The sequence below is a fragment of the Vigna unguiculata genome, chromosome 2 (genome assembly GCF_037176805.1).
Source record: "Vigna unguiculata cultivar grain cowpea cultivar isolate G323 ecotype 2 chromosome 2, ASM3717680v1, whole genome shotgun sequence".
Lineage (NCBI taxonomy): Eukaryota > Viridiplantae > Streptophyta > Magnoliopsida > Fabales > Fabaceae > Vigna > Vigna unguiculata.
This window is the reverse complement of record NC_140793.1, coordinates 18,536,350-18,608,438: the sequence shown is the minus strand read 5'-3', so window position 1 is coordinate 18,608,438 and position 72,089 is coordinate 18,536,350. Positions and strand designations below refer to the sequence as shown.

Below are 72,089 nucleotides of genomic sequence, written 5' to 3'. Positions count from 1 at the left end.
TGATTTATTTTGAAACCTAGGAAGATCACATGATCCATCCCAAACACACATTTCTCCATGTTAGCATACAAGGAGTCCTTCCTCAAGGTCTCTAACACACTCCTTAAATGATGCAAGTGGTCATCTTGAGACATACTATAAATGAGAATGTCATCAAAGTACACCACAACAAACTTCCCTAAGAACTCTCTAAGAACATGGTGCATGAGTCTCATGAATGTACTAGGTGCATTGGTCAAGCCAAAAGGCATGACTAACCACTCATATAATCCAAACTTAGTCTTGAAAGAGGTTTTCCATTCATAACCTTCTTTGATTCTAATTCGATTGTACCCATTCTTCAAGTCTATTTTGGAAAATATGGTTGCACCATGTAACTCATCTAGCCTAAGAATGGGATGCCTATACTTCATGGTTATGTTATTGATAGCCCTACAATCTATGCACATTCTCCATGTTCCATCCTTTTTGGGGACAAGAATCACGAGCATTGCACAAGGACTCATGCTATGTTGCACCCACCCCTTTTCTAACAACTCATTCAGTTATTTTTGAATTTCCTTAGCCTCCTCGGGACTAGTCCTATAGGCTGGCCTATTAGGCAAAGATGAGCCTTGTATGAAATCAATTTGGTGTTCTATACTTCTTAGGGGTGGTAGACCCTTTGGAGGTTCTTGAAAAACATCTTTGAACTCATCTAAGACTAATGACAAGTCTAAGGGACATCTAGAGTGAGGGTTTTGGAAGGAGGGGGAAGATTCACTAGGATAAGCTAAGAAGATGGGTTTTTGGGCAAGCATTACCTTCTTCACCCCTTTGAGGGTGATCATGCTCTTCTTGGGCTCATTGCCATGCCCTTGCACCTTCTTTTGCGCCTTCTCTTCTTTTCTTTTCTTTAGCATTTACAATTGGTCCTCATTGACTTCTCTTGGTGAAAGAGGTAGTAATGTGATCTTTTTGCCTTGGAAGCTAAAGGTAAACTTGTTGGCATGACCATCATGAAAAACTTTTCTATCAAATTGTCATGGCCTTCCTAATAAAATGTGAGTTGCTTCCATAGGCACTAAGTCACATAACACCTCATCCTTGTAGTTTCCAATGGAGAAGTTAATAAGGACTTGTTTGTCCACTTTGATCTCACCTTCCTCACTAAGCCAAGAAAGCTTATAAGGCTTGGCATGAGGGATGGTTTTCAAGTCAAGCTTGTCCACCACCCTTGTGCTAGCCACATTAACACAACTTCCACTATCAATTATGAGGGAGCAAGTTTTGTTGTTGATTTGGCACCTTGAGTGAAAAATATTTTCTCTTTGGTTTTCAAATTCTTTTGGCACTTGGCCTAGCATGCGTCTAACCACCAACAAACCTCCTTCATTAGGTTTGATTTCATCCTCACTTGAAGATTGGGAAGAAGTGTGGGAGGAAGAACTTTTTGGGGAGGGGGGAGAAGAATGTTCACTTTCAATCTCTCCTTTTGGGTTCAAGATCATGTTCCTTTTTGTTGGGCAATTTGAAGCAATGTGACCATAGCCCAAACACTTAAAATATTTGATGGAACTAGTTCTTGAACCTTGAGAAGAGTTTGTATTTTCATGGGATGTTCTAGATGAATTGGTCCTAGGTGGGTGGTCTTTGGAAGGAGGTTTCTCATCCTTTCTTTCTTTTCCTTTCCAAGTCCTAGAGTAGTAGTCATTGTAAGGAGTACTCCTCTTGGCCTCTTGTTTCTTTTTCAATTGACTTTCAACTTTTAAGGCCAAGTGTAAAATTTTGTCAATAGTGGAGTACTCATACAACTCAACTACATCTTGAACTTCTCTTCTAAGACCACTCACAAATCTATCTACCTTTTCCTCTTCACTTTCAAATTGGAGTCCTACTTTGAGAAGCATGGACTCCATCATTTTAAAATATTCATTCACACACATAGACCTTTGTTGAAGCCTTTGGAGCTTCAAAAAAGTCTCCCTCCTATAGTAGGAAGAAACAAATCTAGCGTGCATCAAAGTCTTAATGTCCATCCAAGAGGCCGCAAGTGGCTCTTGGTTAATATTGTCCATACACAATTGATGCCACCATGTCATGGCATAATCCTCAAATTCTAAAACTACTAAATCTACTTGTTCTTGATCAATAACTAAATGAATATTAAAGATTTGGTCCACTTTTTGCTCCCATTCAATGTAGAGGTTTGGATCATTCTCTCCCTTGAACTTTGGAATCTTGATTGGTGGAGGATGTCTTTGTGGGAGTTGATTATGCCTTCCCCTACCATCATGGTCGTGCCTTCTTCTTCTTCCACCATGGCTAGAGTCCTTGGAAGAGGACCTCCTCCTTTTCCTCTCATCTTCCCAAAGCTCAAGTCTATGGATGTGCTCTTGTAGGAAGATCTCACTTTGCCTCTTATCCGCCCTCAATTGGTCAAAAGTTTCTCTCCTACTCACTTCCATCTCACGTAAGATGTTGGCAAGGGTCATTTGTTCACTTTCTTGGGCCATAGGAGTCACCATGGGAGGGGAATAAGGGGAGGCCGATTCCTCCTCCTCTTCTACCTCCAAGATTGGATCCATATTCATGTTCCTACACCAAAACTCACCAAAAAACCGAGACAAGAAAGAGGTTAGATAACAAACAATGCCAAACCCGAGACCAAGTGTGGTCTTCTCAAGCACCCAAGTGTTTTTTATCACACTCCCAAAGCACACAAGCAATGCTAGCACTCAAAATCCTTCCAAACAAGTGTAAACACCTTTTAAGAGATGAAAACCTTTCAAAAGCCAAAACAAGTGGCTCGACCACAACACTTCTAGGATGACAAGGAAAAGAAAACTACTAAGACAAAACAAGGATTACCTAAAGACAAGCAAGCAAATCTCAAAAACAAGAAAGTTTAACTTCTAAGGAAATTTGTTTTAAAGAGAAAACTTGAACAAGACTAAAGCAATGAAAATCACTTTTAAAGACTCTATGGAAAGCATTTGAACAAGCCAAGATTATACCTCAAATTATGCATACACCAAGAAAGATCATAACCAAGTTAAAGCATGGAACTAATTTGTCAATATCACCCAAAATCCAAGTATAAAATTTGGTAGCATAACACCTAGTAAAAATGGCCAAATGGATTCACCAAGTAATGTAATAGCTCTCGGCCAAACTGTTTTTGGTCATGAAAACACTTTTTCTTTTCAAAACTAGGTACTTAAGATGATGAGAAGGATGTTTTAGGGTGTCTTGAACACTTAGTTCCTTAAAATTAGGTCAAAATCAATTTCAAGGAGCATACAACAACACAAGGCATAGATCTCATGCAATAGCTCAAAAATTTAGAAACAAGAACAAGAAAACTCAAAGAAGCATATGACAAGAGACTCAAAAATAGCTAGGAACATTTTAAGAAGACTTTTAACATTTGAAGAAAAATTTTGGCATGGTAACATCTTAGCAAGCTCTCAGCCAAAGGAAACATAAGCACCAAAATTTCATGTTTTCACTTCACCAAGCAACATATATCAAGAGATAGGGTTTTTAGATACTTTAACCTCAAGTGAAGTGGAAAATTTATGTGCACACCATCTTGAACACCAAAAAGCCGAGAGCTCCCCAATCCAAACAAGCCACCAAAACAAAGGTTAGCACAAGAAAAACACCATATTCAAGATAATCTAGGCTCTGATACCAAATGATGAAGGATTATCTTGTTTTCTTTTAGAGTTATGAATATGGTGAAGTTGTTTAAGAAAGCTTTTTGAAAATTCCCACTGGACATTAAGATAGCAAGCTATCTAGATGTGAAGGTTCATTTCTCAAGCTCATGAAAGGAAGAAGAGAGTTGGATTCAAACTTAAAACTCACACGACATTAACAACACTTAAAGAGAAAAATGAAAGAACAAACATTAAAAATGGAAATCATAGAAGATGAAGCATGGAAGAAGCACGCCACTCATAGGGGGGATCTAAGCCAACCAAACCCTAGAGATGAGTGATGGTGCCGCCACTTGCAAGCAAGATAAGGCAAAGGTGAGTTCACTTTTAGGAAGGAGAGCTCACGAAAATTTGATGGTTGAAACACAATAGTTTAGAAACAAAATGATCAACGCTTTTACAAGACAAGGAGCACCCTTTAAATAGGAGTTCATAGGGGTCCTTTAGCAAATACAAAAACATGGAATGGACTAACAAGCAAACCCTAGAAACCTAAAGCTAGTGAAGTCTCGGCCAAGTGAAGAAACATGATTGGTGGATGCATTCTGATGAAGGATTGACCCCAACCAAGGAAGGAGGCACATGCTTAAGAAGACTAAGCATGTTTAGAAAGGAAGTTCACTAATCCTTCATCCCTTCCATTTGTGTTTGTTATTTTTGATTCCCTAAGTTGACTTAGTTGAATCAACTTTAGTTGACTTGTTGACCTTTGACTAGGTTTGACTTGTTGACTATAGTTGACTTGACTTAAGCCAACATGCTAATCTATGTTTATTTGCTTTGTAGGTTAATTAGGAGTAAGAAATCAATGCTAGGTGGCGCATGATGATTGGGGAGCATAAATGATGTGGAGGAGAGGGTAAAGCAAAGGCATAAAGCATAAAGAAAAAGGCATAAAGCAAGTGTACCTATGTACCTTTGGTCTCCTTTGTTTTTAGCATACTATGGCCACTTTTTGGAGACATATGAGACACATTTTTTGTCTCCTTTTGTGCTAGAACGAAATTAGCCTTGCACACACGATAGTTAGCTCTTTTGTCTCTCATTTTTGTAACCTTATTTGACCTAGTTTCTAGAAGCTAGGGTTAGGTTTTTGTAGAGACATCCTTTTATTTGCTTAGAGGCCCCTAAACTCTTCTATATAAGGGGTGCTCTTAGACATGTAAAAGGGTTGAACATTTTGAAGTAAAACACTCTTGTGTCTCAACCATTTGTGAGAGTTTCCTCTCTTGGGAGTGAATACTTTTAAGCCTTATCTTGCATAGCAAGTGACGACACACATCCACTCATCTTCAAGGTTGTCATGGCTTCTAGCCTAGCCTTGTAGTGGCGTGCTTCTCACATTTTTACCATTTCTTTCCTTTCCATTTTATGTTTTCTTCTTCCTTTAATTACAAACATCAAGCACACTTTCCTAATGATTGATCCATGTGGAGGGCACGTGTTCAAGGCTTGGCAAACATGAATACCATCAAATCTCCATAACTTCACTAACGAAGGAATGATTGCAAAGCAATGGCTCCAAGTAGTTTAACAAGTTAACTCATGTCAAAAGGATGCAAACATGGTATAAATCATATCATTATCTAAATTTACAAAAGTAGTTGACACTAAACTCAATTATCCGGATACATGCACTTGATATTGGATTCACTGGAGGTGTGCACCTATGATGGTTTTTAGACTTTGCAGAGTACAAAGCCACGAGGAGTAATAACCTAAATGCACAAGGTTAATCTCCTTCGTGCCTAAGACTATAGAAGAAGTTTGAAGGCTAGGATTTCATGTTACTCTCACCACATAACTCACTTTACTCTATTTGAGTGTGAATAATTACTAGAGTTTACGATACCTTCTTCCATACATCTCCTATATTAAGGCATATACTAATAATACCATCACAAAGAATTTCCCTTAAAACTCTTTAAACATCACAACTTCACATGTTCACACTCAATTAGGGGTGGCAAAAGGACCAGCCTGGCCCATTTTGGCCCGACCCCCCATGGCCCACCAAAAATGGGAAGGGTCGGGTTGGCCCGCCACTAGTAAACAAGTGGATATTGCAACACATCCTACCTCAGGACGGGCTGGCCCGCACTTTTTTTAAATTTTTTAAATTTTTTTTAAATTTTTGTTTATAATTATATATATATATATATATAATATAAAAAAGATTTACTTTTTAATTATTTTGAATTTTAAACCTAAAAAAAATGAGTTGGTGGCCCAAGGCGAGCTAGCCCGTTTTGGCCTGCCAAGCTGGCGGGCTAGGCGGGCTGAGCTATAGTGGTTGGCAAGTTGGAAATTCCAACCTAGCTCGCCTATTTATTGGCGGACTGGCGGGCTTGGCCCACTTTGACATCCCTACACTCAATCCATACCAATCATCATCTATATATCTACAACAATATTTTCACCTTAAACCATAATAATAAAAGGTAGTAAATATGCTTAGTACCAACTACATATCATTTAAAAAAACTAGACATGAAAACAAACAAAACAGAACATCTAGCATTCAATGCTAGTGCTTAGCGCCATTTGCCTCATAAAAGGGGCACTTAGCGCCAACATGCCAACACTCAATTCCATGGAGCTAAAATGCTCTCAAACCTGTAGTGGTCTCTAGTGCTAAACACCACTTGGCTAGCGCTCAATGCCAATCGACTTGTAAAAGCTAGCGTTCAGCAAGACCACCAATCATACATAATTCATCAAAGAGTTCACATACAAAAATCATCCATACTAACACTAATCATTACCAAGCTCAATCAACCACAAATGTACAAACATCAAATTTGATCAAACTCACACAAAGACAAAAACTAGCTTCCCTTTCCTGTTATCCAGCTTAAAGAGTTCTAAAAACACCAAAACGCATCAAATTCCACAAGATGCTCAATCTACACATAGAAACATCACAAGAACGATCAGGACGTACCGTTATGATCATTGATCAACAAAGACTATATAGAAGACTAACAAGACATATAAAAGTTGAAAAAGCCTCACATGCAACATAAAATAGAAGAAGATCAAGAAAAAGCGGTTGAAACTTAGCTTACATGAACGAAGAAAGTGATAGATCTAAATTGAAGAGCTCGTTGCAAGCATCACTTCTACAGCCTCAGATCTTCAATCCAGCGAACATAGGACGAAAGCCCTTAGATAAAAGTCACAGAAATCTAGAAAAGTGGTTTCAAGAGAGATGATGTGTTTTAAAATAATAAAGCTCGTTTATAACAATTTTATTTATACTAAAACCTTTTCATATTAAAATAATCGAGTCTCACTACTTTTAAACCACTATCACTTATAAAATGTCATTTTCTAGAATTTTACAATTGAATACTTCTTTCATCTTTAATGATCTTAACATATATTGATTAAAGAGCAAATTAAATTTTAATTTTTTAATATATATTTCAGGAATAATGATGTATTAATATTAATTTTTCTTTTTTAACACATATAAAAATTATTATATATAGAATATGTATTTAATTATTTACAAAATTTAAATAAAATGAAAGAAAAAAAGACAATCTATCATTCATCAGACGTCTTATGAAAAATCAATAAGCAACCAAAAATTAAGGATAAGCATATAGAGGCACAAGAAGTCTCTTGACTTATTTTTATATAACCCAAGTTGAAATGTAATATAAAGAAGGCTTAATTAACATTTTGGCCCCGTAGTTTGTTGGTTTGCTTCATTTTGGTCCCCTTATTATTTTTTGGTTCAATTTGGTCTTCTAATTCTTTAAAAAGGTTCAATTTGGTCCTTACATGGCACGTGTCATTTTGTGAAATTTTTATTTTTAAAATTTTTTGAATTTTTAAAAAAAAATTAAACTGCCACACGTCACTTTATGGTTGTGACACGCGTCAATTTGAGATATTTTTATTTTAAAAAAATACTGCCATGTGGGAGGTCCCGATTGTGCCAAGCTAATATCGGTTATTTTCAATTTAGTCCCTCTATTTGAAATTTTGATTCAATTTAGTCCTAAAAAAATGATAAAATTTTGTCCTCTCCAATTTGAGACTAAAATTAATAATTAAGCTTAATTACAATTTATATATTCATGTTAAAATAATTTTTATTATATTTATACATCAAATCACCCCCTAAATACTCATGTTATTTCATTTCTTACATTTTTCACTTGAAATTTTGTACACATGTAAAAAAATAATAATTTGAATAGTTAGATGGAGTAATTTGATCTATAAATGTAATAAAAATTATTTTAACATGTATATATAAGTTGTAATTAAACTTAATTACTAATTTGGTATCAATGACAAAATTGAATCATTTTAAAAAATTGAATGACTAAATTGAATCAAAATTGTAAATAGAGGGACTAAATTGAAAACAACCAATGTTAGTTTGACATGTGCCACAATCGTGACCTGCCATGTGGCCTTTTTTTTAAATTAAATAAATTAAAAATAAAAAAAAAAACTTATCAAGTTGACATGTGGCATAACCATGACGTGACACATGACAGTTTAACTTTTTTAAATAATAAAATAAAATAAAAATTGAAAATTCCACAAAATGACACGTGGCATGTACAAAGACAGTGTTAACGTAGACTTAACAACAGGGACCAAATTGAACCGTTTTAAAGAATTAGAGGACCAAATTGAACCAAAAAATAATAAGGGAACCAAAATGAACCAAACCAACAAATTAGGGTACCAAAATGGTAATTAAGCCTATAAAGAAATACTAGATGACTAATCATGAAGCATCAAAAGATTAGACAAAAAAAGATCTTATAAGATAACTCCAATATCATATTGGATGCTCAAGAAGATGCTCAAGATAACAAACTCACAAGATTCAAAGATGGTTTTTATACATGAATAAACTATTCCTTGAATGATGTATACTCTCATTAAGTAACTAGAGTCTTGAAAAAATTTACATGATTAATTTGCAAGCAATTTCTCTAGTTGACTATCCTTTGTAGTTATACTAGATCAATCTTCCTCACCTTGTGTTTGGATGAGGTAATTTAACAATTCTAAGAAATTGAAATGTATAGCATTTGAAATTCTTGCAATTGAATTCTCATCATTTTCTAAATAACTTGTTTGGATAGGGTAATTGGAATACCATACATTTGAATTTCTTGTTTGGATAAGACAATTGAATTTCTTATAAGATAAAATTTTATTTTAACAATATTTATTTTTATGTATAAAAATTTTAAATTAAATTTTAAAAATATTAATGAACTTAAAATATTTAAATAATATTTAATAATTCAATTTAAAAATATTAGCCAACTTTCTAATATTAATTAATATTAAAAATTTTGGATCAACAATAATATAATTTTATATCAATATTGATTCACTCTATCAAAGAAATATATTATTAATTACTAATTACTTCATTTATAAACAATAAAATAATTAAGTATAAAAATCACAATAATATATAACGTAAAAACAAAATATCATTAATGTGATATAATTAACCCGCAAATGTAACATCCCTAAGGAATATTACTTAATTAAATAATTAAATAAAGAAAAAGAAGTTCAAACGTCACAACATTATTATTACCAACGCGGGAAAATTTAAAATGTTTTAACAACGCGCCAAAAATTTATAAAATAGTCGTAATAAAACATTACAATTTCCAAAATCATTAATCATAAATGAAAGCATAATAAAATTCCCTAGCTCTAATCCCAAGCCAGCCTTCACTCTATCGTCTGCGCATCCACAACATCACTTGTATCATCATCTGCTCCCGTGTAACGAATCACACGATCATCGCCAATCACAAACAGAAAGAGTGAGCGATAAAATTAGAAATAACATATACATTAACATAATATATAAATAGGACACCCATCTTATTCATTCTACTTAGTTCTTGGCCAAGACCTTAACCCCCTAGGCTTTTCAACCTTCACATCACACATATAGTTAGCCTCAAATTCAAGATTCATGATGCTCACACGAACCTACCCGCTCGTGGTCCTGCCTCTACGAACCTCCCTGTTGTAGTCCTACTCTACAAACCTCCCCGCTCGTAGTCCTGCTCTACGGACCTACCTGCTCATAATCCAACACATGTGATCCACCAGCTACGTACCTCCTCACTCGTATCCCCACACGAGAGTAACTAGATATGAACCTTCCCATTCATATCATCACATGTTCACCACCATCCATGAACCTACCCGTTCATGGCACAACATCTCCTGATCCAAGTATAGCATCATTGTGTAAAACAATACACAAACAAGTCATTGACAACAGCGTTATCGCCTAGCGCAGCCTAAGCGCCGTTAGGTGAAATCTGCCTAGACCGCCTGGCGGGACATCTCTACCGCCAAGCGCCAGGTCAATTCAGAGTCTCTGTATGAAGGTCTTCCGCCTGGCGAACCGTACCTTGCCGCCAGGCACCACACGGGGCAAGGACTCCCCTGGAGGTCCTATCGCCTGGTGCACCTACTCAAGCCGCCAGGCGCCATGACAGTGGCAAAACCTACTGGTTTTTGGCACTCACTAGATTGTCCTTTAATCCAGTTGCTTCCTAAATCGAAATGGCATACTCTCGTATCAGAACTTGGTTCTAATCTCCTATCCATCACAACGGGATCTAATTCCTTATAATTCAAATTCATCGCTCAACCATCTCAAACTAGGTGTTTTACCCACAACACTTTAGATACACAATTACTAAACAACTTAGAACCGAACAAGTCTTGCTCAGTCCCTGTACCATGTTCAGCTCATTACAATCCTAGACTTAACCAATTAGTTATGCATCCTTTCCATATTCCATTACTATGCCTAATATCACACTCTCTACTCATAAACACCTCTATAATCCTTCAATAGTATATACTTGTTTCCCATGTTTATACCACTAATTCCAGTTGCCCCCTATCCACATTGAATCATCACCACTGACCACACTCCATGACCTCTATACTAATCTGAAATCATAGTTTATGATTCAGCACTAAAATTAGTTATTTCTTATTTCCTTCTTATCTAACTTTCCCATTCACTCTTTTATTTATAGGCCAAAAAGTCCCCAATCCCCACATATCGATATATGAATTCTCAACCCCTTACTATTTTGTGCTCTATCTCTTTCCTTCTTATCACTTAACTAATTAAACCATCAGGATAAATTTCCACACTCATTACCAAACCACTCTTAGCATAGCATACCATCCAACTCCTTCCCTAGCCTTAATCACCATAACTTCCTGGCACCAATTCTTCCTATTTTTTTGACCAATTTTTCTGTCCCAATTCACTCCAACCAGCCTCTCTCCCAACCATCCAGTCAAAACACACAACTGCCCATGTTTTAGGCGTCGCCTAGCGGCTAGCAAGGTGCCGCCAGGCGGTGCATCAGTAATTGGCACAAGCCAGATTTCCACACCTGCCCAGAAATCTTTACTACCATGTTTTGACCCACAATGAAATTACACAAAGCCACACCAATTCACTTACAATTTTCCAAGGTCACACAGTCCAATATCATCCCTTTCACGTATTATAATTATTAGAATAATTAACATCAATGTATCACTCCTTCCCTTCCAAGAACTCAAACCTATAATAAGGATTTATCATACAAGATTATTGACTATGTATCCCACATACGTAATTATCATAAAGTACATAATAGTAATTCACCCAAACAATGCATGCAATACAATTCAGAAGTCACACTGACTCCCACACGAGAAATCCCAAAACAACCAAGAAAACGCGAATACTGTCGCACCGCCTGGCAGATATTCATCGCCGCTAGGCGATTCATGCCAAAACCAAGAACGTAGTAAAAATCTGTTATGCCACCTGGCAGTTCAGGCCTTGCCGCCGGGCAGTTTCTGGGCAAAAACCTAGAAACCTCGAAAAACAGCATGAATACACAGGAATTTCATATAATTATCTCAAGCAATGTCCAATACAACATGTGCGAATTTAAAACATAAACAAACAACTCCCTTTACCTGGATTCCTCACTCCAAATTTGAGATTGATGTGTGTATCTAACCCAATGACTCTCTTAAGCTTTGTTTCTCCTCCAACAATGGCTTCACTTCCAATCCTTTCTGCAACAAGTACCAATTCACTAGAACTCCTCTGCCTAGTTCACACGTAGTTCCAGACCTCACTCTCTCTAATTTCTCCCTCTCTCAATCTTAATGCCCTCTTAATTACCCATTTAATTTACTAAAATGAATTTTAGTTAAAAATGTGGCTTAATGGTTATTCATTAACCATTACTCTGTATCATTCAGCCCCATAGGCTGCCTCCCTTGGCAGCTAGGGTTATTTTGTCTCTTCAATTCCATGCCAAAAATAAAAGTAGGCAAAAATAAATTTTATTTTTGTTCTTAGCAAGGTTTGAACCCACAATCCATCAATCAAAAGGCAAGTGCTCAACCTATTCAACCAATCATGTTTCGTGATAATTCCTATAATTTTAGGATTACATTATCACGACTCACATTCAAATATATCAATAAAATAATGCACAATTAAATAACATACAATTAGCACACATAGGACTCGAACCCAAGTCCTCTCACACAATAAAGTACTCTCAATCACTTAAGCTAGTACTTTTCCACATCATAGCACTCTGCATTAAATGCCTTAAAGGCTCCTTTTACCTGCATTTATTAAATAATTATTTAATTAACTATTTAATTTTCTCGGGTCTTACAACAAATATAACATAAATCCATAAATTGATATCGCAATTAACTAAACTCATTATCTAAAGTTATGATGTCAAGCATTTTACCATTAGAAAGGAAAACTAAATAACATGTTAAAACAAGTGTTTTCTTATTTAATATGTTTGTTTTATAATTTTTCCTCATCCAACTAATAAGTCTTTCAACACCCTCTTCAGTTCTCTTCAACATCCTGTTACAGTCCTCTTCAACATTTGCTTGACCTACAAAAGTGCAAGAAAATTTATCAATCATAGTTTTGTACAATTAATGTGAATATGCAACAGACTTAACCAAATACCATGAAATTAATCAATCACAAGAAAATATATATTACATACCATGATTTAAGTTGTAGAAATATGTATTAAAATATAATCTTACTTTTGTTCAATTGGAATGGCTTTCACAATAGCTAATTGTTTTGGCATGTCAGCTAACCATTTAACAGCTTTAGCCCATTGTTCCTTAGTAAGATTTGGCATTAAACGCACCTTATCTAACACTTCTTTGATTTCATTTTCATCAACCTTTTCACCATATACATGTGTCAATCGATTAAAAGACTCGACCACATCTTTCATTGAAGCAGCCATTAGCTCTTTTTCATTAATCTTTCTCCTTTGAGATTGTGTACTAGTAGAACTTGAAGTAGATTATGCTTTTCTTTTTAAGTTAGAGTACGGTTCCTCCAAATCTATAGTAGCATTCAAGTCCTCCAAACCCACAAAATTTACTTCATTTACCTCTCTATTCATGACTTCATCAACATCCATAGCAGTTTCAGCTCCATGACCAGTAGCTTTATCTTTAGCACATAAATCCACTATATCATCCCAATTTGGAATTGCTTTGAATCGAATATGTCTAGCCTCCTTATGCGACTTGAAAATAAAAAGGAAGAAGTTAATAATAACACAACTACAATTCCATAGAAAGGAATTAGACTGTACAATCACTACTTACTCAAAGATATAATGGCATATACAAAAAATAATTGCTACAAGATTGCATGTAAAAGAGTACTTACATTGACATATTCATTCCATACATTTTCATCACCAACTGTAATCATGTGTTTGGTTCCATCCCAATCAAATCCACTCTGACCAAGGATGTCACTAACAACTCCATACCATGATCTCCAAAGTTTGATTCGATTTTTAACATTCTCCCAAGTGACTTGGACTTTGAAGTTGTTGGATACCACTACAACTGCAGCATTATATGCAACCCTTTTCCAAGCTCCGTCACTCTTATTGCACATGTTTCTTTGATCTCTTAATACTTCAGCTAACACACGTTCCATCTCCAAATTCCATGAAAAATAACTTCTTATTTCATCATTGCTTCTTTCTGTCATGTTTTTTTTTACGCTTCATATTTTCTTAACCTACACATAACAAATAACTTGCAGAAGTGATTCTAAAAGATAAGCAAGAAATTTACAAAACTTATCAATTCAAGTAGAATTCTCAATTTACTGTGATTATCATAAAGACAATAATTTTTGCTTACTAAATCTAACACTAATAATCTACAATTACTTATCAATGCTCAAATGTACATATACTTAGATTAATATTGCATATGCCACATGTGTAACAATTTCTTGTACTAAAATAATAATGTAGCACCACTAATTCATGTGCGGCCACGTAAAGAAAACAAAATCAATAAAACAAATAATCAGAGTCTTATTGGGAATGTCTCAAAAACTTCCTCTTAGCATAATAATGTGTAGGAAAGGCAATGGATCAAGAAAAAGATCATGTTATCATCTTATGTGATTATTTATTGAATAGAATCTCAAAGAAAAACTTTAGCACATTTTTATTTCAAAAACTATACTTAAGATCATAAGTTTGAATTTAAGTATCATAAAATATTTTCATTAAAACGTACTGATGTGACATCATTTTCTCACCGTTTCAAGAGATGGGGCAACCCTTCTACAAAATTAATAGAAAAATGGAAATAGCATTTCATCAGCTTAATGGAGCACTATGAGCATTATACAAGCATTCAATTCACAGTTCTGCATACCAATTATTGAGCATTGATATTATGGTTTTCCCAAGTCACATATCAATCATAATAATGTTATATAAACCACAACAATCATTATAACCAAAAGATCATATTAGCATAACATTTATGTAATTCAAAGCAAGAATCATTTCCTGAAATTAACAAATTGTTCTCAAAAACTACATTCTGAATCTCAGATAAAGAAATGGTGTTTATAGTAATCACCTAATGAAATAAGCCACAAGACAACCTAATGAAATAATCACATAATGAAATAAGCCAACTAATGACATAAAAGGTGACTTCATCTTTGATAACTAGCAAACATATTCATTGCTAATGTGTCTCAAAATCTTATCCATTCTTCGGTGACTTGAATAGTTGCAACTTAATCTGTGATATTGTTTTGAACTATTTCCCTTGATTTTGTTAACTCTTCATCTACATTAGCTAAAAGCTCTAGGTCTTGAACTTCTAAAACTTTATTAGTTAGTCCCTCATTTATGATGAAGTTGTGTAACACAAAACAAGCATTGATAATCCTTATTTGTGTCTTTATATCAAAAAATGAAAGAGTTCTTAATATGCTCCATCGTTTTTTCAATATCCCAAATGACCTTTCTATTGTATTTCATGCACTTGCATGACAAAGATTAAACAACTCCTTGTAAGTTTGAGGGGTGTTCCCAATCCACTCATTGAGATGATATCTAGTCCCACGATATGGTGCTAAAAATCCAGGACCATTAGTATATCCCGCATCCACAAGAAGGTACTTACCTACAACAATTTAAAGTAAAATCATAGGCTTCAATTAAAATTAAATTAAATATTATTTTTAAAAGATATTACCAGTTGGGATTTTAAGTTTATTTTGACGATGTAAAGCATCTCGTAATACTCGAGAATCTCCTGCAGAACCTTCCCACCCAGGTAACACATAAATAAACCTTAAATCTGGACCACAAACTGCCAACACATTTGTAGAGACATCACCCTTTCTATTACGATATTTAGGCCTATCTTATGGAGAAACTATTATCGGAATATGAGTCCTATCAAGTGCTCCAACACATTTCTACAAGCAACATACATTTATTAATATATATGTCTATACAAATTGTAAAGTTAATTAATCTAGTATAATTATCAATAAACATATCTCAAACAATCTCCATCTACTTGCATCAAGACCTTCCAGGTTATAAGTATGAAACTTCAAATAATCCTTGCTCACTTTCATTATCGCTCTTAAGACATTATTGAATTATCTACTTATTGTTTCTTTTGATCTATAATAACTAAATTGTATCACCCTGTACTTAAGATTGTGAGCCAGGATACGTAAAAACATTGCCACTGCCTCAGTTATTGGAACATTTTTTGTTCTTACCAATCCACCTCTCTCTTGTAAAATTTTACGAAGTTTGAGAAATGCACTTTTACTAACTCTTAGTTGTTCAATACAATCTTTTTCTGTCCCTCTATAAAGACGATTAAGGAAATTACGTCATTCTAATTCCCAATTATGAGCAGGTTCCTTATCTAAGTAATTATTGTGATACCATACTGCTACACTCATAAACATATAAACGACATAAGCAGCAACAATCATAATAACTTTCTTAAATTCCTCTCTTTTACGTTTCCTTGAAATAATTGCATCATCATTTATACTAGTATCCATTTCTTAACAATATGTTGGCACTGAAAGAGTAAAAAGAAACAACAGTTAGTTAAGTATGTACTCGTGGAACCCAACTCATGAGATTAACCATGTGACAACATCAAAATTCAGTCAATCATAATCTAGAAGCTGGGTTGAATGAATGTGTGTGTTTTGTGAATCAAAATCCATATTGAATATAGTATCTAAAAGTTGTATGTGTGTTATGTGAATTTTGTATCTATCTATTGTCATCAGTTTATGATTACATATAGTATTATGTGTACAACTGAAATTAAACTAGCTTTTGGCTTTTATTTTAGTTTTTCTAGAAAAGATTCACTTGGTTGAGAATTCAGTTTGATTGTGAATTTTTCATATGGGTTTACAACTGATGCCCTTGTTTCTACTAGTCTTTCTAAGCCTGGATACACATATGTCAAACATAGGTACATGGAAACATCTATTTTTTTAAAGTTTCTTCTTCTTATTAATTAATTAACATTGTGCTTCTTTACTTTGCAAAATGTCATAAGCACAAGCAGTTAAACTTAATCAACAATTTTTTATTATTGCAGATGATTGTTGGCCTGAATTAAACTGGGATGCTCATGTAAAGTTGTTATGGTTTTTATACCTGAAAGTTCTCACATTCAATTAATTTTTGTTTTTGGAACATTTTTTACATAGGCTATTGTTGTTTGTTGTATTGTTGTAAGGTAATCTGGTAACAAAAAAGTCAACATTTCCTTCTAGAATCAAAGCTCTTGCAGATTATGTTCACAGCAAAGGTCTTAAACTTGGAATTTATTCAGATGTTGGGTACATAGACTTAACTAAACAACTAGCCAATGCAGTCCCATGTACTTCTTTGTAACATTCTTAACTAAGCTTTTAAGATGGTCAATTTTGCAGGTATTTTACTTGTAGCAAATTGATGTCTGGTTCTCTTGGTCACGAGTTTCAAGATGCCAAGACTTTTGCATCACGGGTATTGCACATTGTGCTCTTTTCTTCTTCTTTTTCCTTGGAATAATCGTATTCAGTGCAATCAGACAATTGGTTGTTTTGGTTTGTTTTTTTGTAGGGTATTGATTATTTGAAGTATGATAATTGTAACAATGATGAATCAAAACCAACTGATAGGTACTTAATGTGTATCAATATTATATTTTAACTCATCGAAGTGAATATTAGCATTTTGAAAACTATGGTGTTCATATGACTAGATACCCTGTTATAGAGATGTTAAAATGAGTTTCAACCTGTGAGCCAAGGCTCACCACGGGTTCAAGCCAGGTTGGGTTGAGAAAAAATCAGTTTTTTCAAAAGTGGGTTGAATTCAACCCAGCTCACTTAACCCACGGGTTAAAGGTGGGTTGACCCACTTAACCCACCAACATTTTTTTACAATTTTTTTTAAATAATTTTATTTACTACTATTAATTATATATGTTCACAATTTCATATTTTTAAATGCTAGAATGTTGTCCAATAATATATGAATAATTTGAATATTTAATTAATTTGATGTAAGTTATATACGTTGATACTTTAATCTTTAACTATAATCTTTATAGTAAATTACTCAAACAACTGTCTTATAAATAATTTTTTCTAAATTAGCATGATAAAAATGTGTAATTTTTTTATTTATATTTTGTTGAATAGCATGATAGCAAATGTGTAATATTAGCCATGTTTTTTTGACTATATGAACACTTTTTTGGAAACAATTAATCATATATTGGTGGTGTGCATGATGAAAATATTGGTTCTTGATTTTACTGTGATTGTCATCTCATGGGTTGCCTAAAAAAATATTTAAATATTTGAATACTTAAAAATAAATACATAAATAATTTTTTTTATGTGGGTTAGTGAGCCAACCCACTTAACCCACCAACCCGTGGTGGGTTGAGCCGGGTTGCAAAATTTCTGGCTCACCATAAAGTGAGTCGGGTTGGGTTCACTCATTTTCAACCCGGCTCGTGGTGAGCCAACCCGTATGAGCCGAGTTGGCTCACTTTAACATGTCTACCCTGTTATGACTTAGACTCTAGCAATGGCTGGTCATCCAATCTTCTTTTCACTATGTGAATATATTGTGTACCTGATGTTGCTTGCTTAAGTTTAACACTAGAAAAAAGTAGCTAACCTATTCAACTGGGATATGTGAGAAAAAAGAAAACTTGTTCAAATTCACTTTTTTTTCCTGCAAACTACTACATTTTCAGGAACCAAAATAGAATTGAGGGTGAGTCCTACCCATTATACGTAGACATGCCTACAATATCAGACATATCAATTGATAAATAGCATTGGAATGGTTTCACAATTATTTCCCGTTACATTATGCACACAGTCCATAAATTTTGATGAAAGAGAAAGAGAAAAAGCAAGAAGTTATAGCTATTATTAAAATGGTTTCACAATTTTTTTTGACTTGAAAATTTCATCAAATATGTAGTAGGCATATGAGAAAAAATGATAAACAACAAATATTAAACTAACATTGAAACCTAAATCCCAAAAGCAACAACCAAAAAAGGAAGAACAATGAAGATAAAACAAAAAGTAGAGAAGAAAAGGGAGAGAACAAGCTGTGATGGTGTGAAGGAAACAAAAATGTGGTGAAAGAGGAAGAATGGTGTGTACTTGCAGAGGAGTAGAATGGGTTGAGCCGGTGAGAGAGGAGCAGTGAGGGGGCTGAGCCAGTGAGAAAGGAGCATAGAGAGTACCACTAAGACAGAGAGAGTACTAGGATTGTCTCGTGAGCAAGGAAAGTCCAAAGTATGAGGTGAAAAATTTTAAATTCTAACTATTTTGAGGGCATTTCAATTACTATTGTTTTAGTTAATTAAAATTCTTTAAAAAAATACTTGCATTTCAAATGCCTTTTAATTTCTCTGTCCAAACAACACATTTTATTATAAAAAAATTTAAATTCTTTAAAAAAATGAATTGACTCATTAAATTACCCTATCCAAACACACTCTCAACTAATTTTTATATGGGATAGAACTAAATGGAAAAAAAATAGGAATAAAGATGTGCATTTTTCTATCTTTACATTTTAGTAATAACTTTTTACCATCATAAAATTAATAAAGAAACTAAATACACATGTTGTTGGAATTTGAAGATTATTTGTCCAAGTTTAAAATATAAGAATCAAAATTAAGTTCGAAAAAAATACAAAGAAAAAAATAAACATATTTATCCATTCTTACGAGTTAAAAATATAATTTATTTAATGGTGTAAAAGTGTCTTTCGTGATACATAGATGACACGATCTTCCACTCTAATATGCGCACTTTTTTTTTTTCTAACTCTTTCATATTTCAATTTTAATATAGACTATGTTTGCCCCTTTAGAATTCAGAGCAGCTCCTACTATCCTATTTTTGTATGCTCCATGACTCGAAACACTATGTTTCTTAATAAATTTCTACCCCACTGGTTAAAAATGTTTAAAAAATAGTTACCAACGACATGCGTCAAGAACAAACGACTCTAGCTTTTTTATCTTTGGCGCATCGTAGTTAATCTGAAGGAATCAGATTCAAAAGCAGTCAAAACCTAAGACTTTTCTTGCTGCTCACTGCATTGGCCAGTTCCGAAATTATCAAGAAATAATGTAATAAATATGAGGAGTGATGCGATCTAATAAAATCTTTTAGATTTATTAACCTGAAAATCGAAATATACTCTTATAAATAAAATAAAATAAAATCCAAAGATATTTTGAAATATATTTATTAGTATAAAATATTTATATTTTAATAATATAAGTGACTAAATTTAAATAATTTGATTATTTTATAATACTTTTAGTTAAATATGGTTTTTTTAACTAAAAATTGAAATTAGTTGTATTTTGATTTAATTTAGTTTTTAAGGATATGATAGATTTAATTATTTTAATCAAATTATATTAATATTATTTGAAATTTTAAATATATTTTATGTTAATATTTATTTTATTATTAAAGTAAAAATATGTTAAACATAATAAACAACTTAAAATATAATTATGAAAGATATATTTGAAATGTCAAATAAAACTTAGCAAAATTTGATTAAAAAATATAAATTTCTAAATATGAAAACTAAATTGATCTAAAATTAGAAAAAGAACCTAATTCTAATTTTTACAAAGATAAAAACATATTTAATCATATTTTTTAATATATATATTTATAAAATATTTAATATATTAGATAATGTATTATATTATTATCGCCAATTTTAAACATAAAAATAAAAGTAAATTATTGTATTTATTTATATTATTCGATATTTTTCGTTTTTATCGCATAAATAAGAGTTCAAAAACTTTATATAAATACAAATAGTATTTTATCAGGAAATACATACCTTTCATAGTCAATTCTTTTTTACTGTAAAAAGATTCAAACTTTCCTTGCTGAATTGATCTCCAATCTTGTTGCCTGTGTCTTCCATAGTTCCATAGGTCGGTAAGAACAAGTGTGAATATTCATTATTTTTTGAAAGATTGAACGCGCCCTTCTACTTTACAGTTCTCTGACTCGAGTATTGAATTTCCTACACAAATTCTGTAACATGATCAATTTCTGACGTAAATTAAGATTCGAGACCCAAACTTTCCCCACGCGACCAAATCGAAACCTAGAGTTTTGGAGATGGCGGAGTTCCAACTCATCGTTGTCGTTGAAAGTACCGCTGCTATGGGACCTTATTGGGAGACTGTTCTCATGGATTATCTCGATAAGATGATCAGGTTTCGTTTCACTTCTCTCTTTTTCCACCAATTTTAATATTAATTTCGGTATTTTTTTTTTCGTTTCATTTGGATAAAATTTAGGGATTACTGTTTTTCTTATTCTTTTGGTGTGTCTGTGGAGGTTCTGAGTTTGGTTTTAATCGTGCGCTGCTCAGAGTGGGGTTTGTTCTGGTTGGTTGTTAATTGATTTTGAACTACAGAAAGAAGAACACATTTGTTGCTCTTGGTGAAACCCTGCTCTTAATATTATTACTGATTTTTTTTATCAAGATGTAATATAGCGTTTACTTTAACCACGGTTCGAATTTCTGGTTTGAGAGATGTTTTAGCTTTTAGTGGCAATAAACTACTAATGTCTTTATTTGGGTTTATTTGAGTACGAGATGTCTACTCGGTAAACTGATAATCCTTTGCAGGTCCTTGAGGAACCGTCTTTCTTTCTTAATTGTGTCATTTTAGTTTCTAGGAGTACAATACTTTTGATTTTGGGGTTGATCTTCTCCCGCTTGCACTGGGTTAGATTGGGGAAAGTGGAGGTCGCCTAGTTCCAGAGTTAGGGCATGCTTACCATAGGACATAACGACTTATAGACGACCTATGGGATCGGCATATTGAATCCAACACCATGCCTTTTTGTCGACGCTATTTGATGCTAGCAGTTGAGCTAATCCTTAATGGTAGTCATTACAAGTTTTCCTTGCTCAAAGGAATATTTAAAACAAGTGGGATACCAATTATGGTTCCTAATCATACTGTGAAAACAAAACCCTGTCAAGCATATATTAAAAGTTTATAAACCAAAACATTGTCAGAATTTTATAAAGATGAACTTTCAGGGTCGTTGTTCGAATTTAATATTTTCATTGGCTGTACAAATATATAAAATGATGTACTCAGCTAGAAAAAATTTCTCTCCGACCATAGGTGACCAATAACACCTTTCCTCTTTTTGTTGATGACAATATACCCTCCTACATAGAGACATAGATAGAGATATAAAAAGAACATGTAAAAGGAAGCTGCTGTTTATGCTTATTCACTTGGAGCAGAATGATCACTTATTTATGATTCACATTTTTCCATTGTCATGGTTTAGATTCTATTTTCCTTATTGTTGCTTAAGGTCATGGTTGTTCCAAGGATGTTGCTGTCACTAAGACTTAGAAAGACTGATTATATCCTTAAGTTTTTTTTATGTCTTTGTGTTGTCTTGTCGGTTGTTCAGTTGGAGGATTTCTTATCTGAACCTGTTTTTTTTCTTCTTCATATTTCACTGTTAAAATATTTCCTTTTCGTACCAAATTCTACCAAAATAAGAATACTCTAGTGCTCTCTGATCCTGACCCTTAGCGGCCATGAGCAGATATTTCAAAAGAAGGTCAAAATATCCTGTAGTACAAGAAACCTGAAGATAGGGTAGAACACTTAAAATACACCAATAGGTACATGTGGGCACGAAGGCCTGAAAGAACCTGCTCAACTCTGACAAATTACAAAACTGAATTCACCAAGAATTAAAAAATCCAATTTCTTTTTAACGAATCAATGCGACTGCTCTGCAATGGTAAGTAGGTAAAGGTTTCTGATCAAGTACCAAAGTGTAGGACAATATATTTATTAGTCCTGTACATATAAATAATATTTGTTGAACTGGAATCCAACAGAAGTCTTAGCTAAAAATAGATAGTCATGTTCCTCACCTACTTTGGACTTTGGTAAACCATGCATTGCCATGCATTGGCCACTATGCCAAAAGTTTCCATTTTTTGTTTATATGTAAATTTCAGTTTTCTCATGTTGTCTTACTAATGAGGTTATTTTAAAGGTTCTATACCGTCATCGCCTATCTTAACCAGTTATGGTATTTGTGCAGGTCTTTCGGTGGAAATGATCCAACTGGGCAGGTAATACACATTTTCTTTCCGGAAAATTTCATAATCTTTTGACAAAAGTAAAAGAATATACCAGTATCTAACTTGTCATTGCACACTTATGATTTAGTTGTCTTATATCATATTTATTGAATGTATTGGCCATTTTCATTAACTTAAAAAATTTATTCTTTCCTTATGGCTGCCAGCAGTAGGAGCCATGCTTCAAGTCTAAAGTTCCTTGTGATGTGGTTATGTATATTAGTATTATTAGTTACGAACAGTAAAATGGTTTTGTTATGTCATTATTGATTGTTTAGAGAGGTCAGCACTGAATTTGATGATATACCTGTAGATGTGATATTATTTCTATCTTACTGAATGATGATCATATGGTTTTATCTATTAATCTTACATTTCCCCCTTTTGTTTTTGCAGAAGTTATCGGCTCCCAATGTTGAGTTTGCTCTAATCACCTATAATACTCATGGATGTTATTCTGGTATAGTTCTGCTAGTTTTCTTTTTTCATGTTACATGTTGGCTGTTTATTTAGATTGTTTACAAAATTTTTAAGCTAATTGTTGCATCTATCCCTTGCCAGTTCATTTTCTTTTTAATTTGCTCCTATTTTAAATAACTTCTTACCTTACATATTAAAAAAAAAACAGAAAAGGTAAAATAATTTCTAAATTTAAAGTTTCCGCTGATTTTGTTTGTCTGGAAGGACAAATAGTTTCTAAATATAGAATTTGTACATTGTGTGTGGTTTTTTTTCTTAATTGGAAGTTAAACTAGAAAGTTTACAAAGTTTATCTACCCACTTTTTATTGAAAATATAATCTCTTGAAATATGCTGCTTGAGCTCTGGCTATTACACTGGTGCATTTATATTCAATTGACTAGTCTATTGAGTATATTCACTTAGTTGAGCATCATTGCATGCAGGTTGCCTTGTGCAACGGACAGGTTGGACTAGAGACCCAGATGTTTTCTTCCTGTGGCTATCTTCTATACCATTCAATGGTGGTGGTTTTAATGATGCAGCAATTGCTGAAGGGCTTTCTGAAGCCCTGATGGTATGCATGTTGTCTACATTTAGATTCTTGTTTGCCTGTATTCTTTCAGTGTTCATTTGATGTCTATGTATCTCATCTGGATCATTCCTGTTTGTTGTTTCCCTCTACATATTTTGTTTCTCTTTCTACAGAAACACACTTGTTCTTTGCTCTCTTACTCTGTCTTGGATTTATTTATTTTGATCAAAATATTGTTATGCGATGGATTGAATGTGGGTTGACATTTGGGGGATACATGACAGATACACTGAAATTTTTTGTACTTGGAAATTCCCCCATGTTTAATTATACTTATAAGTGCATATAACATCCCTGATAAATTCAAGTATTTCAGTACATTAATGGTGGATAACAGTGATAGTGATATTTCTGTGCACTTTTATTGGTTGGATGAATGCATTTTGAACTAATTAATTTCACGAGGCTGATCGAATTAACATGTTCAGGAGCTAAATGGCTTGATCGGTTCATATTGGCTCATTTATGCCAATTTGCTCCTTAATACGTATTATTTGAGTTAACAAGCTGAGTTGGAATTTTCACAATAGCTGAAAGTAGCAGTTTTGCAGTGTTATCATGGTGGAGTGGCTGTGTGCACGAGCATCTGGCCACATTGAGTGGCCCAAGAGCAGTCCTGCATGGTTTTGCAGTGGTACTATAGTGGGGGGTTTTGAAAACCCTTTTTGACCCTTGAAGCTGCACCATTTTGTGCAGTTTTCTAGTGGAAACCACCCTTCACTCTTCTCTCTGTTGTGAGTCCCTAACTCTCAGACACCCTCTGTTCTATTCTCTGTCCTCCCCCCCCCCCCCCCCTCCCCCAAGGTCTTAGCACCTAGTCTAACTCTATCCTTTCCCCCTCCTTTTGCTGTCATTGTGGATTTCTTATCTTTCAACCTTTTTTAATTCTGTCTCTTTCTTTCTCTTGAATTTGTTTTTAATCTAAAACAATGCATGAAAGCCATCCAATGTCTTTTCCTATTAGAGAAGAAAAACTTCATTACAATCATTACAATCTAAAACAAATGTTAAACAACCTAAAGTGAGAGAGTTTAATTAAACTGAAGGTCGGAAGATTTGTTCTTTGAGGCTAGTACTTTGTTTGAGGGCTTGAGGCTACAGTTTTCTTGAATTTGTGCTTTTCTTTTCCAGTTATGGATAGTCTAGTGTGTAGGGATTCTATTTATTTGTTTAAATGCCTTTCCTTGTGTTACTACACAGGTCATTAGTACACATATAACTGGCTCTCTGTACACTTCTTTTGGATATCTTATGATCTTATGATAGCTAGAATGCATTTTTGTTTGTAAGGTCTGCATTTCTAGTGTGATACACACCACTATTCATAATCTGTGGTAGGTTTTTCTAGAGTGAAGTACATAATTTAAACTTGTTATTTAGATAGTGTAAACTTTATGCGTATCTCTTCGACCTGAAAAGATTTGTTTAGATCCTCACACCTAATGTTGGAATGCTTAGATGTTCCCAAATTCTCAAAGTGGAGGCCCTAATCAGCAGAGTGTGGATATGCACAAACATTGTATCCTTATTGCAGCTAGTAATCCCTATCCGTTGCAGACACCAGTTTATGTTCCAAGACCACAGAACCTAGAGCAGAGTGAAACCATTGACTCTGACTCAGGGAACCGTTTATATGATGCTGAAGCTGTGGCCAAAGCTTTTCCTCAGGTATTCTTTGTTTATTTATTTTAATGGAACTGTGAATTTAATATCTGTCAGTTTTAATGCTTTGTGTCAGTGATGAAAGCATTTACACTTTGATTAATGGTATGAAATCTTGTCCATGCAGTTTTCTATTTCCCTGTCAGTTATTTGCCCAAAACAACTTCCCAAAATTAAAGCCATCTACAATGCGGTAAGGATGACATCTCACTCTTCTACTAAAATGTGTTTGGTTCAGTATTGAAAATTCATCACTGAATTTTTAGTTAAAAAAAAATTATGATGTAAGGTTGTAATGTTTGAAATAATTTTCATTTTAAGTTATGGATCTGTAAATTGAAAAAAATAGTAAGTTAATTTATATATACTAAAATGAACAATTGTCATTTAATAATTTTCACAAGGAAAGGTTGCTACTGAAAAAAATCTAAATGACAATATATTCTATACATTGCAACGGATATTATAAATTGCTAATCTATTTGAAGATATAATGCATATATTATGAAATATTTTGCAAATATTCAAAGAGAGACTACCTACTTTTTACTTGTACGGAGATGTTATAATATTGATTATATTCCTTTGGAATTTTAGGGAAAACGAAGTAATAGAGCAGCTGATCCACCACTTGAGGCTAAAACCCCTCATTTTCTTATTTTAATATCAGAAGGTTTCAGGGAAGCTCGCAGTGCTCTGAGTCGTTCTGGGATCACTAGTTTGCCTTCAAATCAAAGTCCGGTTAAAGTAGACTCTGTTTCTGTAACGCCGGTTACTGGGGCACCCCCAACTTCTATGCCATCAGGTCATTTTTACATTCTGTGTATGCTTCCTTTAATCAAGGCATTTTCATGTACTGCAATCTTTCTTGTTTGCTTGGTTAGTTTATATCTCTTTTTTATCTTCACTTTTTGCGTGGAAAATTTAATTTTAGAAACTTCATTGTGGATCTATGTTTATAATACATTGTTTTAGGGTACTAATTTGTAGAATTCAGAATCAGATAGTTTCTTTACGTTACTAGTTTGTCATTTTTAGTTGGTCACTGGTCAGCAGTTTACAATATACATAAGTGGTTTATTATTTTTCTATGTTCTGGTTGAGGATTTGTTATACATTTAACATGACTTTTTTATGGATTTTTAGCTAATGGATCTATTGCGAACCGGCAACCAGTTCCTGCTGGAAATGTGGCTCCTCCTGCTACTGTAAAAGTGGTAAACCTAAGATCCTTGAGACTATACACTAGCGTGTCTAAACTATGGGACTGGTTTTAGTTTTTTTCTGACTCAATTTTTCACATGATCCTTGACTCTGTGTAATAAATCTTTAGGAGCAAGTTCCTGTAACCTCCATGGTATCTGGGCCTTCCTTTCCTCATAATTCATCTGTTCCTCGTGCTACCAGTACTAGTCAAGGAGTTCCAAGCTTGCAGACGTCTTCTCCATCTTCAGTTTCTCAAGATATTATAACAAATAATGAAAATACACAGGATACAAAGCCTACAGTGTCAATGCTGCAGCCCCTTCGTCCAGTGAATCCCACTCAAGCAAATGTGAGCATATTGAATAATCTTTCTCAAGCCCGGCAGGTGATGAGCTCTGCTGCCTTAAGTGGTGGAACCTCTATGGGACTTCCATCAATGGGCCAAACTCCTGTTGCCATGCACATGTCAAACATGATATCTAGTGGGATGACATCTTCTGTACCTGCGGCTCAAAATGTATTTTCATCTGGACAGCCAGGAATAACATCAATAACTAGTTCTGGGCCTCTTTCTGTTCCTGCACAGGTTGGACAAAATGCAGGTCTCGGTTCATTAACTTCAAACACTTCTAATTTGTCTTCAAGTTCAAACATTGGGATTTCACAACCATTGGGTAATCTTCAAGGGGCTGTTAGCATGGGACAACAGGCATCTGGTATGAGCCAAGGAAACCTTTCAGGGCCCCAAATGGTGCAAGGTGGAGTTCCCATGAGCCAAAATGCAATGAGTGGTCTTGGTCCGTCAGTTGTCTCTTCTGGGAATGGCACAATGATTCCTACTCCTGGAATGTCTCAACAAGTACCATCAGGCATGCAGCCCATTGGGAACAATGCTGCAGCTAATATGCCTTTGTCACAGCAAACATCAGGTGGTATGCAGTCGGCTCAATCGAAATATGTCAAAGTCTGGGAGGTATGTTCCCTTCTTCCATGGAAATTCCCTTGTCAAAATTATGTTTTACAGCATTCTATTTTGTAGAAGTCTTGGTGTTTCCTAGCATATAGCAGAAGTATACAGGTGTTGTGGTTGAAAGGTTGTGAAAAATCTGTTAGTTCAAGCTAATTACCTAACTTGCATGAATGATACTAATCATTATTTATACCAGCTTTCCTCAGACAAACTCTCAACCGCTGTTTATGATTAAAATGAGTAAGAGTAACATTGGAGGTTGTCAAAAGTCTGCTAGTTCCAGCTAATTACCTTACAGTACTTAATCATTATTTGTACGAGCTTTCCTCTGACAAAATATCAACCTCTTTTAAAGTTCTTTAATGAGAAACTTTTAAATGCAATGCTTTGCTACCATGTTGATAGTGAGTGGCTGTGGGAAGATTATTACTGCTTATGGAAGGTTTGGTAGTAATGTGCCTTTCCACATACTTGTACTATTCTTGCATTTACACTACCATACCTAGTCTAATACTCCCTTAGCTTATGGTCCACAACAGGTGATTTCTAGTTCCTTCGTTCTTTACAAATACCTTAAATTAGCAATAGGAACTTTTCTAAAATCTCATAAAGTTATCTTTTTAAGTCGTCAAATACTGTATAGAAAACATCATATTTATACTGTATGTTGGTTATAATTATATTTATATAATTCTGAAATGAAGAATAATTTGAAAGTTTTAAAGTGATGGCAATAATTTGGATTACTCTGGCGTGCTTGTATTGGTTTTATATATATAATAATTTGAAATTTCTACAGGGAAGCTTGTCTGGGCAGAGACAAGGACAGCCCGTCTTTATCACCAAGCTAGAAGTATGTTCCATATGCATGCTAAAATTATTTTAATCTTACTTTAATCAGTTATTTCTGTTTTTAATTTGGACAGTCTATTTTCATAGCCCTATATAGCCGTTTCGGTCTCATTCTTAGTAATGGAGATTGATGTAATTTTATAGAAACTCGTTAGCTCTTTATTGTATAATCCTGATGCTCAATTTTTTTGTGCAGGGTTACAGGAATTCTTCGGCCTCTGAAACGTAAGTTTAGGACATTGTATTATCTCTTCCCAGTAGTATAGAAAATATTGTGTGCTTGAAATTTATACTAAAAATTTTCCAAAATATTCTTATTTTTGGTTGAATTGATATTGGTTTAAATCAAGTATTAGGTAATAAGTTATAGATGTACCTTTCCACTGACTCAGTCCCCCATCACCAACTTCTGAAGAAAGTTCGATTACTTGATTAAGTTTATTAGCTTAAACAGCACATTTTGGAATATTTGGAACTGCTATCAACTATAGCCTGAAAATTGTTTTCATATAGCGGTCACAGTTGCTACAATTGCATCCATAATAGTATGGCAGCTATAGCGTGATTTTTTTGAAGAAACCCTTGAAATTGAAACTTTATTTTTGAAAGGGGGGAGTACTACAGTCCGACTGTGCAACCATCACTCACCTACCTTTCATTTTGTGCAACCAATACTATTTCCAGTGGCACCCACCCTTCAATATCCTCTCTATTCTGAATTACCTTTGTTCTTAGCTTTGATTGACATCAAGAAAACCATTCAAAAAGGCATGATTGACATCAAGTTGAAACAATTTCCATCCATAGGAGATAGCTAGAGTAAGAGCAATTCTGATTGTAATAGACTTCACTAGTAGAGAAAAAGCTTCAACTTTTTTTTTTTCTTCTGGAAATTCTAAGATTTCTGCTTAAGTATAAAAGATATGAATGTTTTATTTTTTGAGACACAGTCATCATCAAACAAATGTATATATACAATTCTTGATTATCAATTTAGATTTTTTGTTATGTTTGTTAGAGTCTATGAATTGATTTTGATGTTATTATCTGATTGAAATGCTTCGTATCTTCTGTTAACTTCATTAATTTGTTGATCTTCTCACATGTTATTGATTTTGATGTCAGACTTGCAGCAAACTGGCCCTCTGTAATGCAAATAGTCCGGCTTATATCTCAAGACCACATGAATAACAAGTAATTCCTTATTTCAACTGTTGTCATACTCATCCCCTCTTACGCACACACACAATCACTGACTTATTAATATTGGTCCTTAATGTTTTCTTGTAGACAATATGTAGGAAAGGCAGATTTCCTAGTTTTTCGGGCAATGAATCCGCATGGATTTCTTGGTCAGCTGCAGGAAAAGAAGCTGGTATGTTATCTTTAGGTGGCATATTCTGGTTTCTTGTGAAAGATGGATGTAATTCAGGTTTAGTACTATGAGCATTTGAACTTAACAACTTACTGGCAAACAATTTTGAATTAATAATACTTGTAAGTCGGAATATTATTGTATGTTGCGTTACATTCATGTCTGTCTCGTAATGATTTGACTTAATGACCTGTCAAAGGTCAATTAACCTATAGGTTTAGGCTGTTTGCAAAAGATCTGAGACAATTTTTATTTAAATCTAAATAAATCCCTTAGGAGATGGTCAGATGTGTTTCTCTACTTTGGAGGAGGATACTTTGTTTTGAAGGTTTGCCAAAAAGGAAGATTGAAATTTTTGGAATTGCAGTTTTGCCGTTCATTGCTGTGTGGTTGGAATATAATTGCTACATCTCGGGGTCTTTACCCTAAACTTGCTACGGGATAGAGTTAGTTTTTTTTTCCAAATGAGGTAGTTCACCATATTCTTCAGCAATGCTAATCGTCTCCTCCAATTTCAAAGCCTGAAATTCACACAAGATAGGTTGAAACTTAGTATATCAGAGTGGAGGTTCAGATTTTGCATTATACTATGAGGAAAAGTGAACATTTTTTAATTCTTTGAAATTGATGCAATGGGGAAGTATAAATAGGAAGAGAAGATTAACTCTGTACACTATTACTAAGGCCTTAGAATATTAGGCAATAACCTTTCCTATAAATGCTATGTCTAAAAGAAACAAAAGGGGAAATAAAACAGATTCTGATCAAGTCAGTTCCTAATAATTAGATGATGTACAAATAAATCAAATAATTTTAATTGATTTCCATAGATCAAATCCCATGATTCTGATTGCTTTCCTTTACTATCAACACATTGCATATGAAGAATTACCCTATGGTTGTGGACCACTGGTTTCATTTCTTGCAGGAGGAAATTTTTTGTGGTGCTAAATTATTGTTTGATTTCAGTGTGCAGTCATTCAATTACCATCACAGACGTTGCTACTATCTGTTTCTGACAAAGCCTTTCGCTTGATTGGGATGCTTTTTCCCGGGGTAACATTTAGTTGCTGATTTGATTGAGGCTCGATTATAATTATGGGCCTGTTATACCTCGCCTATTTACTTGAAGCCTTGAATGTTGGCAGGATATGGTTGTATTTAAGCCACAATTGTCCAGCCAGCAGCAGCAACAAATGCAGCAACAGCACCAGCAGATGCAATCACAACAGCAGCATCTTCCACAATTGCAACAGCAGCAGCAACTTCCTCACATGCAGCAACAGCAGCTTCCTCAGATGCAACAACAGCAGCAACAACTCCAGCAGCAGCAGCAACTTCCTCAGATGCAACAACAGCAGCAGCAGCTTCCTCAGCTACAACAGCAGCAACAGCTTCCTCCGGTCCAACAGCAGCAGCTTTCTCAGTTGCAACAACAGCAGCTTCCTCAAATCCAGCAACAGCAACAGCTACCTCAACTTCAACAACAAATTCCACAACTACAGCAACAGCAGCAGCTTCCACAATTACAGCAACTGCAGCCTCAGCAGCAACAGATGGTTGGGGCAGGAATGGGTCAAGCCTATGTTCAAGGCCCTGGGCGGTCACAGATGGTTTCTCAGGGACAAGTTTCTTCCCAGGGAACAACAAACATTGGTGGAGGGGGATTCATGAATTAGCTCAATTTTTTTTAGGTTTCCCCACGGTCACTAAGGGTATGGTATTTGTATGAAATGAAACATCTGTGACAGGGTAATCCAGTTAGCTCATATTTATCACTCCCTGATATGTCCTTATCTCAGAAAAACGTTAGAATGTCTATTTGATTTCTTCTGCAATTTAGTCATTAAAAACTCAGGCTAAATAGTTAATATTAAAAGCATGTTAGAAAGTTATTTTGAGCTTGTTAATTTTAAAGTTAGGTGGAGTTGTCTTAAAAAATATTTTTGAACTGGAGAATGGAATTGGTAAGTGTGTAGAATTGATTATGTTTAGCAACCCAGCACAATGTTGAAATTCGTGAGCAGTGCTAGTTGCTCAAGCTCACAAATGAGGCAACAATCTATACATACTTAAATACGTTGGGTAAAGGTGAAATATGAAAACTTGTAAAAACGATGCCGTTTCTTTTTTCTTGTCATATGTATAAGCCCAAACGTCTATTCAGATACGAAATTGATATTTGAACCCCTTTTTTTCCTCACTTTTGATAGTGTTGACATGTCATCTCATTTTCATTTTTCAAATTTTTGTTTATTTTTTCTTTGAAACAGTCACATGTGTGGTAGAAAAGAAGGCAATGGTTTTGGCAAACGAAACCTAGAAGTTGAATCCTTTGACAGGATAATTGATTTTGACAAATAGAGAATTAGGGCACGTGGCAAATATTAATTATGTTGAAATGACTATGAACAATAAAATAATGAATTGGATTCATTTAAAAAAAAAGTCACAACAGTTGTCTCACACATGTGGGAAGTAATGTTTAAACAAGTAAGAAGTTGTTTTGGAGTTTTTGTATATGTTTTCCAGATATGTTTCCAATTTATATATCATGTTTTGTGTATGCGAAATGGACCATATTAATTATGTTGAAATGATTATGAATCAGATAATGAATCGGATTTACTCATGAATAAAAAATGACACATTTACACACATGTCAGAAGTCATGTGCAAAAAAGTGGAGCATTGCGTTGGGATTTTTTTATACACATCATGGTCTATGTAATTAGTATGCTTTATACTAATTATGTTGAAGTGATTATAAATAAAATAATGGATTGGATTCACTCTTTTGAGAAAAAAAGTGTCACATCAGTGTCATACATGTGGGGAATCATATGCAAATAAGTAAGTTGCGGTACATATTTGGACAGGTTTTAAATTTACACACATGTTTTGTGTACATGGAATGAACCATACTAATTTCGAAGCGATTATAAACAACAAAATAATGGATTTATGCACTCTTTTTAGAAAAAAAGTGTCACACCAATTGTTACACACATGTGGAAAGCCATGTGCAAATAAGTGGAGAGTTGTGTTGGAATTTTTGTACAAGTTTAACATAAATTCCAAATCACTATAGCATATTTTTTGTACTACTTTAAGAAACCTCATTTAATCCAACTAAATCCCACAATGCATATCAAAGTGTGTTGCTACAAATGTGTAAATAAAAGGCAAACAAGGAATTTGTGCACATTTTGTACAAAAACATATTCTTAAAGATATTTGATATACAATATCTGTTTACAATGCATTCTATAGTCACAACATTTGTTCATCCTGTACTTATGTCATTTAAAATTAATTCCAAAAATACAATTGATTTCAACTTCCAATTATATTTTCTATAGCCTATACATCTTCTAACTTCTAAGTAATAAGTCATAGTCTTCAAGAACTTTTTGTTTGTGGCTGTTGTTTCCATCTAGTACCCATTGACATATATATTATTGTCTAGTATGTTGAAGTTCTTTCTGCACAAAGAAATATTCTTTAGTCACAATAAAGGAGATTGATGCTTAAAACTGTACAAAATGCACAACCGAAATCAACATGACATTCAAATTACCTTTTAATTATATGCACAATAATCAACCATCGTTGTAGATATCCTATTGACGACAAAAAAAACCAAACACCAATCAGTAACACGTTCAAATCACTAAACACACTTTCAAATAAAGAATAACAAATAGATCCACAACACATTTCGAACCTAACTCGTAAAAACAAAACATCACACCCTAAAACACACACACCAACAACAACTAAAGGGAAAACACGAAATCGTTGCCCACCAATTGAAAGATGCAATCAACGCACAAATGCCTTACAAATTTGTGAACGAAGATGAAGGTAGAAGACGATTCACCAATGCTTGCAGCAAGTGAACAAACACACAACTTCCTTTTAAGAACATTGAATGTCGTGAAGAAGGTGAAACGACGGAATGGAAGAATCGTCTGTGCTTGTAGGAAAGGACCGAACACACAAGCACACTAAAAAACCATCGATTTTCCTGGAGAATGCAAACCACATGCCCTGGTTTTCTGTTCTTCAAAATTAGTTCTCTCTACTAAAGGTTTCAACTTTTGGGTTTCGTCTGCCAAAACCAAATATTTTGCCTCTTTTCCAATCATACCTGTGATGGTTTAAAAAAAACAAAAAAACAAATTTAAAGTGAAAATGAGGTGACATGTCAGCAGTGTTAAAAGTAAGTCAAAAAAAGGTGTTCAAATATCATTTTCGATTTAGGTATTCGTGCATGAAAGTTATTGTAGATTTATTATTTTCTACCGTGGGAGACTTGACCACCCTTTCTGTTACCCTACATTTGAACTTAAACCATCTCTAATGTTGGTTCTTATTATTATTTGCATTGGAGAGTAATGACATGATCTCCTTATGTAGTGTGATTTCTTCTACAAGAACATCGACAAAAGAGAATCCAAAAATTTGATGAAAAAAAATTGACAAGTATTAGTAGATATTTCAAACATAGTTGTGATGATTGACTTTAAATCATGTTTAGCAGATGATCTATTGAAGAACTCAATAAGATGATTAAATTGTTTGATAAAAGTAGTGTTGTCAAAACTCAGTTATGGCGGCATCATTGTGTAAATCAGTGATGGTTTTGTAGCTTGTTGTCATAAGAAGGTGGTGGCGATGCAAGTTTTCTATGGTGGCCGCTTTTTGCATAATAGGTGGTAGGCACATAACGACTATAAGAGAAAAGGTGGGCAACGAAGGGAAGAAAAAAAAGGCAACAATGTGAAGAAGAAAGATTGGTTGCGACATGGAGAAGAAGTGGGGCAGTGAAGAAGCCCAGCTAGGAGGGCAACAACCCTACCTAGGAGGGCAGTTGTGCATATAGCATAACCTTAATTGGATGGCAACTCATACCTACAAAGTTTAGAAAGCACAATTGATATTTTTAAAAATTAGGTTAACCTACCCAATAAAATTTATTTTACCCTAATACTCCTATAACCCTATCCACCTTATCTCTCTTCTTCTTCAACCTCACTATACTTCCCTTGCTACTTACCCTAGTTCGTTGTTGTCCACTGTAGTCCATTGTCACCTTCTTCCATCTGGCCACTAGTCACCCTTCATGTTTATGTATATTTTTTTTAAATTATCTATATCATATATTATATATCTTTTAATCCCATGTTTCCATCATAAATCGTTACGGTTTCCTCCATAACTTTATAAAGAATTTTTAGTTCTATGATATTTTTCGTTATCTGATATCGATAACATTGGATGGAAGGGAATAAAAGACTTTTTACTAGAGATTTTCTAATAGTGGTGAGATTAGGTAAATCGTCTATGTGTCCTATTATAATTGTCTTAAGTTTTTTGTTGAATAGTTTCTTGTTATTCCCTTAACTTGGGTTCTATATATAAAAATTGTTATAGGTATAATGATAAATTACATTGTGTTAGACTTTATACATAAAACCTTTTAATGTTAACAAAATACTTTCTTTCAATTTTATTCTTGTTTTTTGTTTGTTTGTGATTCTTGAGAACCCAATAATTGGAATTAATTATAAGGCAAGAAAAAAAGGTCAGGAAGTTTAGGTCATGGTTACCCAGTTTCTCAAGGAGAATGAATTTAGAAAGAATTTAGATGGAGGTCATTGATGCAATAAGGTTGTGATGATGTCCTAAAGGGTGACATAATAAGGTCGTGGACATGCTCGCGATATTTGCGAATAAAATATGCTATAAAGAGTATATGGGTATTTCAAACAGGTAATAGATAATTTAATATATGCTTATGAACGAGTTGAGTACGAGTGTCATAGTACCCATATCCAGGGGTATCATTACCTTTAAAAAATTAAAATTAAAAATTAATTTATATTTTATTAGGTTAAATTTAATTAAAATTTAGATTTAATTTATATTTTATTATGTTAAATTTAACTAAAATTAAAATTTAATTTATGTTTAATTTAATTTACATTATATTTTATAATTTTATAATTTTATTTAGATTTCATTTTAAAAATTTATACATTATTATTTTTTTAAATATTTGCGAGTATCCATGGATACTTGCAAGTTTTAAAAAACACGCAAGTATTTTTTTAACGGGTATCTGATAGGTACGAGATCGGTAATGGGTTAGGCTTTTTATTATGGGCTACATAGTGAGTAAGCACTATTCGTGTCTGATTCGACCGATTGCTATCCCTAGGTGAGATAAACATGTCAGCGTTTATCTTACTAGGAGAAGACAACGTGATCAATAAAGTCCAATAATTTAGTGTTTTTGTGGTAAGGCACTAAGAAAAGTTGCTAAAGAGAAAACTATTGCGTCGATGTGGGTGAAGCGCGAGTCATTGTATATGACTAAGTCTTTGGCAGACATACAATGTTTGAAGTAACATTTGTATTAATTCATGATGATCAAGTCAAGAATGATGGTGAAGCAGCTATAGAAGTTTAACAACATTCTAATTAACTTGGAGAACATTAAGGGAAAGCTTGAGGATGAGGATAAGGTTTTACTTTGTAATGCCCAACCTAAGACTTATGAACGACGTATGAACATTTTAAAGATTCTTTCCTATATTTGGAAAGGAGCAAACTATTACTTTGGAGGACATGAAAATCTTAATAAGTTTTTACATTTATTGTTTGAGATGTTATATTAGATTATTTGTATTTAAAGATTAAATTATCTAACAAATATTTTGCAAGTTAAGTTTTAAAGATTCCTCATTCTTTTAATTAGTTCAACTATGAGAGAAAAATTCTAACACCATGTTATTTTGATTGAGTGCTTAAATACAACAAACTTTAAAACATGGACAAGTTGAGTCTAATAGATGTTGTACAAATCATGAGTGCATGTACTTTGCTTGATAAACAACAGAGCACCATGAAGATTTTCACCAAGTCTATGTAACTTGGGGAGATAAGTATTGTCAGCTGATGAGTTCAAACTTTTTCCCTCATTTAATGTTTAAATTTGAGGATTTAATAGAATTTTTGTGCTTAAGGATTAATTTAATTAAGATTTGTGATTATTGGATTTATTGAGTACATAAGTTAAAGATTGCGTAAAAAATTGATTTTAGTTGCATAAAATATTATTAGATATTCTAACGTTTGTTAATGTAGCTGAAATTTCATTTGAGTCATTAAAAGTGTAGATTTGAAATATCCAAAGTTACAAAATAAGTCTAAAATCAGAAAATTCTGGAAAAAAATAATTCAGGAGCTAAATGCACCCCTAGTTTTTATTTTGCATTCTTCTCCTGCAAATGGATCACCTAAAAAAACCTGTTCTGCACCCCTAGTTTTTACTAAGTTGCACCCCTCCTACCACTTAAACTCCACTCAACCAAATCATGCCGTGTGAAAATCCTCCACTAATTAATCTATCAAAACACCTGATGACACATGTCATGATCCTCCACTCACTAAATTGACCGATCAGAGCTTGCCTCGTCACCATCTCCCAAATAGAAACCCTAATTTTTCTCCTCTCCCACCATCACCACGCCGGCAACCGCCATCTCCATGCCTGCACCATCACCGCCACCAAGCTGGAGTCCCACCCACCACTGCACTGCAGCACGCTTTCACGTTGACAGCCACCGCACCTGTTCGTCCACACAAAACCAACGCCACCAATGTCCCTGCACTTCGAGGTTCCGTAATCTGGTTCGTCGCAGATGCATATCTCTACCTTCTCCATCCACGAATCTTGTTGCGAGAAAGAAGTCGGACCACCATAGATCCACTACACCACGCAGCAGCAGCCAAAGCGAACCTATATGGCATCACACAACTGTTAGAAATCTTGCAACTCCATCATCGTTCGTGAACGCACACTACCTGCACCTGTGAGCCAGAGCACTCATGAATTAGACAGAAATCTGCAACCTCGCAGTTGTTCGAATCTCGCAACAGACCCACACACGAACAAGCAGCCTCCATCACCGTTGGAGCAGCCATTGATTCCTGCACCTGCACCGTGCCAGAATCCATCCACCACCATACTGCATCAATCTCGCAGTCGTCATTGCATCTGCACCTCCAACCAGCGAAAACCCTAATTTTAGAGAGAGAGAGGACGCCACGTGGTAGGCTCTCATAGGGAAGTCAACCGGTCAAAGGTGGTCAAACAGTCAATTTTGGTCAATATTGCGAAAATAGTCAAACAAGAGGGGTAGAATTAGAAATTGGAGAAAAATTAAGTTGCTAATTAGTTAAAAAAAAAGATAAAAGATTTTAGCAACAAATAAAGTCCAAGTCCAATCGAAGCCTATATAAAGAGATCCAAGGGAGCACACTCTCTGGTTTTGCAGCTACCATCCACCACCTCTCTCGTTCTTCCATTCCTTTTATGTTTTTTTTCTTCTTTCATTCATCATTTGTCATGTATTCCATCCAATCCATGGAGAGCTAAGCTTTAAAGGTTGATTCCACTGTAATTTTTTAACTAGATTCTGAGGTTAGATGAATTAATGTATTTGTTCTTTTGATTCTTGTTGAGATTTATTTTTCATCTATGTCTTTTTATTCTTAAATCTAGTAAAAGTAATGATTTATACATTATAGCAAGTTAGCAGCATAGTGTTAAATCTACATAACACAACAATCAAATGAGTCTAAGGGTTTTTTAAATTTTAATTAAGAAGTTACTTTGATTAATTTTTGAAACTTTTATATGATTGCATGAGTTTTTGCTAATAATTGAGAAGTTACTTTGATTAGAGGTAAAAACTTAGATTAGAATTAATCAAGAAGTTACTTTGATTGATTAACTTTTTACTAGATATAAGGGGTAAAAGAATAGACATGATTAAGACTAGTAATGTTTAATTGAGAAGTTACTTTGGTTAAATTTACTAGGATTAATCTTCAAAGTTCTTGCTTTTAATCGAGAAGTTACTTTGGTTAAAATTGAGGACGTCAACAAACTAATTAAGAAGTTACATTGATTAATTTGAAATCTTAAACAAGAAATAAAAAAACAATAATCTTTAGAAAACCAATGATGAATCCTATTTTGAAAAAGCAGTGAAATTGACCTATTTACTATTGCTATGTTTACAATCTTTTATTTGCGTGTCATTTATTCTTTGCACATCAAAATCCCATATTTTTATAATTACTAGTTTTAATTACATTTTTTATAAGAATCAAAAATTTGAAATCAATTCCGTATTCATTGAGAGACGATTCAGGGTTATATATCTTAACTCTAACTAGTTTGTTCACTACTAACTTGGCAATACTGAAGTTGCTAAAGTTAAGTAGTGGTAATTTGATCGCTTCACAACAGCGATATCACCAGCTATTAGAGTCGTTGCATCAAGAAGAGAAGAGAAGAGAAATTAATGTTTCATGAAACACTATGATGCACAAATATGATACGTTTATCGGATATGCCACGTATACGACACGTCGATATGTTTATTTTGAAAATAATAGGACACGACACGTGATAGATATGTGATATATAAATATTGAGAAGTGTACAATAATTCTTAAAAATATAATAAATATATGATTGTTATTATGTGAATCGAAATTAAAACTATATGACTAAAGTTGTCAATATAAAAAAATATAAATTGTTGTTATCATAAAAATACCACTACAAGAAAACTCTTAAATAATGACAAGTTTTAGTAACCAAAAATATGTTAGAGACCAATTTCCTAATTAGAAACCAATTTAAAGACCAATTATTTTGGTAGCTAATGTTAATGACCAATTTAGAAATCAATTATTTTGGTAGTCGTCAAAACCTTGGTAGCTAATGTTAGTGACCAATTTAGAAGTCAATTCATAATATAAACTATTTTAATTATTAATTTATAAACCAATTATAATTTGGTATAATTACTGATTTGGTACCCCAATTTTTTAGTTAAGTTCAATTTGGTCCTCATACTTTTGGTTTGTTCAATTTAGTACCCCAATTATCTAAAAAGATTCAATTTGGTCATCTCTGTTAAGTTGGAGTTAACATCGTGTCTGTACAGGACACGTGTCAAACCGTGAAATTTTTAACTTTTTTTTTTAATTTTCTTTTTAAATTTTTTTAAAATTTTTTTATAAAAATTTATAAACTGCCACATGTCAATTTACCGCCGTGCCACGTGGCAGCATACAATCATGACACATGACAGTGATAATATCTGTTTTCAATTTAGTCCTCTATTTAAATTTCTGGTTCAATTTAGTACCCCAATTTTTTAAAAAGATCCAATTTCGTCCTCTCCAATTTGAGACCAAATTAGTAAATAAACTTAATTACAATTTATGTATATGTAACATCCCTAAGGAATATTACTGATATTTAATAATTTAAAAATCCAATTTAAAATAAAGAACGCAATTAATAAAAACCATTTCCCAAAAACACAGGAAATTTAAAACTTTCATACATAAGCCATAAGACCAGGAGTCCATGATTCATATAACTGGAATAAAAGTCAACGGCTCCTGCCGGGTTTACATAATATTCTCAAAAAACAAAATAGTAAACATATACATATGTATTTACAAAACATCCTGATGAAGGCGTGACCACCTCCTTAGAAGCTCCCTTAAGAAGGATCACTAGAAGCATGTCTAGAGGGGAGTCTTCTATTCCATCACCTTTATCTTTGTTTTGCATTACTTTAGTTTGAATTCCCTAAGTTGGTTTCTAGTTGACTTATTTTGGTTGACTTGTTGACTTTGATCCAAAGTTGACCTTTGACCAATATTAGATTAACTTAAACCAACATGTTAATCCTTGTTTGTCTTGTTTTGTAGGTAATTAAGAGAAAGTAGAGCATGGCTAGGTGGCACTTGGTGATTGGAGCACTTGGATGAAGTGGAAGAGAGAGGAAAGCAAAAAGCATAAAGCAAAAGCAAAAGTAGACATGTACCTTGTCTCCTTTTGTCTTTGTGGTTTATGCCTTAGAATGTCACTTGGTCTCCTTCCTCTTTTGGCCTAGAATCCTCATGGGAATGCCTCCACCAATCATCTCCCTTCACTTGGCCAAGACTCACTCTCACATTAGGTTTAGGGTTTGCTAGTTAATCCTTTTTCATAATTTCCAAATTACCCAGACCATGACCTCATGGTCCGTCATGAGTCATATGCATGAACTAGATCTTGGGACTTCCATGTGCTCCCACGAAACTAACTCATTTGTGGTCCAACCCTATGAGCCTATCCTGCTCATAGTCCTGCCCTACAGACTCCTCGCCTGTAGTATAAACATCCAAGTCTCATACTTGGACCCTGGCACGCACGCAATCACCATACTATGGACTCTCGCCCAATAGTAGCCGAAGGGAACATCACAGTTCCTTGCCCATCGTGCGCCCGACACATGCAATCACCTTACCAAGGACTCATCGCCCATTGGTAGCCGACGGGAACTCAACCAGTTCCATGACCATCATGTGTCCAATCACCGAGCACATCCCAGACCCCTCTTGGACTTAGTCCTTCAAGCCCAAACATCACACCACATGCATATACAATCTATCCTTATGGTAAACAACCAAAACACACTCACAAACACATAGAAATACAATAGTTCACATAAACTCGCCCAAGATAAGCCCTCTGCTTCGCTTAGGCTAGTTCGCCTCGCCTGGGTGAGCTTTAAACAACCACAATTACACGTTATCTCGCTTAGGCAAGATTCCCTCACCTGAGCGAGTTGCACCATCGCTCAAAGCAACACCCTCCCCTCGCCTAGACGAGGAACCACTTAACCATGTCATTTCACATCGCGACCTCGCTCAGGCGAATGTCTCTCGCCTGAGCGAGACAAAGTCGCTCAAAACACCAATACTTCTCACTTGGGAGAGATATCGCGCTCAAAAGCGTCCAAGTTTCCTCGCGACCTCGCTTAGGCGAGCTGTCCCTCGCCTGAGCGAGACTAAGTCGCTCAACACCAAACCAAGGTCGCCTGGGCGAGCAGCGCGACCCAAACCAGACGTGAGGTTCTGCAACTCTCGCCTAGACGAGGTAGACTCGCTTGGGCGAGACTTGCAGAGTCCCCTCATTGTCACACACACATTTTACCCAAAACAAAGTTACATCATGCCCAAAATTGTACCACACACCAGTCAATCGATACCAACGTGATTATAATGGTAATTGCCATTCAGAATCATCCATTCCAACCCACTATACCACCAATTGCGAATATAAGACTAAAAGTATCCAAACCCTCATCCCACAACCTATTCCGCATACATAAACAAACGTCCAAATTCCATATACCTCCATTTTACAATCACAACACATATAATGCGAAAATTGACACCATTCAGAATTCAATCAAGAAGCAATAATCCAGAATCATAACACAAATATCAACTAATACACAACACATAGAGACAGCTCCCCTAACCTGGAGTGTGTGATCAAAATTGTGCAGATAGGATCCCTTGATTCAACAATCTCCTCTTGCTTCAGCTCTTGCCCTCAAACTCAGTTCACTCTCTCAAACTCGTGCTCCTCTCAAAAGCAAATTCCCAGCACTGCCAAAACCCTTCCATTTACCTAATATTTGGCTTTTATAAGTGCCTTTAAGGTGGGTATTAAAAATAAAACGAATTTGGCCTTTTAATTCCTCTTCAATGTTACTTAATTGGTAAATTCCCAACCCCCTTGGCTACCCCGTTCTGCTAGGCTTTTCTTTACCTCTTCACACTCATACCACAACTATTAGTTAACAAAAATAAAGCTTATTCTTTGCCCACAAAGGTTTAAACCCGTGACCTTCCACTCATAAGGCCAAAGCATAACCACCATGCCAAATCACATTTGATGATACTCACAAATCAACAATATCTTACAATACTAATCACATACTCATTCAGATCCTTAAAAATCAATAACAAAACAATCACACATAATTGACATACATCGGACTCGAACCCAACTCCTCTCACACAATCAAAGTACTCTCAACTACTTGAGCTAGCACTTTTCCACGTCACATTAAACAACAATTAATGCCATAAAGGCGGCTTCTACCCACATTTATTAATTAATTAATTTTCCCGGGTCTTACATTACCCCCACCTTTTAAAGTTTTCGTCCACGAAAATAAGACTTACCAGTAAAGAGATGAGGATAAGACTTCCTCATGAGGTCCTCCATCTCCCATGTCATCTCTTGAGTTGTCTCGTCCCAGAGAACCTTCACAGTCTGAATCTCCTTCCCTCTGAGCTGTTTGACTTGAGAATCTAGAATCCTCACTGGTCCAACTCCAAGAGTTAGGTTCTCACGTACCTGAACATCATCTTGCTCTAGCACATGAGTAGGATTTGCCACGTACTTCCTCAATTGTGATACGTGGAAAACATTGTGCAGGTTTCCCAAGTGAGGTGGCAATGCAATCTCATACGCCACCGGTCCAATTTGCCTCGTAATTTGATATGGACCGATGATTCAAGGGGTCAACTTCCTCGACTTCAATGCTCTCCCAATACCTGTTGTAGGTGTAACTCTGAGAAATACGTGGTCACCAGCCTCAAACTCGAGTGGCCTCCTTCTCTTATCTACGTAGGATTTCTGCCGACTTTAAGTTGCACGCATATGTTCCTGTATTACCCTTACCTTCTCAGTGCTTTGTTGTAAGAACTCTGGACCAAGTACCACAGCTTCCCCATCATGCTGCCAACACAAAGGTGTTCGACACCTCCTGCCATACAAGGCCTCGTACGGTGCCATCCCGATGCTGGAATGGTAGCTATTATTATAAGTGAACTCCACTAGTGGTAGCACATCACTCCAAGTCCCGAGGTGATCCAGAACACACGTTCTCAATAAGTCCTCCAAAGACTGTATGGTTCTCTCAGACTGGCCATCCGTCTGAGGATGATATGCCAAGCTCATCTTCAACTGAGTACCCAAAGTGTTCTGCAACGACTGCCAGAACCTCGAAGTAAACCTCAGATCTCTATCCGATATGATACTCTCAGGCACACCATGTAATCGGACTATCTCCCTGACGTACAACTCTGCCAGCTTATCTAGGGACATCTTCTGATTAATAGGTAGAAAGTGAGCGCACTTCGTCAGTTGATCCACTATTACCCATATAGAATCATGCCCCCTCACTGACCTCGGTAGATGAGTAACAAAATCCATGGAAATGCTGTCCCATTTCCACTGGGGAATCTCAAGAGGCTCCAACGTACCACCTGGTCTCTGATGCTCTATTTTCACTTTCTGACACACTAGACAATATGCCACATAGTCTGCCACATCAGTTTTCATACCAGTCCACCAAAAAGTCGCCTTCAAGTCCTTGTACATCTTAGTCATACCTGGGTGTATGCTAAGACGACTCTTATGCCCTTCATCCAAGAACATTTTCCTCAGTACCCGACTGCTGGGTATACACACCCTCTCTTTGAATCGCAGGATGCCATCTCTACCCATCCTGAAGTCTTTCCTCTTTTCTGTGCCCAACTCACTAATGATATGCTGCAATTCATGGTCCTTGCCCTGTTCCACCCGAACCTCATCCAAGAATTCATTAGTGATCCTCAACATGCTGCACCGTATGTGATCTGTCTCCATATCCAATCCCAGATTCATATGATGAAGGATTATGTTGTTCCTTTTTAAGATTATTGAATATGGTGTGAGTTGATTAAGAAAGCTAAGTGAAATCCCCACTGGACATTAAGATAGCAAGCTATCTAGATGTGAAGGTTCCTTTCACAAAGCTCAAGAGAAGAAGATGATGGGTTGATTCAAAACAAAAAGGAAATGGAAAGCACATAAACCATATAAAACCAAGAACAATTAAAGGAAGAAAAAAACATAAAATGGAAAGGAAAGAAATGGTAAAAATGTGAGAAGCACGCCACTACAAGGCTAGGCTAGAATCCATGGCATCCTTGAAGATGAGTGGATGTGTGCCGTCACTTGCTCTGCAAGATAAGGCTTAAAAGTATTCACTCCCAAGGGAGGAAACTCTCACAAATGGTTGAGACACAAGAGTGTTTTAACTTCAAAATGTTCAACCCTTTTACATGTCTAGGAGCACCCTTCATATAGAAGAGTTTAGGGGCCTTTAAGCAAATAAAAGATACCTAAGGATGTCTCTACAAAAACCTAACCCTAGCTTCTAGAAACTAGGTCAAATAAGGTTACAAAAAATGAGAGACAAAAGAGCTAATTATGGTGGTGCAAGGCTAATTTCGTTCTAGCACAAACGGAGACAAAGAATGTGTCTCATATGTCTCCAAAAAGTGGCCAAAGTGTGCTAAAAACAAAGGAGACCAAAGGTACATAGGTACACTTGCTTCATGCCTTTTACTTTATGCTTTATGCCTTTGCTTTACTCTCTCCTCCACATCATTTATGCTCCCCAATCACCATGCACCACCTAGCATTGCTTTCTTACTCCTAATTAACCTACAAAGCAAATAAACATAGATTAACATGTTGGCTTAAGTCAAGTCAACTATAGTCAACAAGTCAAACCTAGTCAAAGATCAACAAGTCAACTAAAGTTGATTCAACTAAGTCAACTTAGGGAATCAAAAATAACAAACACAAATGAAAGGGATGAAGGATTAGTGAACTTCCTTTCTAAACATGCTTAGTCTTCTTAAGCATGTGCCTCCATCCTTGGTTGGGGTCAATCCTTCATCATCCTCCTCTCCTTGGAGAGAATTTGACCACAAATTCTTTAAGCCTTTGTAGATGGAGCTTGACTTGATTTGGGGGAGGATTTGCGCCTCCCTTTTATGAGCTCTTATTCCATCCTTTCTAAGGGTATTACCCCTAGCCTTGGTTAGGCCATTTTTGTTTTCTAGACTACTCTTCCTCTCTTACTTGTGCTTTGGGCCTTCCTTTTTGGCTTGGGAAGAGAAGGAAGGGTGATGCACATCTTGCTTTGGAAGAATTTTTTTGTAGGCAAGTAACACCTTAGTGAAAGCTTACCCCTTTTGTTTTTCTTCTTTATCTTTTCTTATTATATTTCTATCCTTATTAACTTCTTGAGGTGATAGAGGTAGTAAAGTTGCTTTTTTTCCATTTTTGAAGAAAATGTATTGGTTGGTATGGCCATCATGTAAAGTTTGTTTATCAAATTGCCATGGCCTACCTAGTAAGATATGTGTGACTTCCATGGGAACAACATCACATAGCACCTCATCTTTGTAGCTTCCTATAGAGAAGTTAATTAGGACTTGTTTATTGACATCTATTTCTCCCTTTTTACTTATCCAAGCAAGCTTGTAGGGCTTAGCATGAGGAATGGTCTCTAAGCTAAGCTTTTCCACCAACCTTGTGCTAGCTACATTGGTACTACTTCCTCCATCAATAATTAGAGAGCAAACACATTTGTTAATTTTGCATCTAGATTGAAAAAATGTTTTCTCTTTGAGTTGGCTCAAGCTCACTTTGATCTTTACCTATCATGCGCCTTAATAACATAGGGTCTTTCTTAAAAATTTTAGTTTTACTAGAGGAAGAAGATTCTTTTGAAAGAGAATGGGGAGATGAATGTTCACTTTCAACATCATTACTCTTCTTTAAGATCATGGTCCTCTTGGTTGGGCAATTTAAAACAATGTGATTATAACCCAAACATTTAAAACATTTAATGGAACTTGATCTTGAAGAAGTGGAATGGTGAATGTGATCACTTGGAGACTTAGTTTTACTTGGTAGTTCTTGATGAGAGTTAGAAGGAAACTTATCATGTTTCTTTTTATCCTTTCCCTTCCATGAGTGACTAAAGTAGTGGTTGGGTGAGTAACACTTCTTTGTCCTTCTTTTTCTTTTCAATTGAATTTCAATCCCAAGGGCAAGTGTTAAAACATTTTCAAGAGTGGAGTACTCATACAACTCTACTTGGTCTTTTATGTCTCTCCTAAGACCACTCACAAATCTTTTTATTTTCTCTTTGTTAGTTTCTTTTATTTCAACCCTACGCATTTGACACTGTAATTCTTTAAAGTATTCACTCACACTCATAGGACCTTGGTGAAGCCTTTGGAGCTTCATAATAAGTTCCTTCCTATAGGAGGGAGGAACAAATCTAGCGCGCATAAGAGTTTTAATGTCCATCCAAGAAGCCGCGGGTGGCCCTTGGTCATAATTCTTACAAACTTTATGCCACCAAGAATTGGCATACTCCAAAGTCCTAAAACTACTAGATCAACTTGTGCTTGATCCTTTACATGATTTTTAATGAAAATTTGATCAACTTTAGCTTCCCAATCAAGGAAGATTTTGGGATCACTTCCACCATAGAACTTAGGAATCTTTGGATTTTGCTTATCTTGTGATGGGTTGCACCTAGAATGCCCTCTTTTCCTAGGATCTCTTTCTTTCTCCCTAGCTTCAAGCCTTTGAATGTGCTCTTGGATTCTTAGGTCACTTTGCTCCTTGTCTTTTCTCAATTGTTTAAAGGCCTCCTTCCTAGACAACTCCAAATCCCGAAGCAATCTCATCAATGTATTGTTTTTGTTTGGTGTAGGTGCATTTGATGAACTTGCCATGATTCCTACAACAAAAACACTCAAATCTGAGATAGAATAAATGGATTAGAGGTTAGACAACATGAAAACCGAGACCAAATCCAACCAAAATTGTAACCCAAGTGTTTAGATCACTCTCCCAAAGTAACAAGGCAAGGCAAGCACTCAAAATCCACCAAAGGAGTGAAGCAAACACTTTTAAAAACTTGTTCAAAACCTTTCAAATGCAAGACAAGTGATTCGGCCACAACATCCCAAGAGTTTCAAGAAAAAAAAACTACTAAGACATAACAAAGAACACCTAGTGACAAGCAAGAAAAACACAAAAACAAGAAAGTTTAACTTCTAAGGAAATTTTGTTTTAAAGACAAAACTTGAACAATACTAAAGCAATGAAAAACACTTTTAAAGACTCTATGGAAAGCATTTGAACAAGCCAAGATTATACCTCAAATTATGCATACACCAAGAAAGATCATAACCAAGTTAAAGCATGGAACTAATTTGCCAATATCACCCAAAATCCAAGTATAAAATTTGGTAGCATAACACCTAGTAAAAATGGCCAAATGGATTCACTAAGCAACACATTAGCTCTCGACCAAACTGTTTTTGGTCATGAAAATAATTTTTCTTTTCAAAACTAGGTACTTAAGATGATGAGAAGGATATTTTAGGGTGTCTTGAACACTTAGTTCCTTAAAAATTAGGTCAAAATCAATTTCAAGGAGCATGCTACAACAAAAGGCATAGATCTCATGCAATAGCTCAAATACTTAGAAACAAGAATAAGAAAACTCAAAGAAGCATATGACATATGACTCAAGCAAAAGTTAGACACATTTAAAGACTCAACATGACATACACAAAGACACAAACATGTAGCTATCATGCATTTAAACTCATGGATTTAAGGCTCAAAGACTAAGCATCCAAAGACATGTTATCCAACCACATTTAGGAGTAAGAAGAGTAACAAAAATAGTAGCCAAAATTGCCCAACATAACCTGAAAAACGTTGATTCGCGGTGATCTCGGCAGCTCTGACATTTGCAAGAAATAAAAAAATGAAGTATGAATATAACAAGAGAGCGGGGAGTTTTGTAAATCTATATACAAATAATCTACACCCCCTTTTTGATTTCATTAATTGAATTTCGTTTGTTGATTCGAGCTAAGTTCTATAAAAACACCTGCCTTTTTTGAAATATGCTGAACAGTTCCTGTAGGTTAAGCGCCCCTTGTCAAGGAAATGAAAGAATAACAGGAATATTGAAATAGGTTTAATTCTTTATAGGATCCACTTTCTGAAGATATCTTCCCTCTCTTTGGGGTCGAACATCCCTTAAATGCATTGGTTCTTTTTTTTGTTAGAAACTAGACTAACAAAGATTTCTTTTGACATCAAGAACGTAATTTTTGGATCACTGAGCAGGTGCAGTTTAATCTTTTAAAATCGTGAACAGTTTCTGCCAGCATTGTTTTTGTATGCAATGGAAGTGGATTTGAACCATACAAAGATAGTTACAACAAGACAAGGTTAGCACATGAAAAACACCATATTCAAGATAACCTAGGCTCTAGATACCAAATGATGAAGGATTATGTTGTTCCTTTTTAAGATTATTGAATATGGTGTGAGTTGATTAAGAAAGCTAAGTGAAATCCCCACTGGACATTAAGATAGCAAGCTATCTAGATGTGAAGGTTCCTTTCGCAAAGCTCAAGAGAAGAAGATGATGGGTTAATTCAAAACAAAAAGGAAATGGAAAGCACATAAACCATATAAAACCAAGAACAATTAAAGGAAGAAGAAAACATAAAATGGAAAGGAAAGAAATGGTAAAAATGTGAGAAGCACGCCACTACAAGGCTAGGCTAGAAGCCATGGCATCCTTGAAGATGAATGGATGTGTGCCGCCACTTGCTATGCAAGATAAGGCTTAAAAGTATTCACTCCCAAGGGAGGAAACTCTCACAAATGGTTAAGACACAAGAGTGTTTTAACTTCAAAATGTTCAACCCTTTACATGTCTAGGAACACCCTTTATATAGAAGAGTTTAGGGGCCTTTAAGCAAATAAAAGATACCTAAGGATGTCTCTACAAAAACCTAACCCTAGCTTCTAGAAACTAGGTCAAATAAGGTTACAAAAAATGAGAGACAAAAGAGCTAATTATGGTGGTGCAAGGCTACTTTCGTTCTAGCACAAAAAGAGACAAAAAATGTGTTTCATATGTCTCCAAAAAGTGGCCAAAGTGTGCTAAAAACAAAGGAGACCAAAGGTACATAGGTACACTTGCTTCATGCCTTTTACTTTATGTTTTATGCCTTTGCTTTACTCTCTCCTCCACATCATTTATGCTCCCCAATCACCATGCGCCACCTAGCATTGCTTTCTTACTCCTAATTAACCTACAAAGCAAATAAACATAGATTAGCATGTTGGCTTAAGTCAAGTCAACTATAGTCAACAAGTCAAACCTAATCAAAGGTCAACAAGTCAACTAAAGTTGATTCAACTAAGTCAACTTAGAGAATCAAAAATAACAAACACAAATGAAAGGGATGAAGGATTAGTGAACTTCCTTTCTAAACATGCTTAGTCTTCTTAAGCATGTGCCTCCATCCTTGGTTGGGGTCAATCCTTCATCATCATATCTCGCAGCTTCTCGATTAACTCCAACTCCTTAATCATCATGGCCGACACATGAGATTTCTTCCTGCTCAAAGCGTCTCCTACAACATTAGCCTTACCAGGGTGGTATAATAACTCAAAGTCGTAGTCCTTCAGGTATTCCATCCACCACCTCTACCTCATATTCAATTCCTTCTGATCAAACAAGTATTTCAAGCTCTTGTGATCACTGAATACATGAAATTGTGCCCCATACAAGTAGTGTCTCCATGTTTTGAGGGCAAAAACTCATCGCCGCCAATTCTAAATCATGTGCAGGATAGTTTTTCTCATGCACCTTCAGCTGACGAGATGCATAAGCAATGGGTCGTTTCTCCTGCATCAACACACAACCCAGACCCTGGTTTGAAGCATCACAGTATACCTCAAACGTCTTGGCAGGGTCAGGAATAGCTAATATGGGTGCAGTGGTCAATCTCCTCTTCATATCCTCGAAACAGACCTCACACTCGTTTGTCCAAGAGAAAGGCTGGTCCTTCTTAGTGAGTTGAGTTAAGGAACTCACCAGCTTGGAGAACCCCTCCACAAACCGTCTATAATAACCTGCCAAGCCCAAGAAACTCCTCACCTCAGTCACAATCTGTGGCCTTTCCCACTTCACCACTGTTTCAATCTTTGCTAGATCCACTGCTATACCTTGGGCTGAGATGACATGACCCAAAAACTGTACCTCATCCAGCCAAAACTCACACTTTGACAGCTTCCCACAAAGTTTATACTCTCTAAGAATTCCCAGCACCACTCTCAGATGATCTGCATGTACATCCCAACTTTCAGAGTATATCAGTATGTCATCAATGAACATGACAACAAACTGATCCAGGTACGGCCAGAATATCCTGTTCATGTAGTCCATAAAGATAGCAGGAGCATTTGTCACCCTGAATGACATCACTACATACTCGTAATGCCCGTAGCGTGATCTGAACGCCGTCTTCTGCACATCCTCCGGTTTGACTAAGATCTGATGGTATCCAGACCTTAAGTCAATCTTAGAGAACACTGCGGCTCCCCTCAGTTGATCCAACAGATCATCTATCCTCAGCAGCGGATACTTATTCTTTATGGTCAGCTTATTCAGCTGACGGTAGTCAACACACAACCTCGAACTGCCATCCTTTTTCTTTACTAGCAGTACCGGTGCTCCCCAAGGTGATGCGCTCGGCCGAATGAACTTCTTCTCAAGCAAATCTTCTATTTGCTTCTTCAACTCTGCCAACTCTGCGGGTGCCATTCTATAAGGCGCCATGGATACTGGGCCAGCCCCAGGGATGAGGTCAATGGAGAAATCCACATCCCTACTCGGTGGCAACTCAGGTATTTCATCTGGCAATACGTCGGCATACTCCTCCACGACTGGAATCACACTGATCTTCTCGGTGGTACTATTCTTTTCTGCATGAGCCACTATCATAAAGCAGGTGGCTCCGGCTTCTGCTTCATTTATCGCCCTCTGAGCCGAGATTAACTTCAGTCCTTCATGTTCTGGGAATACCAAACTGCACCGTCCACAATCAATTATGACGTTATTGTTAGATAGTCAGTCCATCCCCAAGATTACGTCCAGTTCCTCCAAAGGCAAGCACACCAAGTTCACCTTGAATCTGCGACCTGCCACCTTCATAGAACACCCAACGCAGACTGAACTGGTAGCCACTTGACCTGAGGAGGAAGTTGAAACAAGCAACTCACATCCCAAATCACGTGTCACCAATTGCAATCTCCCCACGCACACATTAGAAATAAAAGAATGGGTTGCCCCGGAATCAAACAACACCAACACTAAGTTACCAAACAATACACAAGGTTCAAGTATAAGATTACCCGACTGTGTAGCCTCTGTGGTGGTCAGGGCAAAGACTCTGTCCGCTGCTCTCGCTCGCTCTGCTGGCAATGCGGCTGGTTTCTTCGTGCTAAGGCTTTTCTTCTCTGGACAATTGTTGGCAAAATGTCCAGGTTTGTCGCATATAAAACACTTGCGACGGTCTCCTGACCCTCCTACTCCACCTGCCAGTTGTGGACAATTTCTCTTCAGGTGGGGTCCGCAACACTGATAGCAGCTGGGACCCTAAGATGTTTGTGGCCGGTTGTACGGCTTTTTCATCTGCCTAGCCTCCGCGACATTCTTCTGATGTCGGCTCACAATAGGACCAGAGCCCTTCTCAAGACTCTCAGCACTCTTGGCCTGCTCCACCAAGATGGGAAATCTCCTCTCTCTCAGAGGGGTTACCACCCTCTTCAGCTCCAGTCTGAGACCTCGCTCAAATTTTAGACACTTCCACTCTTCCGTAATGTTCTGGGAAGAATACCTCGCCAAGTGTTCGAACCTATTCACATATTCCTGCACTGTCATGTCTCCCTGCTGCAGTGCTAGGAATTCAGCCTCTTTGTCCTGTCTCGCCGTATCTGGAAAGTACTTCTCCAGGAAACGAGCTCTAAAGTTGGCCCAAGTCACTGGCTCCTCACTATTCTTCATCTGTTGTTGCATGCCAGCCCATCAGTATTCTGCATCCCCATTCAGCAGGTACGTAGCAAACAACAATTTCTGTTCATCTTCGCAGTTCATCACTTTGAAGATTTTCTCACACTTGCGGAGCCATGCATCCGCTTCATCGGGGGAAGCCTTGCCAGTGAACTCAGCTGGCTTGTGGTGCAAGAAATCTTCCACTGTCGGCACCCTGACTGGTGCAATCGTCGTCCTAGGCTGCGCTGCTACGGGTGGCTGCATCGCATCCACTATGCGGTGAATCGCCTCCGCAATGTCATCAATGCCACTACTCCTCCTCCTCCTGTTAGCAGCCATAGCCTGGATACGCCACATTACAACTGTTAAAAATCAGTCGTTTAGTCAAACAAAACCACACACTTTTCACATTGAACACACAACATGCCACAAACAACACATCGATAAGCTCACTCCCCACCAGCCCCAAAATATTTTAAAATATTTTCAAAACTTTTGCTCTGATACCAATTGTAACATCCCGAAGGAATATTACTGATATTTAATAATTTAAAAATCCAATTTAAAATAAAGAACGCAATTAATAAAAACCATTTCCCAAAAACACGGGAAATTTAAAACTTTCATACATAAGCCATAAGACCAGGAGTCCATGATTCATATAATTGGAATAAAGGTCAACACCACACGCATATACAATCTATCCTTATGGTAAACAACCAAAACACACTCACAAACACATAGAAATACAATAGTTCACATAAACTCGCTTAGACTAGGAACCCCTCGCCCAAGCTAAGCCCTCTGCTTCGCTTAGGCTAGTTCGCCTCGCTTGGGCGAGCTTTAAACAACCACAATTACACGTTATCTCGCTTAGGCGAGATTCCCTCGCTTGGGCGAGTTACGCCATCGCTCAAAGCAACACCCTCCCCTCGCCTAGACGAGGAACCACTTAACCATGTCATTTCACACCGCGACCTCGCTCAAGCGAATGTCTCTCGCCTAAGCGAGACAGAGTCGCTCAAAACACCAATACTTCTCGCCTGGGCGAGATATCGCGCTCAAAAGCGCCCAAGTTTCCTCGTGACCTCGCTTGGGCGAGCTGTCCCTCACCTGAGCGAGACTAAGTCGCTCAACACCAAACCAAGGTCGCTTGGGCGAGCAACGCGACCCAAACCAGACGTGAGGTTCTGCAACTCTCGCCTAGACGAGGTAGACTCGCTTGGGCGAGACTTGCAGAGTCCCCTCATTGTTACACACGCATTTTACCCAAAACAAAGTTACATCATGCCCAAAATTGTACCACACACAGTCAATCGATACCAACGTGATTATAATGGTAATTGCCATTCAGAATCATCCATTCCAACCCACTATACCACCAATTGCGAATATAAGACTAAAAGTATCCAAACCTTCATCCCACAACCTATTCCGCATACATAAACAAACGTCCAAATTCCATGTACCTCCATTTTACAATCACAGCACATATAAAACCCTTCGCTTTACCTAATTTTTTCTTTACCTCTTCACATTCATACCACAACTATTAGTTAACAAAAATAAAGCTTATTCTTTGCCCACCAAGGTTTGAACCCGTGACCTTCCACTCATAAGGTCAAAGCACAACCACCATGCCAAATCACATTTGGTGATACTCACAAATCAACAATATCTTACAATACTAATCACATACTCATTCATATCCTTAAAAATCAATAACAAAACAATCACACATAATTGGCATACATCGGACTCGAACCCAACTCCTCTCACACAATCAAAGTACTCTCAACCACTTGAGCTAGCACTTTTCCAAATCACATTAAACAACAATTAATGCCATAAAGGCGACTTCTACCCACATTTATTAATTAATTAATTATTTAATTAATTAATTTTCCCGGGTCTTACAGTATACATGTTTCAATAAATTTTTCTAATATATACATCAAATCATTTCACTTAAATACTTAAATTATTTTATTTTTTACATTTTTTACCTTTGTAATTTTTTACACATGAAATTTTTTACAATTGTAAAAAATAAAATAATTTGAATATTTAGGTGAAGTGATTTGATGTATAAATTCAAAACAATTATTTTAGCATGTATATATAAGTTATAATTAAACTTAGTTACTAATTTGGTCTCAAATTGGAAATGACGAAATTAGATGATTTTAAAAAATTGGAGTACTAAATTGAACAAAAAATTTAAATAGAGGAGTAAATTGAAAACAACTATTACCACTGCCACGTGGCACGATGGTAAACTGACACGTGGCAGTTTTAAAATTTTTAAAAAAAAATTAAAAATTTCATGGCTTGACACGTGTCTTATACGGACACGATGTTAACTCTAACTTAACAGAGAGGACCAAATTGAATCTTTTTAGATAATTTGGGTATAAATTGAACAAACCAAAAGTATGGGGACCAAATTGAACTTAACCAAAAAATTGGGGTACCAAATCAATAATTATACCTTTATAATTTTTTGAAACTATTTTAGTTGCCAATAATTTTTAGTTTTTAAATTGGTACCTAAATTGATCGCTATATATTGTGACTAATTATTTTTTATCATTAAAATTGGTCATTATTCAAAAAACATTTTGTAGTGTACTACGACTTTATAAATTAGATACTTCATTAATAAGTATCAATAAAGTATCCTGAAGTATGAGACACGGATACGTGACCCCAAGTTAAAGTATCGGTGCATCATAGATGAAACACATTCAATGCTTCTCAACCTCTAAGCTTGACAAATGATGGCAAAAAGAAGTAGAAGGTATTCATTTGAGTTTAAAGCTATTAAATGAGAAAAAAATAGATTACAACGATTGCTTCCTCATTTATTTTTGTATGAGCCTACATAAACACTCTCCTTGAAGAAGAGGATAAGATGAATAACCATTGCTTACAAGTGTCAAAACTCTACTGAATTTCTTCCTTTCCCAAAAATCTTTGTAAGAGCATTCTTTATGTTTGTCCTAGCAAATCAATAGAGAAAGCCTAAACCTTGTACACATCGAATGACAATACCTTCTTTAGTGAATGCCAATTATGATCTTTTGACCACAAAAAGACATTGTATATGTCTTAAGTCTGGAATGACTTGTTAAAAGAACACTTAGTTAAGCCATATGTGACTTGTTAAAAAAAAATACTTGAATTGGATCAACCACGAATGGTTGGGAGTATCTTGAAGTATCAGACATGGATACGTGACCCAAGTTAAAGTATCGGTGCATCATAGATGAAACACATTCAATGCTTCTCAACCTCTAAGCTTGACAAATGATGGCAAAAAGAAGTAGAAGATATTCATTTGAGTTTAAAGCTATTCAATGAGAAAAAAAGAGATTACAACGATTTCTTCCTCATTTATTTTTGTATGAGCATATATAAACACTCTCCTTGAAGAAGAGGATAAGATGAATAACCATTGCTTACAAGTGTCAAAACTCTACTGAATTTCTTCCTTTCCCAAAAATCTTTGTAAGAGCATTCTTTATGTTTGTCCTAGCAAATCAATAGAGAAAGCCTAAACCTTGTACACATCGAATGATAATACCTTCTTTAGTGAGTGCCAATTATGATCTTTTGACCACAAAAAGACATTGTATATGTCTTAAGTCTGGAATGACTTGTTAAAAGAACACTTAGTTAAGCCATATGTGACTTGTGGAAAAAAAATACTTGAATTGGATCAACCACGAATGGTTAGGAGTCGAAAGAATACTCAAGTTGAGTTAAAAATGACTTGCTAAAAGAATATTTGAACAAGATAACCTAAAAGTGGTTGGGAGCTAAAAGAAGTCTTTATTTTACTTCGGAACGATAGTCTCCTTACTAGAACTTGATTAGTTGGTCAAGAACTAAATGACTAGATCAACTATAGGATGTCAACGGGGTGGGTAGGGTACGAGTAGTAGTTGCCCAATACCCTACTCGCTGGATAAATATCTGTAACATCCCATTTAACAGTCTAAACCATTAAATAAAATATTGCATATCTAATAGTTCACAACATAGAACCCAAAATATAAATAGTATATTACAATTATCCCATAGAAACTAGATAAACTGCTATACAATTTATATACACAACTGCACTAGAGTTTTCAACAGGAAAACACAAGTCTATACCAAAGCGCTAGAATTCTAACTCTACTCTGCAACAGATCCTCCTCTTCCTTGCACAGGGCTAGCTGCAAGATCTTCAACTGCTCACACCAATCAGGTGATCATGGCAAGCAATAACAGACACCAAAACAAAAGAGACAAAGAATGGGCAAGCTAATGATTTTTAAAAACATAAATCGATTCTATAGTTAATAACACGCATCAGGTAAAATAATCAATTAGTTTCACACAATTTATAATCTAAGACTCAATTAATCTGAATACACGCATTGAGGTTGGATCCAGGTAGTTGTGCACTTGTAGTGGCATCTCATACTCTGCAGAGCAACAAATAAAGAGTAAAACTCTACCACATACAAGGTTAGTCCATTAACACGTAGTCAAGGAAAAATCTCTAGGCTAGGACCTCCTGCTCCTCTCACCACATACATCATTCCTCTCTATTTGAGAACTTAAATGGTTATTAGAGCATCAGGATAACTGCCAAGACAATCCCCATTTCAATGCATACATTACTACAATATATAGCTAATTCTCCTTGAATTAGTACTAATATATATATATATATATATATATATATATATATATATATATATTCAGTTATCAATCATCATCCCAAATAACTTCTAAAATAATAAAATAGCATTCAAATAACTCAAGAATACAAGTTTCAGGTCTTGCCCTACTAGCCTAACGAACCCATTTTCTCAATAGGCGAGAGGAGGAGTTTTCCCTTTTCGACTAGCAACCAAATGGCTCACCCAACGAATTTGTCCCTGGAGTTGTAATGGAAAAATCTTCCCATAAATCGCCTAGCAAGAATTACTCGCCCAGCGACTGCCCAAGTCTAAAAGTCTAAAACTTGGAAATTCGCCCAACGAGCAATGACTCGCCTAACAAATCTATGAATCAACATAATTCAACAGATCAATATTCTACATAATTCTACACACTAACTCACTCGCCCAGTGAGTAAGCAAATCTGCATAATTCTGTAGTAACTGATCTAAACAAAATTATACATATTCAACCAATCCACACAACTCCAAACCTCTATAGAGACCATTCGAGTATCAAACATTAATTCTATCAAAATATTCACACCAATTGCACCCATAACATATAGTTATTCTCAAACGATAAAACCTAATTCTTTATCGTTTTCAAACATCACAAACCAGTCCACATATCAGATACATTAGTCAATTATAGAATAATCATATAATAAACATTCCTAACAGGTTTATGAGACATGATAAAGAGATTAGCTTCCCTTAGTTGAGATAATATACAGATAGTTCACAGAGAGTTCCAATTCTCCTTAAAACCCTCCAAAATCCCTAATTCCCCCTAAGAACAACAAGAACATGATCAGAGTACATCAATAAAACCACTGATCAGGGGAAAAACATAAGGAGAACTCAGAAGACACATGTGGTCTAAAATCTTCCGCATGCAAAGAGATTTAAACTGAACCAAAGAGACTGTTGGCAAAAGCAAAAGACAAGTCAAATGTTGAAGCAAGATTTTGATAATGATAAAAGAAGCCTAAAAGCCATCTGGAAGTTAATATGAAGAACATGTGTTTTTATGTTTAAAGTTATCTTGTAAATTGTACTTAGAATAGTTTAGAATCAAAAAACAAGATCAAAATTCTGGTATTTCTCAAAAAACCAATGTGATAATCGATTATCACTTAGGATAATCAATTATCCTGAGCTGAGTCCAATTTTTCAGAAAAGCACTGGAATAATCGATTATCACCTCTAATAATCGATTATTTGCTCAAAGTTTTGTTTTCAGAAAATACACTGGAATAATCGATTATCACTAGTGATAATGATAATCGATTATCTCTGTCAGTTTGAACATGATTGTTCAGTTTTTTACCTAATTTTTGGAACCCCTATTTAAGAAACTGCAGCTCAACTTCGAAAATACCTTTTTGAGAAGCTAGAGTGCTAAGTGATGTGACTGCAAAGAGAGTTCTCTGAGTGTTCTCAAAAGAAGATTTGAAAAACATAGTGTGGGTAGAGCGATAACTTTTCTTGAGAGGTTTTCTAGGAGATTGAGTGCTGCTGTTGTTGCTAGGAAAGCTAAGGTCAAGATTTTCTGTGTGATTCAGAGAAAGGTGCTCATCTCTTGTGTGTTCAAGATAGGTGTTTTCTTTCCTTACTCATTTGTTATTTGATTGTATTCTGATATTGTTAGTGATTGAGTTAATCTCTTTATTTGAAGAGATTAACAACTGGACGTAGGATCTTTTGATCTGAACCAGTATAAATACTTGTGTTCAATCTTCTTCTCTATCTCTTTATTTCTTTTGCTATTGCTTTTAAAGGAATTGATATTTAATTTAATCGGTAAAATTTCGAAAAAATTTTAAAGTATTAAGTATATTAATTAAAACCAATTCACCCCCCTCTTGGTTTTGTCCAAACGCTAAAACATTTCGCTGCGCAATACCAACAGAGAAGAGTAGAAAATCAACTTACTCTATTTGAGAAATTGATCGGACAAAAATAGAGAGCGTGTCTCAGGGATCCCCTAGTGGTCTCTAATCGTTGAACAAATGAATACAGGAGTCAGAATATTTTAGAGAGAAGGTATAGAGAACTTTAGAAACATTTTTTAGAGAGATAGAGTGTTTATAACTAATGAAACTCGTTTATTATATTTCTATTTATATTTAAGAATTTTAATAATAAATAATAATTGAGTTTCATTATTTTCTAGGTTCTCACAATATCCGCCTCGTACCCACACTCGTACCCATACCTGTAATGGTATCTTTTATGCGGGTACTTGTATATTTTTTAATATCCATGGATATCCACGGATACCCACAAATATTTACAAAAGAAAACTTTAATATGTAACAACATATTTTATCCATAAATTTAAATAAAAATATAATGCATAACATTCATAAATTTCAAACAAAGTGCAAATAACCCATTTAAATAGTGTTGAATGACAGTTTACAAAGAAATAGAGATTTTTTTTAAAACCAATTGATAAAAAATAACTCATTCAAAATAAATGTATTAATATTTTTAATCATGTTTTTTTAATTTCTTTTAATTTAAATTAGAGTATAGTGAGTACGAGTATCCGCAGGTACGAATACTATGATATTCATACACGTTCCATTAAAATGCTGGTATAAAAAATATTTATACTCGTTATCTACGGATATCCATTTACGATATTCATTTCCTACGCGTTGGAGGTGGTTTACTTCCTATACTAACTCATATAAAAGTTTCCTTAATTTGTTATATTGCATGTGATAATTATTAAACTAAGAAAAATGATGAATAATTGCATTTTCTCGTCTTAATCCCCCCAGACTGAGAACTTCAACCATTCTTAGAGGATTTACAATGAAGGCTCCATTATAAGAATGAGTGAAGGATATTAAAAGGTGTCTTCCAAAAGCTTAGAAAAACTAAAGACCAAGAATCGACTCGTATACTTTTCCTAAGGAGAATTGTAATTGTGTTTAGGATGTGTTCTTTGCATTCATCTTCATTTGGGAATAGAATAGTTGTAAAATAAGCTAAATCTCGGTATTATTGAGTAATTTTGATATTATTTCCTTTTAATATGTGTAAAATTACTATAATTAACTTTATTATTCTGCCTTTCATCTACATATGAAAATTCGCATTTCTATTTTTCATGTGCTCAGTATAAAATTAGGAAAAAAATATATTAAATAATATCACATATAATATACGATATTATATTTTAGCGTAGTGTGATAGAAACTCTTATCGTTTTAGATATATTGTTTCTATATATTATATAAATGATCTAGACCCATATATAAAAGATACTCCATTTTGGTACTATATTTTTATTTTCAATTTTGTCCGTTAATAAATAACTATTTTATTAAATTAAAACAATTATTTCACCACTTTTACTTTTTAAGTAACCGTTCTGTTTAACAATTTGATCCATTTAATATTTCTTTTAAATTAATTATTTTAAAACTAAAATAAGTATTTTTAATAAAACAAATTATCTACAAAATAAATAAAAAATTATTTATAATTAAATTTAAAAAATTATTTATATTTATTTTTAAAATTAAAAAAGTGAAAACACATAAATAATTTCATTAAATAAAGTAATATGATTACAGTTGAGAATTGATTTTATAAATAGAAATAAGATTAATTGTGTTGCAAGATTCTTTTATGTATATCTAATATGATATTGTAATATGAAATAGTCATTTTAATTATCAGTTATATTTCTTTCTTTAAAAAAAAAATTAGCAAAATGATCGTCTAGTATCCCCATATTGTTGTGCAATTGGACCTTGAAGTCTTAATCAATTTTTAGTATTCAAAATAGATAACTTCATATTAGAATTGTTAATATGGGTTTTATTAGCAGGTTAGCTTAAAAAAATAGATAAAAAAAAATCATAACTTATATTGAGATTGGACCATTATTATTTTATTCATTTATATAACATGCATATTAGATGAACATAGATCGATCTTACATCCGAGGATAAAATTGACTTATTTTATAAAATAATAATTCAGCTTTAAAAGTAAAAGTAAAAGTAAACTCTTTTTTTATTAAAATTTATATATTGAATCATTATATTTAAAATTAGAAATAATTTTAATTTTAAAATATGCAATTCATTTATAATAATGTGGCATAAGAAGTTCGAACAACTCAAAGTAGAGAACAATGACGATGATATGATGATGGATTCTTATTAGTTCGAAGTTGATGCTACTAAAGATGAAATTGTGAATTTTTTAAGATACTTGTTCCATGAGTGCCATAATAGAACAAGAGATAATGATGGATGAACTGAATAAGTCTTATAATTAAAGTGACTACTAGTTCTCTTCAACATCTACAAATTTGTAAAGGGGTTAAAAATATTTTATTTTCTTATGTTAATATAGTTATTCTAAGAATAATTCATACAAATCATGAATTAATTTATCTTCTTCAATTTGTATATAAGTTATATTTCTAGGTCTATAATTATGAGTATTAATTATTTATAAATATGTTGTGATAATTTTTTGTAAAATGAATAATGTTCTATACCTAAGTTAAAGCGTTTAATGCATATATTTGTAAGTTTAAGGAATGTAAAAACTCTTATTTATATTCATTCTATCATAATTATGGATCTTACCACTATTTTATGCCCTTTAATAACTAAACTTGGGTCATATTTGTTTCTCTGCTAAAGTGATTGTGTAAATAAGATCTCATTGATAATTTAGGTTCTTTTATTATTTATTAGCAAAAAAATACATTTTCTTTATTGAAGTAATTGTTAGATGAGTATAGTAATATAAGTAAAAAATATTAGATTTGAGAATTCTTTGTACTGAAAGCCTTCATAACAAGAGTTTCAAGCAAGGGTATTTCATTATAGTGTAACCATGGTACAACAATGTGAGTTTAAGTCCCACATTAGGTAGATATATGAGAAAATTGAGCATCTTATAAGAAAAAAAGACTAATAAACTTGTTACCTTAAGGTTTTTAGTTAAAAATTATGTCAATATTTTATGTAGGTTGAGTTCATCTCTAATTGATATTTTATCTTTTCGATAAGTACCCTCAAAGGTAGGAATGACAATGCAGGACAGTCCATGTGGACCGACTCACGGGCCTGCAAGAAAAAGTACGGGACATATTGAGTATTTTAGCCTTCTGGTATGTTTAGGCCCGCATCCCATAACTCAGATAAATGACGGATTGGCCCGCATGATCCACATTAACTTAACTCTCTAAAATGAAACAACATAAGCACAACAAGTTGTGTGCTTTTCTTCTAAGCAACTTGTTTAAAGTCATTTCTATTTTCAATAAACTTACTTAAAAGTTATAAATTATAAAATTAAATATTACTTCTTTTAAGAAATGGACTTATAAAAAATATTAATTATTTCTACTAATTTATGCAAATAAAAATAAAGTTATTACAAATTTTATGCAAGTTGTAGGCTGACCTGCAACACAGGCCAGAAATTATGCAGGACGGGTTAACAAAATTAGCCCACATTTCTTATGTTAGACTGACTTGCTCCATCAACTTTTTACGACCCAAATGTGGGACGAGTCAAAATAGAGGTGGACTGTCCACATTGTCATCTCTACTAAAAAGACCTATTAAGGAATAAAAAATATACCTATTACAAAAAGTAACTATGAACAAAGAATATTAAACTTTTTTTTTTCGTTAAGATGGTATCAAAAACGTATAGTTTATTCTAGTGATTGTCTATTTTAGTTGGTTCGCAAGCTGTGATAGTCACCTATGAAAGAAAAATGTGAAGAAGTTTCACATGGTATGTCTCAAGTATCAGTGAGTTTTATTAATTTGATAAATAAGTTCGGTTAATTTTGTTGGTCAAGTTAAATTCGTTGACATTCTCACTAATGTCGCAATAAGGAATATAGAAAAATGAAATTTTAATATGGAAACAATTATAAAAAAAATTTGACTAAAAACATATTTTATAATTAAAAATATCAGTAAATTTTTTATTCCACAATTGTGGGCTTTACCATTTATAAAAGAAAATAGGCATATCATAACTGAATCATCATTTTTTAAAAACACAATAGTAAAGTATTATGCATATATAAAATAAACAACGCTTATTTTCAATATTTTGTTTCTAATTGATCGAAACCAGATATACTATATATGTAACTAGTTAATGAAACGAAATGAACTATTTAAAAATATTCAATCATATTCGACTATATTATTGTGTATGTCCTTCGAATCTTTTCAAAATTGGTTCTAATAGTTATTAATTTGAGATTGTTTTGGCTGGCTTATTATAAAGGATTTCATCAATCTCTACTTTTCTGATTTGAATAATTAGTGAAAGACAAGCTTCATAGGTTGTTCCTTACTTTATTATTAAGTATTTGTTTTCACTTTAAAAGCTATAATTATTATACAATAAGCATAGATGTGGGAGCATATTTATGACATGTTCTCAAGAATTTTGATGCATAGAGTCTCAAAAGCTAAACAGATTAAAGAAAAGTTGTGAAGATTTGATGCGATGTTGATGTTAATTTGGGTGGTTCTCAAAGAAGAATAAAGGATCCTTCCTTCTTTGTTCATTTGAGTTGGATTGTTCTCAAAGTATATGATTCTTATGCTTTCTTAATTTCATATAAACAATCATTCTACTTTCATACATCCACTCATTGCTAATTTTACACCATTCTCACATTTTCATTTGCCCTAATTAAGATATATAAATGCATTTTTTCATCTATTCATCCAAGCTCATTTTTATCCATTCAAATCGACTTGAATATGTTTTTGGCTATAATACACCCATTTTTGTTTTGGATCATTAATGAAAAAAATTATTTTTAGTCCATAAGTTTATCTAAATAAAACTTTAAGCAAATAAAGTAATTTAGATACCACTTTAGAACAAAATAGAATAAAAATTTATTAGATACGAAGATAAAAAAAAAATAAAAAAATCTCTTGTTTTAATTTTTCATTTGTCATCATTGCTCGCCCGAAAAGAAAGAGCAACGTGTTCACTTGTGAAGGAACAGGAATCCGTACTTTAATCTCCACTATCATTATTCTCTTCTTTTATTGTAGTTTAATATATATTACAAATATTAAGTGATTGGATATTTTAATTTTAAGAAACGTAATTAAATTAATAATATTGCTAATTTCAGTTACCGCGCACGTAAATTAAATGACAAGATATTATTTTAATATAATTTATATTCTTAAATTTGAAATATAATATTCATCCTCTCTTCTAGACTTAAAATACCCATAGTATAAAAAAAAATATAAACAAATTATCAATTTAATTCACAATTCATCATTCTCCTATCAATATGTGAATCTAAGAAATACTCAAATATTCAAATAATTTTTTAATTTGCTATTTATATCTAAATTTGAAGCTTCTGATTTTGGTCACATCTTCAATAAGGACCAAATTGGTTAATGTTAACAAAAATTGGGACCTAATTGAACAAAAATAACAAATATAGGGACCAAATTGAATATAAAATATTGACTTTGACACGTGGCACACTACTGGATTGACACATGGAGATTTAAAAAAAATAAAAAACAATTCAAAAAAAAAATAAAATAAAAAATTCAAAAAAACCATGAAGTGACACGTGGCATGCTCCTTGGTTGACACATGTACATTTAAAAAAAAATTAAAACTTTTAAATTTAAAAAAATATATAAAAAATATAAAAAAAATTCAAAAAAACCACGAAGTGACACGTGACAGACACTATTCATGGCCGTTAATGATTTAAACGGTGTTAGCAAAAAAGGACCCAATTGAACAAAATTGATGAAAATTGGAACTTATTTGAACACAAAATCAAAATTAGGACTTATTTGAAAAAACTTGACGAAAATTAGGACTAAAAAGATATTTTAACCAATAAAGAATGTCGGTTAAAAGTTTTAAATTAGTAAAAGCAACTAATTATAAAGGTGAAAAAAATGATTTACTGAAGTATTATGAAATAAAATATAAATATTTTTTATTAAAAGTTTTAATTTAAATCCGAAAGTACAACAAATCGCAATTGTTTATCCTAATTTTTGGTTTGTTTATCGTAACTATTTTTCATTTTTTTACTATAGATCTTACTATAGTTCCTTTAAGAGTGAACTTTTACCCTAACATTCATATTCTAGTATTTGGGAACCGTCACAGGTGCAAGCCACCAAGAGATCTGATGTCGCTTACATAATCCGGATATTGAGTCTAGAGTCATGTATATGTGCTGTGGTGGTCTATATGATTCTAGTGATAATGAGAAAGATTGCATGGTTTCTGTTTATAATTGAACTGCATGATTCCTTAATCAGATTAGCTTACCCTTGCTTTTTGTGTTCCTGTCTTGTGTTGTATGTTTCCTTTTGCGATGATCACCTATTCGGTGGGAGCAGATGTGGTTGTAGTGTCAAAGGCGCTTCTGGAGGATGAAGAGCCATCGTTTCTCTCGTTGAGGAGGAGGTTTCCAGTGGGAGGTTTAGCCGTGGTCAGTTTAAGTATAAAGTTTATTAGATTAGTTTAAGTGTATAAGTGATATATTTTTATAGTCATATCTTTTGTAAGACTGTATTAATATATTGTGTACACTGGATTATCTGTTTTGGAACCATGATGAAACTCCCTATTTTTATTAGTTTTAAGCTGCTAAAATTGGGATGTTACATTTATGGTATCAGAGTAGTTCGTCCTTAGGATGACCTGAAGGTTGTGGGTTTGTCATGTCTTGTTTGTGTTAGAGTTCAAGTTTAGTAGAGTTTGTCTCCAAAACCGAAAGTATTAAGAACAGAAAACGTCTTGATAAAGTAATGAGGGTGTACACTCATGACTAGATCAAAGATTTTTTTCCTTTCTTAATTTTACTAGTTTGAGAAAATAAGAGAGATAGACAAAAGTTTTGGCTATCAATAGATGTTAGAGTTTTGCTTTCTGTGTCCATGTTTGTTTTGTTGCACCTCTATGGTTTGCATATTTAGTGTTTATAGTGATAGAGGAATGCAGATTGAACGTCAACTTGACCTGCTTACCTTTGTGAGGGTTGGATATAGCTTTTGAGATAACTTTTTGTCTCAAGGATATAGGTTTGTTGTATGAAGTAGATCGATGAGCAAGGAAAGTTAAGCTTTGGGTTAGTAGACTGGATAAAGAGGTTAAAATTTAGCATCAACGTCTAGACTAAGGAAGCTTCAAGTGCAGGCTCACGAGATCAAATATCACAAGTTTTCCAAAAGGAGTTGAGTTCAGAGGTTAGAAATATGGAAAATATCAGTGTATGCCAGCGCAACAATGTTTGGGGAAAATCAACTTGGTTCTACATCCCGACAATTATGAGGTTCAGAGTTATCTAGATACATGCAATGTTAGGAGAAGTGTCATTAGATATAGTCGTAAGACCATATCTAGTGCTTTATTGGATTGGTGGAAAAGAAATAATTGGTAGATCCTAGGTTACAGAAAATAATGAGATTGTTTGGCATCGAGCAAGCTAAGAAAGATAAAGATCGTGAAGTGTAAAAAGACGACAAATCCCTAGTGGGAGGTTAAGACATATCAGAGTTTGCGGATCAGTTAAGTAAGATGATGTTTCCTAAGTAGAAAGAGAAATAATATGTGGATAAGAATGAAGTGGCATAAAGGTTTCATATTAGGTTCAATAATCAGAAGGAGATGCTTGGATCTTTTCAGTAAACAGCAGGATGTTTCAAGGAAAAGTAATTCATGAGCATAAGCATTGACTTTGGGCTGAGGTAGAGAAATTCAAATGTGGGAAGAAGAAGTGAACCGTTAAGTTCGATCTTGTGGAAACGATAAAGCTAGAGAAGGCAAAGTACCGTAAATAATGAAAGGAGAAGAAAAATCCTAAATAGTTGGAATTGTGTCTACGATAGTTGGTGCTAAGCTATTAATGCAAATTATCATATTCAGAAGGTGGTGTTTGGGATATGAGTTTTGGTTTCGTTCGTGATCATAAAACCTTGGTGTCGTCAATATGGTAAATGAGTCATGGTTAACTGCAAGGAGGAGTTAGAGTTTGAGCTGGTAGTTTTTCTTCTATGGCGAACAAGTAAAGATTTCTTGGACATGTGGTATGTTTCAGGGTGATCAAAGGATTCAGATTCAAAGTTAACTTAAATTGTTTCCTTTACAAGGTTTGGGAGCATAAATCTCAAGGGTGACTTGGTTGTTTTCCAATCTCATTCTGGTGGAATGTGGTATCATAGGAAGTGATGTTCCTTGTTTCAAGAAGGTGAGTAAATGGTTGTGCATCAATGTATGGAACAAGTTGAAAAGTGAAGACAGAGTGTTACCGGTATGAGTGTTTGTCTAGTAAAGGCCGCGAAGAACATATGCAAGGGATCTCAGTGGTGAAGCGATTTTAGTTATGTTATGAAGCAGATGTTAGAACAATCACCAACAAACGGTGGGATTCATTATGGCATTGATATCTGAAACGTAACCAGTATCAATAGTTTTTCATTGAATGGTTCTACTAAAAGTGTGAAGTCAAGAGAACAGGTAGAGGAGTCCTTAGAAAAGCAATGGTTTAATCGTAGTGTGTCATCGTGAGTAATCCAGTCTAACAAAGTTTGGAAAGAGAAGTAATTATATGTTAATATCAACGACCATAAGTGGTTAAGATGATTGGGAAACATGTTAAGGGAAAGGAAGTTCTAAGAGTGACTTTAAGTAAGGTTTTACAAGCAAGTTGTTATCAAGGTTTTCTGGCAAGTTTCTCAAGTGTAAAGAAAGTTGTCAAGACGTTGAAGAAGAACATGATCGGCGCTTCAATGATTGATTATTCTTTGCGGTCTATTGTGGCTAAACACATCAGATGTGAAAATGGTTGTTGATCAGAGTGACGCAACGGAATAATGGTGGGATATACTTATCAATAGTGGGAATACAGGAGACGAGGAAGTATCTTACTCATGACCTGGTGGTTGGTGTGGTAATGAGTTCTCTAAAACAACAGAGGTGTCAGTGTTATGAAGATTTGTTAAGGATGTCTAGTGATCATCAACAACTATAAGTATGGAGTTGCATAGAGGGAGATGGATAGGAAACAAGAGAGATGAATTGAGCTATGGTTTTGAGTTGTGCTATCACCTTAGAAGCGGAAAAGTACTAGTATGTGTTTTAAGCAGAAAGAGAATTGCAGTGGTTGGTTCGATAATGAAGGGAAAGAATTGGTGGAGGGATGGTTACAGGTTAGTGGTTTAATAAATGCTGAGGAAGTATCAGAATTTGGTGTTGTTGTTGCTGCAAGTGAAGGGTCTAGTCTGGAAGTGTTATAGCATTGTTATAGACTTTGTTGCTCTAGTCAAAGTCAGTATGAGAAGCATGATTTCATGCGAATGGTGGTGGATAGGGTGGTCAAGAATGTTATGAAGTTGTGTGTGATCAAGTCAGATGAGTGGTACCTCAAGGAAGACACTAGATAATGGGAAGTGATAACAATCATGTTTTAGGTTGAGATCGGTTGAAAATCTTTAAATTTTGGTAAAAACCTACCATAAGTAGTGGAGAACATATGGAAGGTGAGTCGACATATTAGACATAAGTGGGTTAGTTAGGTGTAAAGGATCGTTCAAGTTTTAAGGTAGAAGGTGGAGAGTTGCTTTAAGAGTAGTGACTAATCCAATCTACACTGTTAAACATATATCGCTTAGCACAGAGGCAGAGTTTTCAGTAAGTTTAGGTGTTGTAATCGTTAAGTTAGTCATGTCTAGGTGGTTGTTGTAGAGAACATGATGAGAGCATGGTTTTCTTTCTATCTAACGAGTGAATTTTCGAGGATGAAAATTTTTCTTGTTAGGGAGAATGTGAGACCCTAGAAAATGGCGTTTTAAAAGTGATAGTGGTTTAAAAATAGTGAGACTCGATTATGTTAATATTAAAAGGTTTTAGTATAAATAGAATTGTTATAAACGAGTTTCATTATTTTAAAACACATCATCTCTCTAGAAACCACTTTTCTAGAGTTCTCTGACTTCTCTCTAGAGGTTCTATCTCTCTAGTCGTCTGATTGAATAACCGAGACCATAGGATTGATCCTCTCGGCGAGCTCTTCAAATTGGATCGATCAGTTTCTCCGTTAGTGTAAGTTGAGTTTCCGCTCTCTTTTTTTAGTCTTTTTCTGTTTTCTGTTGCATGCGAGCCTTCTTCTGCTTGCATGCGACGTTTTAATCATCAGTATGAGTCTCTGTTGATCAGTGATCATAACGGTATATCCTGATCGTTCTTGTGATGTTTCTATGTGTAGATAGAGCATCCTGTGGAGTTAGAGGTGTTGACATTTTTAAGGCGTTGACGTTTATAAAGTTGTCTAAACAAGATAACAGGTAAGGGAAGCTAACTATTTTACTTGAATTTCGTATAGAAATCATTCTAATGACTTTGAATTGCATGATTGATTATTGTATGAGTGCTTGAATTGTGTAATTGAGTGTATGCTTGGATTGTGCTAGATTTCTTTACTGTTGCATGTGAGAACAGATTGGGAATCTGGTATTTTTACCTAAGCGAGCAGCTCTCGCCTGAGCGAAAACACCAAAAACTCATCCCCTGTTTTTGCGCGAGATCTCGCCTAGGCGCGCCAGTCTCGCTTGAGCGAGAGTCACTCTCGTCTAAGTGAGACAGCTTAGCCTGAGCGAGAATTCGCCCAGAGTTTGGGTTGCTCTCTATTTCGAGCCTCGCTTAAGCGAGAATGACTCGCCTAAGCGAGAGAGCCCTTTCGCCTGGGCGACACCTTCCAGCTTGGGCGATAACCTTTGCAACTGAATGTTATTTCTCTGTTTCTAATGGATGAAGCTATGTTTAAATGTTAAAATGTGTACTTAGTTACGATATGCATGAATTGTTATGACTAGTAATATGTGTGGTGAAATTGCATGAAGTTGGAATATGAGAAGTGGTTGAACTAGGATTTCAAGGGAAATTCTAAGAGGAATGTTTTAGTGTATGTAAGGACATAAGGACTCAGTTTTGGTTGGTATCCTGACGCTCCTATAACCATTAAGGCTCATGTAGAGCATAATGGATTATGTCGGGAGGAGTAGCAGGAGGTCCTAGTCTGTGGACCCAATTCAGTCACAGACGCGAAGGGGACTTACCTTGGGAGTGGTTGGGTGATAACCCCTTGTGTTCAAACTCTGTAGAGTTTGGGAACCGTCACAGGAGCAAGCCACCAAGAGATCCGATGTCGCTTACATAATCCGGATATTGAGTCTAGAGTCATGTATATGTGCTGTGGTGGTCTATATGATTCTAGTGATAATGAGAAAGATTGCATGGTTTTTGTTTATAATTGAACTGCATGATTCCTTAATCAGATTAGCTTACCCTTATTTTTTGTGTTCCTGTCTTGTGTTGTATGTTTCCTTTTGCTATGATCACCTATTCGGTGGGAGCAGATGTGGTTGTAGTGTCAAAGGCGCTTCTGGAGGATGAAGAGCCATCGTTTCTCTCGTTAAGGAGGAGGTTTCCAGTGGGAGGTTTAACCGTGGTCAGTTTAAGTATAAAGTTTATTAGATTAGTTTAAGTGTATAAGTGATATATTTTTATAGTCATATCTTTTGTAAGACTGTATTAATATATTGTGTACACTGGATTATCTGTTTTGGAACCATGATGAAACTCCCTATTTTTATTAGTTTTAAGCTGCTAAAATTGGGATGTTACATTTATGGTATCAGAGTAGTTCGTCCTTAGGATGACCTGAAGGTTGTGGGTTTGTCATGTCTTGTTTGTGTTAGAGTTCGAGTTTAGTAGAGTTTGTCTCCAAAACCGAAAGTATTAAGAATACAGAAAACGTCTTGATAAAGTAATGAGGGTGTACACTCATGACTAGATCAAAGATTGTTTTCCTTTCTTAATTTTACTGGTTTGAGAAGATAAGAGAGATAGACAAAAGTTTTGGCTATCAATAGATGTTAGAGTTTTGCTTTCTGTGTCCATGTTTGTTTTGTTGCACCTCTGTGGTTTGCGTTTAGTGTTTATAGTGATAGAGGAATGCAGATTGAACGTCAACTTGACCTGCTTACCTTTGTGAGGGTTGGATATAGCTTTTGAGATAACTTTCTGTCTCAAGGATATAGGTTTGTTGTATGAAGTTTATATTGTTTTGTCTCACTTGTGAAGGAACAGGAATCCGTACTTTAATCTCCACTATCATTATTCTCTTCTTTTATTGTAGTTTAATATATATTACAAATATTAAGTGATTGGATATTTTAATTTTAAGAAACGTAATTAAATTAATAATATTGCTAATTTCAGTTACCGCGCACGTAAATTAAATGACAAGATATTATTTTAATATAATTTATATTCTTAAATTTGAAATATAATATTCATCCTCTCTTCTAGACTTAAAATACCCATAGTATAAAAAAAAATATAAACAAATTATCAATTTAATTCACAATTCATCATTCTCCTATCAATATGTGAATCTAAGAAATACTCAAATATTCAAATAATTTTTTAATTTGCTATTTATATCTAAATTTGAAGCTTCTGATTTTGGTCACATCTTCAATAAGGACCAAATTGGTTAATGTTAACAAAAATTGGGACCTAATTGAACAAAAATAACAAATATAGGGACCAAATTGAATATAAAATATTGACTTTGACACGTGGCACACTACTGGATTGACACATGGAGATTTAAAAACAATAAAAAACAATTCAAAAAAAAAATAAAATAAAAAATTCAAAAAA

General features: G+C 34.7%; 1 protein-coding gene, 1 long non-coding RNA gene and 1 pseudogene across 3 annotated transcripts; 1 reads left to right on the top strand and 2 right to left on the bottom strand.

Annotated features, from left to right (window-relative positions):
- Positions 1 to 12,829: 12,829 nt before the first annotated feature.
- Positions 12,830 to 13,815, bottom strand: LOC114174513 (uncharacterized; annotated as a pseudogene).
- A 6,701-nt stretch (positions 13,816 to 20,516) lies between these two features.
- Positions 20,517 to 31,842, top strand: PFT1 (phytochrome and flowering time regulatory protein (PFT1)). Of its 2 annotated transcripts, none has more exons than XM_028058142.2 (16): positions 20,517 to 20,624; positions 20,761 to 20,912; positions 22,789 to 22,819; positions 23,225 to 23,288; positions 23,734 to 23,864; positions 25,341 to 25,550; positions 25,672 to 25,737; positions 26,142 to 26,349; positions 26,691 to 26,761; positions 26,878 to 27,723; positions 28,520 to 28,573; positions 28,769 to 28,797; positions 29,698 to 29,766; positions 29,863 to 29,947; positions 30,917 to 31,003; positions 31,096 to 31,842. In XM_028058142.2, exons 2-16 carry the CDS (start codon positions 20,815 to 20,817, stop codon positions 31,624 to 31,626), a joined length of 2,580 nt encoding a protein of 859 aa, XP_027913943.1. In that variant the 5' UTR covers positions 20,517 to 20,624; positions 20,761 to 20,814; the 3' UTR covers positions 31,627 to 31,842. The 2 variants fall into 2 exon arrangements, with proteins under 2 accessions (XP_027913943.1, XP_027913944.1); XM_028058143.2 differs by having other exon boundaries at positions 20,610 to 20,628.
- Positions 31,843 to 37,178: 5,336 nt separating this feature from the next.
- On the bottom strand, positions 37,179 to 38,247 carry LOC114173968 (uncharacterized). Its single transcript, XR_003602650.2, has 2 exons — positions 37,829 to 38,247; positions 37,179 to 37,757 (listed from the first exon to the last, which is right to left on the bottom strand). It is a non-coding gene; the product is annotated as an uncharacterized LOC114173968 (long non-coding RNA).
- Between the last annotated feature and the right edge of the window lie 33,842 nt (positions 38,248 to 72,089).

Excerpts from the sequence above, each read along its gene's own strand:
- PFT1 (XM_028058142.2), top strand. The coding sequence starts at position 20,815 with ATGGCGGAGTTCCAACTCATCGTTGTCGTTGAAAGTACCGCTGCTATG. Across the intron at positions 27,724-28,519 it reads AATATGTCAAAGTCTGGGAG|GGAAGCTTGTCTGGGCAGAG; the intron begins GTATGTTCCCTT and ends AAATTTCTACAG. Across the intron at positions 31,004-31,095 it reads TTGGGATGCTTTTTCCCGGG|GATATGGTTGTATTTAAGCC; the intron begins GTAACATTTAGT and ends GAATGTTGGCAG.